This window comes from Podarcis melisellensis (genome assembly GCF_964234715.1).
Source record: "Podarcis melisellensis genome assembly, chromosome: 15".
Classification (NCBI taxonomy): domain Eukaryota; kingdom Metazoa; phylum Chordata; class Lepidosauria; order Squamata; family Lacertidae; genus Podarcis; species Podarcis melisellensis.
The window spans coordinates 6,595,467-6,667,178 of NC_138532.1; the positions used below are offsets into that span (position 1 = coordinate 6,595,467).

Genomic DNA, 71,712 nt, shown 5'->3' on the forward strand with positions numbered 1-71,712 from the left:
CGACATTAAAGACAGTTTAAAAGAAATTACAGTCACAAACTGGGAGGGGGGGGGTCCTAGAAACGTATGAAGATTTGTAGAGACAAACGCCTCATTTCACAAGCCCCCTCCCCCGATTAAAAACGATCAGAACTCATCCATTGCCACCCAGATCTCGGCTTTCTCAGCCAAGTGTCAAAGATGAAGGTATTAGAGAATCAGGATGCAAAGACTGAAGGAGGGGGTCGGATAAGGCGTTTGGGAAGGGGGGGATAACACCCGCCAGGGGGATCTGGCTATCTTCAAGCATCTGTGAAAAAGAATCACTTTGCTCACATTCCACGTTGAGGCTGATGTCTAATGAGAGAGCGGTCATTAATTGCCTGTTTCTTTCCTCATTGGGGGGCGAGGGAGAAGGTGGGGGAGTTGCATGAGAATAGGGACCAGAGGAAAAAAGGCAAGAGAAAGTTTGACAGCTTGTTGACATCAAAGACTCGCAAGATTAGGCAGCCGCAGGTATAAAAGTGCTGAACTCGAAGAAGGAGAGAGGAGCATTCGGAGCGAGCAGAAGCGGAGTAAGGGGCTTGAGCAGACGCCCCCTCCGGGGAGAGGGAGAAGAGGGAGCAAAAGAAAGAAGCAAGAAGACTTCTCATTTAGACGAGGGTGAAAAAGAGAGGGAGAATGGGAGCGAGACAATTCTGACCCGAGTCAACCCTCTTAAGTTCCCTGAATTCGGAGTCAATTCGGATCTGAGCACAGGAGAGAGAGAGAGAGAAAACGGGGATTTAGGTGACACAAGATAGAAAACAGACTCTTAGGTTAGAAGTTGAGAGAGAGAGGGAAAGAGACTTCTGCAATCTATGCAGCGATGCCTCCCAGGACCCCCTCGCTCTTGGAGCTGATGTCTTGGGCGCTCGCCCTCCTGGGCGCAGCCTGCTCGCAGACCGTCGAGCTGCTGCAGGAGGCCGCCGAGGGCCAGCTCCGGCCCGCCGCCTCCTCTCCGGCCGGCCTGGCCGCAGCCCCGGCCCGCCCTCGCCCGCAGCCCCCGGCGCTCCGCTCCCCGGTGTACATGCTGCAGCTGTACCGCGCCCTCGTCGTGGGCAGCCCCCCGAGCCAGCCCAGCGCAGAAGCCTCGGCCTGGAGAGAATCCGACACCATCCTCAGCCTGGGGGCGCGACGTAAGTCCTGCTCCTTGCCTCGGTTGACCCCTTTCCGTCCCCCCCCCCCCCCACCGCCACAAAAAGCCTCCCCTGGCCCCTTTCCATTTGGAGTTACTTCCATTCTGATTTCCTGCCCAGGGTTTGTAAGGACATCCTGGATGGATGGATGGATGGATAGATATCCGCATCCCTGGGTGGTGGTCCTTCTGGCCTTAAGTCAACCCGCCTCCCGCCTCTCCTTCCCGGGTCTCTTTTTTGTGGATTGTGGCCCCAGACGTCTGCAACGGAGAGAGCCCCCCAAGAGAGAGATGCAATCCACATCCCCTTTCCCTTACTACTAAGGACATCTGGCAGGAACCAGATGGGAAAGTTGGGAGGGGGGGGAGAAGCGAGGCTGGGGGTGTCGCATGATGCGCAGGAAGGGTGCAGCTAGAGGTTGCCACGCTCCAGAAGCTGCCTTACACTCGGGGAGGAGCGAGGCACCTGGAAATGGCCAGCGGAGGAGAAAGCGGCGTCTCAACGTTCCCTGGAAGAGTATTGGGATATGCTATTGTCTGAGCTGCGTTCAAAGAAAAGGAAAACAGGTGGAGAGAGAGAGAGAGAGAGGGGTGGGGGGTGGGAGAACAGATTTCTGTGTACAGACTTGACTGTTCTCCCATTATGGCTGTGCGTGTTCTGTCTGATCCAGCTGCACACTTTGCTGTGTCCGTGGATGGTTTTGAGGTTCAGGAACTCTAGAATACATTTGTACACCACGGCTGGTTTTTATTCTAGGGATTAGAAACGCCACTTATTTAAACTGTACCCAGGTAGGACCATAGGAAGCTGCCTTTTATCAGGTCAAACTAATTGTGCATTCAGCCCAATATCAACCCCCACCTCCCCCCTCAAACCCTGGAGCATGTTTGCAAATGATGTGCAACAGTCATGGCCTCTGCAGTGGTGAATTTGTCTTCCTTTTCTTGCTTTTCCATTTCAGCTTTTTGAGTTGGAATATAATTTTATACAGTCAATACCAACTGTTTCCCCTCAGTCTTTTGTTAGCACTTCAAAAGCAGAAAGGTATTTTTTTTTTAATGTCCTAATTAGTTATCAACACTTTCAAAGAGGGGGCATCAAAGGGTCTATGGGTGTGAGGAGTACAATGAAATTTAATGAGCTACGTGCCTTTAGTCTTTGAACTTCCATAACCCAATCAACCACTTAACTAGCTGATGCAATGAGTTAATAGCTGTCTTCAAGACAGCAGGGCCAGGGGAAGATAAAGTGGACAGCTGGAGCTTGTGCAGCTAATCTGGAAGTGATGTTGTTAGGGAGACGCATTAAGGAGAGTAAGGATTCTAATATACCCATATCTTAGAAATGGAGAATTATAATACATGCAGATGACTCTCAAGGTCCCTTCCAACTCTACAATTTTATTATTCTATATACCACTCTAGTTTTCAACAGCCATTCATATAAGCTGCCCTGTACAACAACCCTGTGAGGGAGGCCAGTATTTTCCCCAAAATGCAGATGGGGGGGGGAGGTTCCTGGGGAGGTGAGCTGAAGCAGATAGATGTGGCTTCATTAAGGCAAGGAAATTACTAATTCATGTCCCACTTTCTTTGCCACCATAAAAACCAGCTCCATGGTACCTGGCAGTAAAGGCTAGATTTTTCTTCAAAAAATTGAGTTCACTTAGCACCCATTGATATTAATGGAGTTCAGATAGTTTCCTGAGCATCTGAGCTTCATTTATGTGTCTGTTAATTTTCTACGGTCTTTCTTTCTCAACAAGAAAGTGAAGTATTTTTTATTACTAATTTTTAGTCATTAGTACATTAATATCCTCCTTTCCCTCCAAGGAACTCAAGGTTTCATCACCCCATTATATCCTCACATCACCTGTGTGTGGTAGGTTAGGCTGAGAGATAGTAACTGGCCCAAAGTCACCCAGTGCACTTTCTGCCTGAGTGGCGATTTGAACTCTGGTATCCCAGATTGTAGTCTGACCCTAACTGCTACACCATGCTGGCTCATATCCTCTTCTTCTAGATATGTTCCTGGCTGCTCCTGAAAATCCCCTCTTCCCAGTTTGAGAACAGCTCAGTCACTGCTATGCTCTACAATATGCCAAGAATTACAGGTCCATTTCAAATTTACCATTGTAAGAACAAAGGTTATTTGATTTGTCTATCTAGCTTATTGTTATCTACTTTGACTGGTAGCAGCTTTCCAGGGAGAGGATATTTTCAGATCACCTGCTGCATAATTCTTCTAACTGGAGATGCCAAGGAACTATATACCAAAACACATGCTTAACCAATGTGCTATAGTCCCCCTCAGTTCTCTTGGATCCCTGTTTCTCACTTGTTTGTGCTGGTTTTTTCTTTAATAATAATAATAATAATAATAATAATAATAATAATAATAATACAACCCCCCTTTTTTTAAAAAAAGAAAAAGCTGAAAGACTCCAGGGAAAAGTGAGTAGATTAGTGGCATGAGAGGTGCTAGCCAATCAGTACTACACACAGGCAACTTCAGCTGCAACAGGCAGAATAATAATAATAATAATAATAATAATAATAATAATAATAATAAATTTTATTTATATCCCGCCCTCCCCAGCCGAAGCTGGGCTCAGGGCAGCTAACAACAATCAAAATAGTCCAACATTCTAAAAACATTCATTGTAAAATTAATTAAAATCAAATTAAAATCAAATTAATGGCAACCATCAAGCAAAATTCTGTGCAGATTGCCAGAGGAGGGGGTCAGAAGTTCAGAGGAAATTTTTTGAGTGAAGAAAATGCAGTGGATGCTCTTGCACGGGGGCACAGTTCTATGCTGGCCTTCATAGATGCTGTTTTATTTTCCCACCCCATGTCCTCTTATCCTGCCTTCTCCCCAAGACTATTTTTGAGAGTCATAGAGTTAAGAGACTTTATTATTAAATGGTGTTCCTTTGTTCCATTCATCCCAACCAGTGCCATTCTTCTGCCTTCCAGATTATTTCCAGTTTGAGGACCACTGGGACTTCTCTTTTGACTTGACCTCCATTTCCAGCAGCTCTGATGTGAGGCTGGCAGAGTTCCGGGTCTGCCTGACGCCTTTCCCCCAGTACAGGAGTGTCACTTTGAACATCTACCACAGCCATGAGCGCACCTGCCATGGGAACCAGACCTGCACAGACAAGATCTTCCTTGGTTCTTTCATTAGCAGGAACTCCAGCCACTCCTCCTGGAAAGTCTTCAATGCCACCAGCATACTCCGCTTCTGGCTCCACCAGGGGGTATCATTTGGCATGGGTGCTCCTGATGATCAGGAGAGGCACTGGGTGGAGGAGAACCTATCTCAGGACAATGACGGAAGATCAGCTGATGGGTTCCAGGGAAAATGTGGGTGCAATGACGATCAACAGGCCCATGTATTGAGCCATAGCATGACTGACAGAGTCCTACTGGTTATCTTCTCCAAAGATAAGGAACTGGTGGAGCCCTCTCAGGGCCCAAGTCTCATCAGGACGGTGGAGATGTCCAAGTACATCATGATGGACAACACTTTCAAGGAGACGGGGGGCCGTCGGCACCGGCGGAACAGGAAGCAGAAGCAAAGGATTAAAGCGGCTAATATTTCCACCGCCAACTTTGGCAAAGAAGGGAGATCTCTGTGCAGGAGGGTAGATATGATTGTGGACTTTGAGCAGACTGGCTTCGGAAGTTGGATTGTGCACCCCAAGAAATACAATGCCTACCGGTGTGAGGGAGAGTGCCCGTTGCCTGTTGATGAAACCTTCAAGCCAACAAATCATGCATATATTCAGGTTTGTCTTTATGTTTGCATTTTAGGGGTCTTGGAAACTAGAAACTGGGTCCAATGCAGTATATCCAACTGCACAGTCCAGTCTTATATGCTTTATAAACAGCACATTAAGAACCGTGGAAAGTGAAGCCCATATTTATACACCTGCAAAAACCTTTCTTTTTCTCCTATCCATTAGTTGCTTGTATGCTCAGCTCTTAGTTCTGTATAGAACAATGATTTAACTAACACCGGGGATCATTTATGTATAAATACTGGTGATGATGAAGAGAAAGAAAAGGGCATGAGGAGTCAGGACATGGATCCATGTAGCTCAGTATTACTGGCACTAACTGGCAGTGGTATAATTTAAAAAAATCGTAAGGACAGCTGAGGCAATCGGTGTTTTTTTCTGGGGGGATTAAGGGGTACACATACCCCTTAACATTTTGTGAATCTAAGTTTGGCCTCATTGAGGGGCAGTATTTCAATATGAGTAGGATAATGAAAGTACCCCTAAACATTTTTTTAGGAAAAAAAGCAGTGGGTAGCATCATTTTCAAAAGCCATCTGTTACTAATCTGCAGGGCTGAGGGGGCATGACGAGTCCCACCCTAGGGCTACCTCCAGGGGGACCATAAGAAGGAGGTCTTATCCCACCAAGAATTTCAGCAAGTGACATAGCACTGGGCTACGATTGTGTCCTAAGGCTCTGTTTCTCTCCCCACCCCATCAGGAAATGTCAGTCCTGTTTTATTCCCCTACTGGCTTTTTGGGATGAATTGTTAACATTGTTGTTGTTTAGTCATTTAGTCGTTTCCGACTCTTCGTGACCCAATGGACCAGAGCACGCCAGGCACTCCTGACTTCCCCTGCCTCCTGCAGTTTGGTCAAATTCATGCTGGTAGCTTTGAGAACACTGTCCAACCATCTCATCCTCTGTTGTCCCCTTCTCCTTATGCCCTCCATCTTTCCCAACATCAGGGTCTTTTCCAGGGAGTCTTCTCTACTCATGAGGTGGCCAAAGTATTGGAGCCTCAGCTTCAGGATCTGTCCTTCCAGTGAGCACTCAGACCTGATTTCCTGTTAACATGTTGTTAGTTAATTACTTTCTCCAGCTCTCTCTAGAAGTTAGGCTTTGGTCCTAAATACTGTACATTTACCTAAGTTCAGGCTGTCAGAACTGGGGATGAAAAGCCAGCTGGCTCGGTCCCAGCTGGAGCGTCTCTCCTCTCCGCTGCTGCAGAGATCCATCGACTTCTGCTCCTCTGACATTCGTCAGTGACTCAAGCTGCAGTGAATACTTGAGCACACATTACTCAGCAGTGTAAACTGCACAACAGAAGAGGCTTGAGGCGTAGATACAATACTAAGGCCACACATTTGGCTGTGCTGGCAAGGGCTGATGGGAGTTGGAGTCCCAACTTCTAGAAGGTCACAAATTCCTCAGCTTTGGTTTGAACAGACTCCACCATCCCCTGCACAATTCTATAAAGAGGCTCTCACTGTTGAGGAAGAAATTTCACTGGCTTTTTAAAAGCCTTGGATTTTTAATTTTTAAGCAACAACAGTCCCAAGTGGGGGCAATTTAATGCTCCTTGTGAGCTGGTGCATTCCTTGGCCCTGCAATCCCCCCAAATGGAGGTGTTTTTGTCCTGCTTTGACCATGCACAAGGCACAAGAATGCCCTAGGCAGGCATGGCCACATCACCAGAGAGAGCTCCAAGTTAGCAGCTTGCTCCAATAAGCTCTGGAGGCTGGATCTCTGCCAAGGCTTTATATCCCTCTTGGGGCAGAGTGGCACTCCTTGGCTCCTTCCTGAAGTATGGAGAGCCTTGAAGAGGAATTCCTCCAGCCCTGTCAGCAATCAGCAAGTTTCCTCTGGGTTCCTTCTTTGCACTTGGGTTTCCTTGATGTAGAAGAGGCTGGTCCCTCAGAAGAAACTAGCCCAGTGGGTGTTCCCAGTTTGGGGGCCTGTCACAAGCCCTCAGTATCAGGCGCCTGGTCAAATCCCTTCCATAAGTTTATGGCACTGGTCTTTCTGATTGGGCTGGCCGCTCCTCCTCTTAGTCAAATTCCAGACTCTTTTATGTATTTGGGGTGGGTGTCACAAAATATTTGCACCGGATTCTGCCAGGTCATAATTGGACATGGTGGGACTGCACTGCTTACCTGACTGCCCTCCAGCCAAGTTGCTGCTGCGTTCTGGATTGAGAGAGGTGAGGCGGTGAGGTCAGCGCAGTGCAAACACATCATCAGAGCCAATCTGGTGCTCCAATCTGCATTTGCACTGCAGTGACCTCACCACCTCACTTGCCCCTCTCTGTCGTAGTATGAAGCAGCTAGGGAGGTCAGGTAAGTGGTGTAGCCTCACTGCGCCCTGCCCTACTGCCCTTAACTACACTGTGCCAGTTCTTGGATATGATGTTTTCTTCTTCCTCCTTTCCCTTTCAGAGCTTGCTGAAGTTATACCAACCCAACCGGGTGCCTTGCCCATCTTGTGCCCCTGTCAAAATGAGCCCTCTGTCTATGATGTACTACGAGAAAGGGAAAGTGAGGGTCCGTCACCATGACGACATGATCATCGAGGAATGTGGCTGCAACTGATGCATATGAGTCTTAGCTACTTGGTGGATGGGGCCTCCTCCAGATACCAGCTCCCTAAAACTCAAAGCACCTTCTTCTCTTGCAGCAGAAGCCCAAGAAGCATTGACCTTAAATGGAGGAAAAAGTAGACTCCTCGCCACTTGGAGATCAAGCTGTTTCTCTAGGGTGTTGTCTATATAATCCTTATCAAAATGGGGGAATGGAATAGGCAGAGGATTATGACAGGGGTCATGCTTTTCTTATGGAACTTAGTCTGCTCCCAGAAGCAGAGGGTCCTCACAGAAATAACCCCTCTCCCACGCCTGGGATTGGTTCCAGGTTTTTTGGGGGGTCCCTTGGCAAAGTAATATCAGCTGAGCCCCTTTCTATCTCAACAGGCCTCCCTGGTGGGCTTGTCTGGTGGCTTGGAGGCCTCGATGCTGCCATCTTTTTAACTTCCCACAATGCCCCTGATGTAATGTTAATTCAGGGAATTGTGGGAAATTAACACAGAGCCAGCTGCCCAGTGCAGAAGTTGGTTTAAAGGGGGCTCCAGAGTAGGCATCAGTGGTGGTCCATGCCGGCTCAAACATCTGTAGCTCTTTCCAAAAGTCCCACCTGTGAGAGATTATTTATAAATAGAGCCCCTATATGCAAAACACAGGTCTACCATTTTTTTCTGAGATCGGTGGGATGATAGGCGCATGCTGAACCACTAGTGAAGACAGTTGTTTTGTACATGTCTGTAAAGAGCCTCCTTGACTGGTTTTGAGAAAGTAGTGATATATTCCTTAAAAGGTATATAGCCCTCCTTCAAGGTATGAGAGGCTCCGTCTGCACTATTATGTTTAAAGCACTATTACACTAATTCAAACAGCAATGGCTTCCCCAAAGAACCTTAGGAACCGTAGTTTGCAAAGGGTTCTTGGTGTTGTTAGGAGACCATTATTTCTCTCACAGACTACAATACCCAGAGTTCCCTGGGAAGTGGAATTGATTGTTAAACCATCCTGTCATGTAGATCAATTCAATGTGCATTTATTTGGAAGAAAATTCCTCCGGCTTCAGTGAGGCTTACTCCCAAGTAAATGTGCATTAAAGAATCCACAGTTTGTCATACTGCTGACCTCCAGCTTCTTTTTAGTATTAAAGAAAATAACTTCCATTCTTTCAAACTTTGTCTGTCTTGTGTGATTATTCTGTGAAGATTTAAAAGTTTAAATGAGATCATAACCAAATTTCTGAGTTAACATTTTGTAATACAGATTCTTTCCACCCCCTACAATGTAACTGGGATTTAAATGCATAACTTCAGTGTAGATCATCTGAACTAAAATCATAGGGTACAAAGGGAAATGTTGTATAGCAGGTCAGACCATTTGGCTATATTGAATGGCAGTCAGCAGCTTTCTGAGGACCACCTTCCCAATCAGCTACTTTGCTCAACCCACTGAGAGCTATGGCCCTTCCCCAACATGAGACGTAACTGAACAGTCCATCTGCTGTGGTGGCCACGCCGATACGGAAGGAGTGACCTGAGAATTCCCTTGGATCGCCGCCACAGGCCCCAATGGCCTTATGGAAGACCGTGAAGGCATCTGGTGTCTTCACTGCCTAATGTACCAGTTAGTGGAAATGCTCCATCACCGCTTGATTGTCCGGCAGAAACAAACCCTGGAATTTCTGAAATGATTTCCCCAGATGCGAAGGGCAACGGCTGTTGATTGGGGGGGGTGCGTTCTAGAAACAGGCGAACCAGAACAGGAAAGTGGCAACCGTTCCGAAATCAATGTATTTTTCTGCCTCCCTGTTGGGATAAGTTTTCAACAGGGGCAGCATGGCTGGAAGAGAAACAGGGGAGGGGGCTAGGGAGGAAAAGGGGGTTACTTCTGCACAGTGCCTCTTGAGTGCTGGGCTTTTTTATTGAAAAAGGGGGGGAAGGTGCCAGTAATCACCATGGAGATGTTATAATAAGTGCCACATGGCTTAGTCATGCTGGCCACATGACCCAGAAAAACTATCTGTGGACAAATGTCGGCTCCCTTGGCCTATAGAGTGAGATGAGCTCCGCAACCCCAGAGTCGTTCGCGACTGGACTTAACTGTCAGGGGTCCTTTACCTTTACCTTTTATGTAACAACCAAAGATCTTGGATGGTATGGTTGTCATCAATGCTTCAAATAAAGACAATGCAGAGATGAAAGGAGGATTTCTGTGTTTTGTTTTCCGCCTGTTTTTGCATCTCTGTTGCAGTACCTAGATTGTGCCCCATTCTTTCTAGGGCCCAAAATTCAGCAGAAAACAAAATTTTACATATGAAACGATCAATGCAATTGCCCTTGCATTCTGAGAGCAGAACATTTCAGCATAGCTAAATATACACAGCTGCCTTTAATTTACAATCATTATCATGTTTTCTCAGTTTTGGGCTACAATTTGCCAGGGAGATCTTGCTCCAGTCCCATTCATTTGGGCTTTTCTTTGTTCTGTTGCCAAAACTGGGTATTTCATTTCAAGTTAGAGCACCAAGGGAAGGAAATAAAAACCAGGGCTTACAGAACACGGTGTATGGTTTTATGTTTTTACATTGTTGTAAATATATTTTTTATAAATAAGTAATAAAGGCCGAGGGGGGTGTGGATATGGAAAGGGATGAGGTTTGTAATTGGACTGGACAAATGGCTCCTGCAACAAAATGTTGCAGCGTGGAGTGCTCCTCTGCCTGCCAGCCACCCATTCTCTCTTCCACAATCGTCCCTTCTATTCCACCTGCCTGGTTTTCCACTTCTGAGGATGCTGGGGATTAAATCTGGGAGCTTCTGCAGGTGAGGCAGTGGATAAAAGTTCTTTCTCCCTCTCCATGATAAAACTTGTGGACAGCCAATGAATCTGAATGTTGGTAAGATTCAGGGCAGCTAAAAGAAGGCACTTCTTCATGCAGCACCTAAGGTAAAGGTAAAGGGACCCCTGACCATAAGGTCCAGTCATGACTGACTCTGGGGTTGCGGCGCTCATCTCCCTTTATTGGCCGAGGGAGCCAGTGTACAGCTTCCGGGTCATGTGGCCAGCATGACTAAGCCGCTTCTGGCAAACCAGAGCAGCACATGGAAACACCGTTTACCATCCCGCTGGAGCGGTACCTATTTATCTACTTGCACTTTGACATGCTTTCGAACTACTAGGTTGGCAGGAGCAGGGACCGAGCAATGGGAGCTCACCCCGTTGCGGGGATTCGAACCACTGACCTTCTGACTGGCAAGTCCTAGGCTCTGTGGTTTAACCCACAGCGCCACCCGCGTCTCCCGTGCAGCACCTAGTAGCTACCAATTTTAAAAAGATTGAACAAATTCATGGAAGAGAGGGTATCTGCTCTACTGCCACAGTTGGAGGCAGCACTGCTTCTGAGTGTGTACCTTTGCTGGAAAGCAGAAGACGGGAGAGGGCTCTTGTGCTCAAATGCTGCTTCAGGGTTTCCACAGGCACCTGGCTGGCTGCTGTGAGCAGGGGCAGACCTTGGCGCCTCAAATTTCAGTGGTGCCCTGTGCCCTGGAGCAACCCCTTCCTCCCCAAATATTCTATTGAATGTCATAGTTGTGGTCCCTGCTGAGGTGCCCTAGAAACTCTGTCCCGGGTGCAACCAAACCAGTCACACTCCCTTAGGAGTTGTAAAGACTGCGGAGAGAATAATTTGGTGTACTCTTCCCACCTTGGATCAAATCTATGCTTCCAGGTGCCATAAGAAAACTGCAGAGATAGTGCAGGATAGTGCGCACCCCGGAAATGATCTCTTTCAGCTTCTGCCTTCTGGAAGAAGGTACAGGGTTATAAAGACTAGGACTAGCCGCCTGAGAAACAGTTTATGTCCAAATGCGATTGGGTTTTAAATACAGTATAAGGAGTCTCTAAGGGACGCGGGTGGCACTGTGGGTTAAACCACAGAGCCTAGGACTTGCCGATTAGAAGATCAGCTGTTTGAATCCCCATAACAGGGTGAGCTCCCGTTGCTCGGTCCCTGCTCCTGCCAACCTAGCAGTTTGAAAGCACGTCAAAGTGCAAGTAGATAAATAGGTACCACTCCAGCGGGAAGGTAAACAGCGTTTCCGTGTGCTGCTTTGGTTCACCAGAAGCGGCTTAGTCATGCTGGCCACATGACCCGGAAGTTGTCTGCGGACAAACGCCGGCTCCCTCGGCCTTTAGAGCGAGATGAGCGTGCAACCCCAGAGTAGATCACGACTGGACCTAATGGTCAGGGGTCCACTGCTGTGCACTGCTCTGGTTCGCCAGAAGTGGCTTAGTCATGCTGGCCACATGACCCGGAAGCTGTACGCCGGCTCCCTCGGCCAATAAAGCGAGATGAGCGCTGCAACCCCAGAGTCAGGCACAACTGGACCTAATGGTCAGGGGTCCCTTTACCTTTACCTTTACCTTTAAGGAGTCTCTATGGGAGTATATTGTATTTTAAAATGGGGTGTCAGAGTTTTTAGGGGGCTAACCAGGTTAGGATAGCTGGGATAATAGGCTTGTTGGTTTTTGAATGTCTTATGTAGATTTTTTCAATTTCATTGTTTTGTATGGGACAATGACAATAAAGATTATCGTATTGTATCATCATATCGTATCAAATATTGTAGATCTGCTGTGAGAAAAGGGTGCTTGGCTACAATGGACCATTGGCCTGATCCAACAGCCTCTCCTTACATCCTTATGTTTATCCAGGCCTGCCTCCAAACCTGCAAAACATAGGGCAGTGATTTACCAGGGGCAGTAATAAAAGAAAAAGAAAAGAAACAAACCAATTCTGGGCAAAAAGGGGGAAACTGCAGTTTATGATCTCTTATTTTCAAGCCAAGCCTAATCCTGTTCCCTGTCCTCAAGGCTAAATTCCACCACCCCCCTTTCAGGATACCATGCAGAAGACTGTGCTATGGGTCATGCCCTTTGATCTTAAGTCTGGGGTCTTTTGTGTAGTGGATGTTTGTGTAACTGGGAAGGAGCTGTTTCCCCAGGGAGTCTTGTCATTCTGGAAAGTGAGAATCCAGACACCTGAGGGAGGCTGAGCTCTGCAGCAAGGGGGAAAGATCATTCATGCTCATAAACAGCTAATCATCGCCAAAACACCACCACCCCCTGTCGAAAGTTGAGTTAAGGGTCACTTCCCATGAGAGAGCCAGCCCAGGAAGGCCATTTGAAACATGCTTGCACCCTTGAGTTGTTCAAGCCATGACTGTACTAATCTGCCGGGTCCTGAGCATGTTTTAAAGAGGACATTGACAAACTGGGACAGAAGAGGACAGCCAAGATGGCAGGTGGTCTGGGATCCAAGTCCTGAGGAGACAGTTGAAAGAATTGGGTCAGATTATTTTTTTTAAACTGGTTTGCCAGTTGCACAAATTCCCCATCAGACACCTAAAAAAACAAAAACAATGTGTGCTTTGCTCCTTGTTTACCCCTTGCCTAAAATCAGTAGCAGCTTCTCCCTAGCAGTCAGTAGTTTGTATTGACTGTACAGTGATGGTTCGTTGGTGAACCTGCCTTGGTTCAGTAACCAGCAGTACTCAAAAGGAGTACTCAGAGAGTATACTGAGAGTACATTGGGAGCCAGTGTGGTGTAGTGGTTAGAGCAGGGGTTGGCAAGTTTCACTCCAGTGGAGATCCCTCCGTGGGCCGGATTGCACGTGCGCATGAGCAGGCACCCCCACGATTTCCAGTGTCTGCGTCTGCGCAGATGTGATTTCCGGCGCCACGGAAGCGAGTCCCCGCGCCGCACTGCCGCCGGTTTAGCGAAGGGTGCGGGGACTCGCCAAATGGGCAGCTCTGTTCAGGGGCAGCTTGTTGGCTGGTAAAATGACCCCTGTGGCCCACTTGTGGCCCATGGGCCTTAGGTTGCCTACTCCTGGCTTAGAGTGTCTGACTAAGACCTGGGAAGATGAGGGTTCAAATTCTCACTCAGCCATGAAGCTCACCTTGGGCTATTCATTGCCTCGCAGCCTTAGGCTACCTACCTTTCAGAGTCATTGTGGGAATTATATGAGGAGCACTGGGGGGGGGGGAGCAACCATGTGTGCCCCCTTGAGCTCCTTGGGAAAACAAGGTGGGATAAAGGAAACAAAATGAATAAATGAATAATACTGTAATGGTATTTGCAAAGATGTGACAAAACTTTACCTGCCCTAAGGTAAAGGTGATGAAGAAGGGGCTAACTGATCCCCCAAGATCCCTTAAAATTCTGTGATTAGCCATATCCACTCCACACAGTTTAAGCGCTGTTCTACTACTTTAAACAGTCATGCCTCTCCCCTGCAAGAATCCTGGGAACTGTAGTTTGTTAAGGGTGCTGAGACTTGTTGGGAAACCCTTATTCCTCTCACAGAGTTACAGTTCTCAAACTGATTTTAAAATCATAGCTTCCTGTGTTCCTTTCATGCCTGATCATTGACTGTTCTGGCTGGGGCTGATGGGAGTTGGCATCCAATGTTATCTAGAGCAGGCTTGTCCAACTCCCAAGAGACTGCGATCTACTCCCACAATAAATCATCATCATCATCAATCTTTATTACGGTCCAGAGACTGATCAAATAGTTACAAAGCAATACACAATTCATACAGCCTACCTCCAGGTTAAACAAGCATTTTGTTCAGAATATAGGGATCATTGGTTCTTGCAATCACCAATAAAAACTTTGCCACTGCTAATGTTCTAGCGTTTGTCCGGTCTTCCAATAGGAACCTGACATAGTGAGCCTCTGATTTTCCCGGGAAAGGTACCAGCAAGGGTAATATCAGTTCAGCCCTGGCTTGCTCATATTTTGCACAGAGCAACAAAATATGTTTTATGGAATCAATGTCTTGAGCACACGAGCAAAGTCTGTCCTGGTAGGGAACTCCTCTCAACCTGCCACCCAACACCGCAGAAGGAAAGATGTTTAGTCTGGCTTTGGTGAAAAGCCTTCGATAGTTTGGTACTGTCAGGTTTTTAATGTAAGATGCTAACTTAAAGACATGCCCATATTGTACTCCTACTGCCAGCGGACTACAGACTGCGTGTGATCGAGATCGCAAGTCACTGTGTGGATTATCCCATAATCTTTCCTTTAACATTTTTAGGGTGCCTTCATAACCCAGGTAATACAGTTGGGGGGGGGGTTGACAGACCAATAGAGGTGGCTTTTTTAGCCATGGTTTTCTGCCATTTGCTGACAAATTCCTCATTGGTCAGGTGTTTGTACTCCCACAATAAAAAAATTGGCGATGATCTACCCACTGGATTGACCAAAGAATCAAAGTTGTTGAGCTTTTTTGGTCTAGCAACATCTGTGGCTGGATAAAGGATGAACATTATAGGACCAATCAATTATAGAGCCCAGCTCTCAGTTTCTCCACCATGATCTGCGCTGGCCCCAAATTGGAAGGGGGGGTGTGGATTAAAAGGAGCAAGCCTTGTGAGAAGGTAGGTGCTGTTTTGCCACTGCCTCCCCACAAATCCACCATGTTTTTCAAGGCTGATTAGCTCCAATCCACATCAGCCTTTGCAGATAAACAAAGCGTGTCTGGTTCTCACCCCTGAGGCCTGCATGTCAGCACAAAGGAGAGGGTAGCATTGCTGCATATTCAGACAGCAGTTTCACACTGTGAGCCTCTAGCAATTAAGGAGTGGCTAGAGGTTCATTTGCAAGAGCTGTTACCCAAAATGACTTCCTAGAAAGGAATGAACCCACTATTTCCCCCTCCTTCTCCCCCAAATCTAGGAATTGAATTGTCTATCTCAGGGGTAGGCAACCTAAGACCCAGGGGCAGGATGCAGCCCAATCGCCTTCTCAATCCGGCCAGTGGACAGTCTGGGAATCAGCGTGTTTTTACATGAGTAAAATGTGTGCTTTTATTTAAAATGCACCTCTGGGTTATTTGTGGGGCATAGGAATTTGTTCATTTCCCTCATCTACCACAAGCAAAGAGATCCAATGGGGGTTGTGTTGTGGCTTCCTCATAAAAAGGAAGAAGATTCAACAGATGCTTTTGGTAGATTGGATTCACCAACATCTTCATAGGTAATACAGATAGATGTTGGAGGTGCGATTTATTTTTCTTTGTGGTCCAAAATAGTTGTCCACATTTATTATGTATCAGAGAAATGCTTGGTATTTGCAGATGGCCATGCACTTTTAAATTATATGCTTGTGGTGCAGGGACCAACAGCAGGACGACCAAAGTGGTTTTTGCAAGCTCTTATGGTTTCCAAGGGGATGCGGGTGGTGCTGTGGGTAAAACCTCAGCGCCTAGGACTTGCCGATCGCATGGTCGGCAGTTCGAATCCCCGCGGCGGGGTGCGCTCCCGTCGTTCGGTCCCAGCGCCTGTCAACCTAGCAGTTCGAAAGCACCCCCGGGTGCAAGTAGATAAATAGGGAGCGCTTATCAGCGGGAAGGTAAACGGCGTTCCGTGTGCGGTGCGGGCTCGCCAGATGCAGATTGTCAAGCTGGCCCAGTGACCCGGAAGTGTCTGTGGACAGTGCTGGCTCCCGGCTTATAGAGTGAGATGAGCGCACAACCCTAGAGTCTGGCAAGACTGGCCCGTACGGGCAGGGGTACCTTTACCTTTACCTTTATGGTTTCCAAGAGACTTCTGATTCAAACCTGGAAGGACAAACACCCACCATCCATTCTGCAATGGTTCAAGGACCTCACTGCCCTTTGCTGCTGCTGAACGTACAATATTTTGTTTCAGTTTTGTTCATATATCTATCAAGACATTTGGAGGGCAATTTTTACCTATATGTTGACTTACATGTTTAGGATGAGATGGATGATTAGATGGTCATTGCATTTCTAATGTGAGCAGATGTTTGCTTTCCCCATTTAAAAAAAAATATTTTTATTAGTTTTTATATATATTTTCCAAACAAAACATAACATCTCCTCTCCTCTTATACAACATTTTGTCTGTAAGCCTAGGACTTCCATCAACCACATCTAATGATTTTCAACCTTCATCACTTAGCCTTGCATTTCAATATTTTCACTGTTACTTTAATAGTCATAACTTAAAGTCCCTTATCATAAATTTTACTGCAATATTTCATATAGTTCTCCTTACAAAACCTCTTGTAATCCTATGAGCGTAGTCAATTTGAATACAATTGTTTTTCAAATGGTTCGTATATTTACTCCAGTCTTTCAAGCATTTCTGGTCCCACCGGTTTCGAATTCTCCCTGTCATCTTATCCAGTTCTGCATAGTCCATTAATTTCGTCTGCCACTCTTTTTTCCCTTTTCCCATTTTTTTTGTCTTGCTTCTCCCCTTTCTGTTTTTGTTAAACTTGCTAGATAGACAGACAGACAGATAGATAGATAGATAGATAGATAGATAGATAGACAGACAGACAGATAGCTGGATGCCACCCACCTGAGCTGCACAGCCTTAGTAGTAGTAGTAGTAGTAGTAGTAATAATAATAATAATAATAATAATAATAATAATAATAAAATTTATTTATACCCCGCCCTCTCCAGCCGAAGCCGGGCTCAGGGCGGCTAACAACAATAAAATAGTACAACATTCTAAAACCATTCATTATAAAATTAATTAAAATCAAATTGATGGCAACCATTGGGCTAGAGTTCTGTGAAGATTGCCAAAGGAGGGAGTCAGGCTGTGCCCCGACCAAAGGCCTGGCAGAACAGCTCTGTCTTGCAGGCCCTGCGGAAAGATGTCAAATCCCGCAGGGCCCTAGTCTCTTGTGACAGAGCGTTCCACCAGATTGGAGCCGCGGCCGAGAAAGCCCTGGCTCTAGTTGAGGCCAGCCTAACCTCTCTGTGGCCTGGGACCTTAAAGATGTTTTTGTTTGAAGACTGTAAGTTCCTCTGTGGGACATACCAGGAGAGTTACACATGTGTCACACATGTGACCTCCCCATACATTCCTCCTATGCATCCTAGGGTGAGGAAGGGCCCATATGTTCCCCTTTCTCTTCAGGGCAGAGGTGTTAGTGGACACCTGCCACTCCAGCTGGCTTCAAGCAGCTATGCTGGGGGTGCACAACATGAGGCCACCAGTCTTATGGGAAGCAGGGATTGGCAGACTTCTGCTGCTATCCTTATACTGCCCATAGCCTTATGTTTGTGGCCCACATCCATGGACCATGTGGGGAAACAGATGTTGGCTAAACGTTAGGGGAGCAAGATCCCAGTGGTGAGAGCTGTTTGACAGTGGAACAGACTGGCTCAGGAGGTGGGTGGGCCCTCCTTCTCCAGAGGCATTTAAACAGAGGCTGCAGAAACATCTGGCAGGGATGGTTTGCAGCTGCATCCTGCACTGCTGATCCATAAAGAGGTTAGCGCAGATGACCTCCACAGCCTCTGTGTTTCAGTTCTTATGAAAGCATACCTGCTCAAACTACTGCCTACCTTCAAACGGTTATTGGAAGGTCAAAACAGACTCTATATGTATACAGTGGTACCTTGGGTTAAGTATCGGTACTTAATTCGTTCCGGAGGTCCGTTCTTAACCGGAAGCTGTTCTTAACCTGAGGTACCACTTTAGCTAATGGGGCCTCCCGCTGCCACCACACGATTTCTGTTCTCATCCTGAAGCAAAATACTTAACCTGAGGTACTATTTCTGGGTTAGCGGAGTCTGTAACCTGAAGCGTATGTAACCTGAAGTGTATGTAACCCGAGGTAGGTAAAGGTAAAGGGACCCCTGACCATTAGGTCCAGTCATGACCGACTCTGGGGTTGCGGCGCTCATCTTGCTTTATCCGCCGAGGGAGCCGGCGTACAGCTTCCGGGTCATGTGGCCAGCATGACTAAACCGCTTCTGGCGAACCAGAGCAGCGCACGGAAACGCCGTTTACCTTCCTGCCAGAGCTATACCTATTTATCTACTTGCACTTTGACGTGCTTTCGAACTGCTAGGTTGGCAGGAGCAGGGACCGAGCAACAGGAGCTCACCCCTTCAAGGGGATTTGAACTGCTGACCTTCTGATCTGCAAGTCCTAGGCTCTGTGGTTTAACCCACAGCGCCACCCGAGTCCCTGTAACCCGAGGTACCACTGTACAAATGTATCCTGGTGGGGTCTTAACACACAATGTGATACCTTGCTTTTTGGCTTATAGAGCCAACATGCATACAGGTGTCAGGTAAGGCTCTGTTTCCACCTTGTGATAAATGTGTTGCTGTTCCATTTTGAGATAATGGGCTGTATCCAACTCAATTGTTCTCAGAGTAGACCAACTGAAATTAACAGATCTACTTAATTAATTAACCTAAGTTAATCATGTCCATTAACTTCCATGGGTCTACTTTGAGCAAGACTAGCATTGGAGACAACCCTGTGCATATTAAGCAGTATTTATTTATTTAGTCAGTTACAGACTACATAAATAAGTCAAATAAATATGAGAAACAATGATAGTGATGGCCAGTGCTTTTTTAAAAAAATAAAATAAAATGGTGATTTTCTTGAGTCAAAATGAGAGTACCCCTAAACGTTTTTAAATAAAGAAAAGCACTGGTGATGGCTTTAAAAAGGAAGAAGTTGCAGACGTACAACACAGCAGGCATTGTTTTCAGAAGAAACTGGAAGCAGCATCAGAAAACAATGGCATGGAAGAAATATACATTTGTTATTCCAGTGCAATTCGAATCCTGCTGGTCCCTCACCAGGGAAATTCAGAAAAATAAAGGAATATTCAAAATACTTAGAAGGGACTAGCACATCTTAAAGTTAAATCTGCATTTCTCTGAGGGAGGAAAATAAGGGTTGTTAGAGCAGATCATTAGAGAGATATCCAACTCAGCCCACCTTGTGTTCTCTTATTTCTGCATTCTCATGTATTGACATTCTGAATCCAGAGGAAGCCATTTTAAAAAATTAGCAGTACACTTAGAATTTGGCTATGATGCCCCGATGTGGTATTAACCTCATCCACTTCATCAATAATGAGCCTAAATCTTATACACCCAGACAAGGCAGATTATTTTGAGGATTAAGGGGCAAAAGCCTGACTAGCTTTGATGCAAATGTTCCCAAACTGCGCTGGACCTTTAGCATGTAGGAGGAACATGTTTGAAGTGCTAATGATCTGATGAGAGACATTTGCATGTAAATGCACGCAAGTGCCATTACTCTCACTCTGAAGCAGGGATGTGCTAAGCAAAGGCTACTAACCCAGCTACACACCTGCTTTCAAATGCATTTTTTTGAGCTTTGTGCCCCCTGCCAGGGAAATACATGCCTGCTGAGCTGGACTCCATTGAGCACCAGTTAGTATCTTCCTTTCCCTAGAGGCCTTTTTAGCACTGTTGATTTTTTCATAAATTGCTGTCACACCTCTTTGAATGCCTTTTGGGCATGTGAAATGTGGGTCATCAAAATTCTCTGATGAACAGGAATGCATTGATAGCATAACATTGCACTGATATGAGACTGTGTGGTAAATTCAGAGGAAACCTGATTGACCCAGATTTTCTTTTGTTTGGATAACTGAGAAGTAAATATTCTTCAGATGAGCCTAAGCTTTGCATGATTTCCTAAACTTTGTATGGTTTTTTTTTCTTTGCCTTAATTATTTAGTCAAGGATTTGAGGCTTTCTTTCTTTCTTTCTTTCTTTCTTTCTTTCTTTCTTTCTTTCTTTCTTTCTTTCTTTCTTTCTTTCGCTTTTGTCTTTAATGTTCCTTATCCCATTACTTATTCTATCACCTATGCTTTCTTTCTTGCGTAATCATTTTGAAATTAGCCCTTTATGGGGCTAAGTATTTGTGTTCTTTTTCTATCCTTTGCTTTGCAATAATACTAATACTATCTCCCCCATGTCTGTGTCTCACTACAGGCATTAATTGACACTGCATGAGTTATGAGGATTATGCTACCACCAATTACTCCTATTATCTATTTTCACTGAATTTATTTGTTATACATATAAGCTTTAATTGAATACTATCGGTCTCTACTTTTTACATTTATGACAACTTGACCCCGATGATCACAGCCTTTTACTTTTCTATATCCATGTATAAAGGATGCTTCCTCGTGTGGCTAAGATTCAAACACAATAAATTTGTTCATCTTTAAAGTGAAAAAAGAGTTGTTATTAGTATTTCATTCTGTGTAGATCCTAATATTGTTTCTTTCCATTAATCTCCTATGTGAAAGCCCTTCAAACTTCATTGTCTTCCTGAAGACCAAAATTTTAAGAAGGAACGGGGAAAATATGTAATTTACCTTAAAAACCATTGCAAACAATTACAATTATTAGTAGGACTGGAATAACACTTGTAGCTTAATGTTGAATTTTGGGTATAATGGAGATTTAAAAGATTTGATTAATAGACAGGATGCAGGAGGAAAAGGTTAATATAAAGACCCACAAAAGGGAAGAGGGACGTTCAGGAGAGTCTTCGGAATTCTCTTTCTATGTTGATAGTTTGATAATTGTTTGTAAAAATTTTTTAATCTGAAAAACTAAATAAAATTTAAAAAAGAGAAAGACCTTCAAACTTCAGGTGATATTCTAATCAAATACAGAAACATATTTTTATTTCTTGCTACGATGTGGCTACAGTGTAAATGCACACGCAGACTTTCTCAGTTCAAGAGTGATTTCTCCTTTAGCGATTTTACTTGAATTTTCCCACAAGCTTACCTATAACATACAGTGGTATCTTGGTTTGCGAACAGTCTGGTTTGCATACGTTTTGGATTACAAACATGTCAAACCCAGAAGTGCGTGACCCGGTTTGTGAACTTTTTTTTGGATTACAACCCTTTTTGGGGGGATTACGAACATTTTTTTTTTGAAGCCCCATTGGCAGAAGTGTGCCTTGGGTTACAACCTGTTTTGGTTTATGAACGGACCTCTGGAATGGATTATGGTTGTAAACCAAGGTACCACTGTACTAAGGACTGTAATCAATTAAAGTTCCTTCAGACTCGTGAGGTTTTTTAAATTTTTGGTGGTTGTTTTTTTTGCAGGTATATTCCACAACATGTCACTGAAAGATTAAGAGTGCTTTAGTGCTGGATTTATATATAGTACTGGACAATCCATCCATCATTCTGTTCTGCACGGTTGTTCTGCGATGCTCCCTCAATCAGATTGTTGCCATCTCATTGGGGAGGGGTGTCACTCTTGCACTATAGCCTTGCTCATCTCAACATCATTGAGTCGACAGCATTTGGAGTTAAGCCCTGTTAAGTCCCGTTGAATTGGAATAATAATAATAATAATAATAATAATAATAATAATAATAATAATAATAATTTATTATTTATACCCCGCCCATCTGGCTGGGCCTCCCCAGCCACTCTGGGCGGCATCCATAAAAACCAAAAATACAGTAAAATATCACACATTAAATACTTCCCTGAACAGGGCTGCCTTAAGATGTCTTCTGAATGTCAGGTAGTTGTTTATCGCTTTGACATCTGCTGGAAGGGCGTTCCACAGGGTGGACGCCACTACCGAGAAGGCCCTCTGCCTGGTTCCCTGTAGCTTTGCTTCTCGCAATGAGGGAACCGCCAGAAGGCCCTCGGCGCTGTACCTCAGTGTCCGGGCAGAATGATGGGGGTGGAGACGCTCCTTCAGGTATACTGGACCGAGGCCATTTAATCCAGTTAAACTAGTTTGTAGTCCGGATTGATAGTAAATCCCCAGTTTATTGACCAATCCATGCTTAAGTCCCAGTGAACTGAATGGAAGGCGCCTATCAGCCATGACTGGGTGGAAAATACTTCACGGGGGACAAAGGAGTCCCATCCTAATGTTGGTTTGGGGTAAAGCCATTAGCTTGGTGGTAGAGCATCTGCTTTGGGCACAGAAGGTCCCAGATTCAGTTCCCAGTGCCCTGGGTAGGGTTAGAGGACACCCCCTGCCTGAAACCCGGGACAGCTAGAGCCAGCCAGTGGTTTGGTTGTTGTTTTTTTTAAAAAATATTTTATTGATTTTTCAAAAATAACAGAATTAAATAAAAAAACCAACAAAATAACACAATACGAAAACAAAACGAAACAAACCGACTTCCCTCTAATCCCTTCCCTGGTACCATTATTTGTCAATATACAGCATGCCCCTTGTTATGTTTGTAACATATTTAAATCACCTATTATCCATTCATTGTACTTTTAAAACCCTGCTAATGTATTAACCTGTTAATAATAACAAATTATTTATATCCCGCGCTCCCCAGCCAAAGCCGGGCTGAGAGCAGCTAACAACAGTAAAAATAGTACAGTTTACATAAAATCACAATCAATTAATTGAAATACATTCTAAAATCAATTCAGAATCAAATTAATGGCAACCGTTGGGCTAGAGTTCCAAGAAGATTACAGGAGGAGACAATGTTTCTGTATATATGCAATAAACATCTTCCATTCTTCCTTAAATTCTTTGTCATCTCTGGCTCTTAATTTCATTGTCAGTTTTGCCATTTCAGCATGTTCTATTAATTGAACTTGCCAGTCTTCTTCAGGAGCCAGCCAGTGTGGACAATCATGAGCTATAAAAGCCACTGGTTTGCCTTGATCATGTCTTCCTATAATACCTTGACTGGAACCAAACATTCATCAAGAAGACAGCAAGCTTCCCAGCTGATAAAACCTCTTCACCCAGCTGGAAAACCACAAGCAGAAAACCACTTGTGAGAATGAAATGGGGGGAGAGAGGAACCACATACAGCCCCCCTCGGAGGACAGGGGAGATAGAAGTGGAGCAAATAAACCAAACCTGAGCACATGCTCAGTGCATGAATTGGTATTCCAAAGCTTGCACACAAATCCTTCCAGATGGAAAGTGGTTGAATGAGCTGCTTATAAATGATGCTTAATATACTGCTATCTAATTCTGCAGACTAAATGTTTGCTTTGGATGCAGAGGAAAGTGTCACAGAGGGTGAGTATGGGGGCAGCTTCTACCGATTCTGTTCATTGTTATTATGGCATTTTGAGATAACTGTTTTTTGAAAATGACTTTTATCCATAATTTTTTATGTTTAAGAGAATTTTTTTGTTTTCCTGTTAATGAAATCCTGCTTTAAATGTGGGTTTCTCATCTGACCATTATCTGGAATCTTTTATTTTGATATTATGCAATGCTTTATTGGATGCTTTAATTTAGGTCGTAAACTGCTTTGAGGTATTTTTCTTCTTTTAAAAAATATAAAGCAGAGTCAAAATTTTATCTATCTATCATCTGTCTATATCTATCTATCTATCTATCTATCTATCTATCTATCTATCTATCTATCTATCTATCTATCATCTATCTATCATCTATCTATCATCTATCATCTATTCCTGTTTCTCACCAACCTTGTTGATTGCAGCAGCTTCATTTAGAAAGGGAGGCAGGCTTTGTTTTTGTTGCCATTGTTAAAACATAGGGAGCTGGAAACCTTTGCAAATCATCCTAGAGGTCTCCCAGTAGATCCCTGATCTGCCTTCTGACCTCCCCTGATTTAGCATACCAACTGGAGCCCTGCATATCCTGGTGTGTGTCTCTGTTCCTCATCATCTGAACCCCTTATATTCCTGCCAGGTCACTTTGGGGGAGTCTCTTCGGGTGATCCCCCATGGCTCAGGTGCACAGGTTGTAACTACTAGAAACTGTGCGTTCAGTGTTGTGGGCCCAAGCCTGTGGAACTTCCTCCCACTTGAACCTAGGCAGGCACACTCCTTGATGAACTTCCTATAGCAGCTTGCATTTTAAGGTAGCATTTGGTGCGGCTTTGTGACTAATTTTTATTTCTCTTATTCTCTCTCTCTGTGTGTGTTTGTAGTTTTATATACATTGCTTAGAAATGTTAACGGAGCTAAGGAGGTTCTAACAGTGGAGAAGGGTCCATTTGGGTGAATGGAGCCCTGCCCCACCAAACTCAGTCTGCCCTCAGCCAGTGCCCATCTGCCTGTCTTACCAGGCCAAGGAGCGGAGGGTTGCCTTCCTTCTCCTTTGCCTCAGTGTTGCCCTTGTAGACTTCAGCAGGGAGGAGCTCAAAAATAGAAATAGTTGGTTCCACTTGCAGTAGTTCCACTTCTCATTAGCTCTGGCGCCCCCTGCTGTTGGCCTCCCTCCTTTCCACCCTGCCAGACCCAATGGGCTCCAGTCACCACTGATATAATAACACATGATTTATACTAAGTCAGGGGTCAGCAAAGATTTTTAGCAGGGGGCTGGTCCACTGTCCCTCAGACCTTGGGGGCGGGGGGGGGGGTGGCGGACTATATTTTGGGGGGGAAATGAACTAATTCCTATGTCCCACAAATAACCCAGAGATGCATTTTAAATAAAAGGACACATTCTACTCATGTAAAAACATGCTGATTCCTGGACCGTCTGTGGGCCGGATTTAGAAGGCGATTGGGCCGCATCCAGCCCCCTGGGCCTTAGTTTGCCTACCCAAGTACTAAGTGGTCCCGCAATCCTCAAATCCATCTGTAGGGACCTCTATCTTGGAACCTTTCCTAAACTGAAAGAGGAAAGGGATAAGAGAACACATGCAAAAAAGAGGGGGGGGAATAAATAAAAGACATAAAGGAAGATTTCAGAGACAGGGGGAAAGAAATGACAGGATGTTTAAGCTACCAGCCTGTAGTAAATGACTTGGGCATTATAAAATTGCATTTGATGGCTCTTTCAGACAAGAATATTTGAAGTGCAGTGTTGGAGATTTTATGGAAGTTCTTGCAACTTGCAAGCCGTTATGTTGGCATTCATCTGTCTCAAGAGATAATGGACTTCCAGGGCTCGGCAGCGTGTATGGAGATCCTGGGCTGCCCAGATGATAGGACCCCTCTCTCAGCCTCAGTAATGTGGTCCAGAGGAAAGGAAATACCGGTACATTTGGCACCAGTATGACCATTTATAATCATTCATACTGGCTTAGATGGCTAAACCAGTTGAGCATAGCCTAAAGTTGCCATATTCTGAAGAGCAAAAAGGAGCACGTGTATAGGTGGGCAGAGGGGGGAGGGAGAAAAATAGTTGTAATAGTGTGTGTGAAGTGAAAGATAAAAGGTGTATTGAAATATTTAATAATTGTAATAAAAAATGAAAATAAAGGTAAAAAATAAAAATGGGGTGATAATTAAAATATGTTAGTGAAAGTCTAAGAGGTGTCAGAAAAGTAGAGTAGAAAGAGAAAGGGAGATATAATTAAAAGAAGGGGATTCCACCCCCCCTTTCCCTGGAGAAAAGGGGGAAAAACCCAGTTTCTGTAATTTTAAGTGATGATTGTATTACAGAAATCTAATACACTGGATCGATGCCCGTCTTTATTGAGATTGATGCTAATATTTTATTGTTGCAGCTGCACCGGAGTCTTTGGACAAAGGGCAGAATATCAGTTTTAAAAATAACTAACTGAACCACCCAGGATTTTGCTGCTAAGTTCTTCACACTCATTTACAAATAGCATCTTACTCTTGTCTTGACAGCTATTCAAGTGTTAACATGCTGGAAAGTTTCAATCTGCCCTTTGGGCAACTGAAATTCAGGACATTTTCACAAGAGAATGCACAAAGGCAGATAGCTCACCTAAAACACACACACATACAGTGCTCTTTTTCTAAAAAACAAACAAACATTTAGGGGTACATTTTCCTGCTTATATTGAAATATTGCCCCTCAATGAGGCCAAACTTAGATTCACAAAATGTTTAGCAGTATGCATACCCCTGCATCCCCCCAGAAAAACCACTGTACATATATATCTGAAAGTTCTGTCAACTGTTGCTTTTTATGCCATTAGCAGATTTGCCTTTCTAAACTCTTTAATCTCTAATCTCTTTATTAGACTCTCTCCATTTGTGCTTTAAACAAAGAAAAAAACAGATCACTGAAGCTCCATCTCTCATCAGTTACAGGAAACACAATCTATGGTAACAGAATCATTTTTAAAAATGGCTTATAGAATTGTGCCATTTATAGTGTAGTGTGTGTGTGTCTGAAACTTATACGTTTTCCAAGGAAAGATTGAGATTTTCTAATTCAGGGATGGGGAACCACATTGGGCAAAAGAAGTGTTCGAAACTCCCATTGTTCTAGGTGCATTTTGGGACAGGGAATTTCATCAGCGAGAGCAGTTTCTGAGCACTGAGCGCAGTACTGCAGCGAAGATTTCAGCTTAAAACTGCAGTGGAAGGAAAGGAGGACATTTTTCTGTCTCCCCAACTTCCAGCTACTCTCTGGAGACTGAAGAAGAGACCCTCTTAAGAATATTAGGGGGGTGGGCAGGGGAAGGACTAGACCATGTGAAAAATGAACATAATATTTTAGTTGAGTTCATTCATTTTCTTTGTTTTCCTGTTCTATAAAAAAAAGTGCGCCCAGACATTGCGTTGTTGCGCCCATAACCTAGGTTTAAGGTGACATTTACTGTGGCTCTTAGCTTTCATATCTCTGTTTCTAACAAAGGGCAAGATATTCCTGCATTGCATAGACGACTCTCATGATCCCTTCCAACTTAACAATTCTATGATCTACTATCTATGATCCTGTTACCCTCCAGATTCTGACAGACTACACCTCTCACAATTCCCAAGCACTGGCCTGGGCTGATGGGAACTGTAGTTCACAGCATCTGGAGGGCACCAATTTAGAAAAGGCTCTTATGTGTTCTTTGACAGCATATGATTAGCGCAGGCGCTCATTGGATTGGATAGTTTGTGCAACATTACTAATAATGGGAAACCATTTCCTCCAAAGCTTAGAGCAATTGTAAAGTTTTATTTCTTTATTTTTAAAGTACAGTGAATAATGTGTACAGATTTCCATGAATGGGTATGCAGCCCTTTAAAAAGTAAGAAAGATAGCAGGCTACCCACTTTCCCACAGCAATACTTTCTCATTTCAATAGTTTTTGAAAATCCACCTCTCTTTGAAGCGACTGATCCTGCCCTCTCCAACACATTCAGGATTATTTTTTTCAAAAGAAGTGTTTCTACCAGAGTGAAATTGACCAGAACCTGCTGATAATGCCTAATTAATTTCAGCATGCCATTAATTTGTATGGTACTAGGAAAAACTGCTACAGATAAGACAACAGGAAAACCGATTTAACAAGCATGGCTCTCTCTTTTTCCACTCTATTTGTAGAAGTTTATCAAGATACCAGTGCTGGACTGGTGCTTGTGCTGCAAAAAAGCTTAAGGCAGAATGTTGTTCTGTCAATTTACAGAAACAACTAATTTCCGTTGATCTCATTTCTTGTGAACAGTGATGAGATAACATTTGTAGAGCACGTTGCATAGACAAGTGATGTGATTGGAAGAATGACCCACCACTGTATTAATCCCCTAGATCCGGCATAATTTTATATCTGTCCTTGCATCCAGTGCCTTGCTTAGCAGCACAGACATTCACGAACAAAGGCACTGGAACTCAAGGGCCAGAATTGCACAGAGCGTTCCACCTCTCCATGCCAATGCTCCTCCTTGGCCACCTTCCCACCACCAACACAGAGAGGCTCTGCCAAGTGTTTTCAGTCCCTATGTAACAGGAAATCTCCTCTTCCTCCCAGAAAAGTAGTAATAATTAATGGACCTTCCATCTTGGAAAGCTTTGCAAAGCGTGGGCTATTCTACGAGCCCCACTTGTTTTGGAAGCATCACCGATTTCGCGTCTTCACTGGAAAAGTGTGTCTATCTATATGCATAGATATATTTCAGGGGGCAGGTTTTCAGATATCCATGTCAAACTGGGCTTCCTCACCTGCAAAAGAAAAAGAAATTGCTGATGAATTCCAAGTTTTGCATATATTAACTTGATGTTGCCTACTGCTTAAGTGTCCAAAGATTTAAGGCACCTAGTTCTGGACACAATGTGTTCCTTGAGACAGCTGGAAAAAGCAATGACTTCAAAGGTTGGCAGCCTTTAATCCATTTAATATTTTCAGCGTGACTATGAACAAACAAATGGCATTGCCACCTTTGATAAGGATGGTCAGGTGGTAGAAAAAGTTTTCAATGTTCTTTGCCTGCCAGCGGAGAACAATGTGTTCTCTCAAAAGCTGATATTCATTTGGCTTGAGCAATGTTGTGCTATGGAAAGCAACCTTGCGAGGTACCCTTAACCTTTGCATTTCCAGGCAGCTTTACCAGTTCTCATCTCGATGTGCTGGACTACAGCTTCTCTTCATCCCTGACTGTTGGTCCTGCTTGCCTGGGATAATGGGAGTTGTAGTGTAACAATTCCTAGAATGTACCGCATTTGCTACCCCTGCTCTCACACATTTTAACACCTCTATCTCATTTTAATGCACAGTTTGAGAACCACTTGGCTCACTCAACACAGTCCACTGACCACATATTTGGGGCCTCCACTGGAGCTCTGAGAACTTTGCACTTGCCCTTGGATTCCAGGTGCTGACCCAGGCCTGGGTCTCCCTTATTCTCTTATTTTGCAATCCTAGGCAGGCAACAACACACAGGGTTTATGGCGCTCCTGATGGACCACCATAACCGGCTGCTGGGTAAGATCAGTGCAACCTGTGACTAAAATGATGGCACTTTATGACACAGCAACAGATCACTCACCTAAGCCTGGTTGCTTCTCCTCCTCAGCGTGGATGAGATTGGTCTCGGTCCCAAGGATTTCGACAGCTGGGCTTGTAACACCTGGAATGTCTGGAAGGTCACAAGGTGGTGTTTTGGCAACTGGAGAATTCCGACACTCCATTAAAAATTTGCGGTCATATATAATGCGTGTACCTAGGAAAGAGAGACAACCACAAATCACTGCTTTCATCCCAGGGAGGAGGTAAGGAAGGACTTTTTGGTGTGTTCATCACCCAAGTCCTATAGGCTATACTACACTCTTGCATTTCACGGCATAAGGTTTGCACACTCTCTAAAGCACCTATTTTGGCCTACCAAGTTCAAAACCATTGCTTATTACCAAGTATGGGCATTAATAATATAGTAAAAAAAAAATATTTATATCCCGTCCTCCCCAGCTGAAGCCAGGCTCAGAGCGGCTAACAACAATAAAAGTAACACAACACTCTAAAATCAATTCATTTTAAAATCAATTCAAAATCAATTACAGGGAACTGTGGTTAATTTAAAACCGGAAGGAGAGGAGGAGAGGGGTGGGGAACCTTTTTCAGAAGGATGGCCACTTTCCCTTCTGGGGGCCTCTGATCCAGAGGTAAAAGTGCGCAGAACAACAAATGGAAAATATACCTTTGTACAGTATGTTAGTTTCTACACAAACTCTATTCAAGCTGGCATGGGGCATTATCAGAGTTCTGTCTTCACCCTTTGACAGCTTAGTGGCATTTAACAGAGGGGTCAGTTGCCAATGTGAAGTCATGATTTGAGTTAAAAATTGAATAAATATATCCAATAAGTTGGCTGATTCGTATGATGTGAATGGGATCTTTCCCCCATCCCTGACACAAATGCAATTAAATGTTTATCTTCTGCCATGTGGTAGAGATGGCAGTTGCTTCCAGAGAGAATTAAAAGGAAGCATATCTATAAACAGCAGCCAAATCTCAAAACGTGTACTCAGGATTGGATGGAAGAAAGCCAAATACAGTTTTAAAGAACAAAACACACTCTCCAAAAGCCACCGTCTGTCAATGAAATCTTGTTTCTGGATTGACTGTCAATACCTAGCAACAGTTGGTGCAACAATTGTAAGTGTGAGCCTTGAAGAGCCCAATTCAAGTCTCACTTTGGTCCTAGCTACACTCCAAATAAGCGAATAAGCGACAGGCAGGAGTTGAAGCAATTGGAGCAGGGGAAACTCAGCGTCTTTTCTTCCCTCTCGCTTCTCCATTCAAAAATCACCCCCCCCCCACTGAAGCAGCTTTCCCCTTTACTAAAATAATAAAAAAGATCACCAGGGTTTTATTACACAAATTTGCATTCAACGTGCCAGAAATGCTCTCAGCCAGAAACCTACTCAGTGGACTTTAGGCAAACTGCCACCTGCTCCTCTTGTGAACTGCAGGCTGTGAGAGCCAAGAATTTTAGACTATTAAGGGGGTGCAACCCTCCAAAAACTGAGGCCTGAGTGTGCTCAGTAGCTATGGAATGTTGACAGTCAGCTGGAGAAGAAAAACAGAGAAGTGGGATAGAGACTGGCTACCCTGAACATTCCATTTGGGGATAAGGATAAGGAAGTAAGGGAAGCCCTGCTGGATCGGACAAAGGCCCATCTAGTTCCACATCCTGTTCTCAGTGGTCAAACAGATGCCCATGGCAAGCAGGACATACAATAAGTGATAGGATATAATGCAATGCTTTGTGGCAGGTCTCACTTGCCAGGAAAATACTGCCGTACTTTGCAGAGCTGTTGCAAGGATTATTGATGTAATGAACACAAAGTGCTCTGAACATTATAAAGCACCATGTGTCTGCTTTAGCCTGCTCAAAGCATAGTGTGTGGGCTAGGTCCTGGGAGAGCTGGGTTCAAAAGCCAATTCAGCCATGAAGATCAGTGGATCTCAGCCTAACTAACCTCAAAGGGCTGTTGTGAGCATGAAATGGGAGCTGAACCTTGTAGTCCATTTGGAAGAAAGGAGGCCTATAAATGTCACTTCTGCAATTCACTGAGCTGAGTGAAACAGACCTCTTCAAACAAAACAGAGGCTCTATGTGTACGTGTGGTGAGGAAAGGCTTTTCGAAACTCAGCATGGAGGAACTGGTGCTAAACAATCTTCCAACTCAGTAGCAGTATTTCGAAATCTGGCTACTATCCGCAGATCACGGGCAGAGTCACCAGTTTAGACTACGCCCCACATTAAACAGCCGTTAATCAAGGTCCTGGAGCCAAGCCCTGTCAGTTATTACAGCTGCCAGCCGTTGGAACACTTGCAGAACAACACCAGTTTTCCTAGAAGTGTTGTCAGTGTACCAGTTACCGCAGGGACATTTCATAACGGGTTCACTGGAGGACTCCATCCCTGAGTTTACAGTCAAGTCACATATCTAAAGATCCAGTATGCTAAAGCAAACACGGGACAGGGAGCACAACAGGCTTGTGCCATTATACAAATGGGACTGGCAGAAGTTGTGTTTTGCCATGTCTGAATGTTTTCATTTTTGAAGTGGTCAAAAGCACCCCTCCCATTTAGCCCATTAAGTTTTCAGCTGTTTTCTAGGGCCAAATTCCACTGGGCATACCTGGTGGGATTTTTGACCTTTCCCCTTTGAACAACAGCTGCCACATTGGTGCATTATATGTACACCTAAAACAAAACTTTTACTTCTTTAAAACTGTTTTCATTGTTATGTGCAAATTTATATAGTTTTAATTGCTCAAATAAACCCCCACATATAATTTACTAGGATTTTTAAAAAAAACAGTGTCCAAAAGCCATTCAAACGATCTGCTTTGTGACTCTTGTATGTTCCTAGGGCATAATGATGCTTGTGTGCCATGATTTAAAGTCAGAAACTCTCACAGTGGTCCTCTGAATGTTACTGGACTCCAACTCCCATGAGACCCAGCCATCCTCCCTGACTGCTGGCCACGGTGACTGGGTCTCATGAGAGCTAGAATCCGAGAACATCTGGAAAATCACAGGCTCCCCATCACTGATTGACATTTTTTAAGGATTTTACACTGATTGTACCATGGCTTTCCCAACCTGGTCCCCCCCAGATGTCCCAGACGACAACTCACAAGGTGCTGGAGGGCTCCAGACTGGAAAAGCTGATCTACGAGATCTTGACCTGACCCAATGGCCTTCTCAAACACAGCAAGCACTGGGGGCCTATTTCCATCAGCACTCTGCGGTGTCAGTGGGGAAAACACTTGTCCATTTCAACACCCCCTTTGCTACTTCAGCCCAAGAACAGGCAGTCATGCACACCCATCACCATGCCCAGTTTTTAGCCTTTCACCCTGTATGCTGTTTTTCAAGCATTTGTGACCGATTGGCAAAAGCTGAACCTGCCCTTTCCCAGAGACCGCCATGTGCTGAGATTCTGCTCTGAGGCGGCACGTCATTCAGTTACCACTTATGCAGGAACACCTTCGATGCTGGCAAGCCTCTCAACAGCAATCCGAGACAGTTAAAAACAAGCCACGAATAGGACCGTCAGCCACTTACTTGTTGCTCAGCAGCAGTAAGATTTATTTTGGACTTTTGATGGGCCAAGGCCTGTTGATGTGCAACACATCTGCAGAGCTGGGGGGTCACAGAGGTAACTAAAGCTATGGAATCTAAAAGCTGCATTGGCAGGACATTGCCACGGCATTACTTTACACCAGGCATGTTCAAAGTCTGTTTCAGGGGCCTAATCCGGCCTGCTGGTTGGTGTAATCCAGCCTCGTGGCAGATAATTTCCTGGGGTAAAATCCTAAAAAAACTTCAACAGCTTCAACCCTAAAAAAGGACAACGACTTTGGTTGGCCCTTCAAAACTGGCCCTCTTTGAAGAACGTTTGGACACTTTACACGAACCAGAATTAAATGTGCTCCCTGACATACCAAGAGAGCCACGTACTTAGGTCAGCTTCTTGTTCTCACTTCCCCATACTGAGCTCTGCCGCAATCGACAAACAACAGTTTTGATCAGGTCAGCTGTTCTGTTTGTCCCTCTCAGTTATCTCTCCCACTCTCTCTAAGCCTCGGTTAGAAAGTCAAAGGTCAGAGCTGTTGACGCCAGCGTAACTAAACCCCTTTCTCTGTCCAGGTTACAATTTAGAGGAGTGAGAAAAGTGTTGGTCAAGGTGACATTTCTGGGCTTGGCTGTAGACTTGCAAGCAACTCAACAGATGCACTATGGCCAGCCACACTCCACTTCCCAATTTATATTTGCAGTTCCCCTACACAACAGTGGGGTGTGTGTGGAAGAAAGGGCTGTTGCTAGACTCCCATCATCCCTGACCAGTGACCATGCTAGTTGGGGTTGATCAGGGTTGGAGTGTAACATCTTCCCCACCCTTGCAGCAGATGAGAACGTTCTAAACTTTTCACGTTGGCATGCATCATTTTGCAACATGGTAATTCAGTTCTATTAGCAAACAGGAGGTTAAACTAACCCCTTTCCAGCCCTGGGAGGAGCACGGGGAATATTCACGTGACACACAGTTTGGAAAGCTCTGCAGTACACCATCACCTCTCCTCTCCTTCCCAGCAAAGCTTTCAGGTGAATTCTGCCTTTCCCGCGCTTACTCCCCAACAGCACAGCTAACAAAGGAAACAAGCAGCATTCACATAAACACACACTTTTAGATTTAACGGTTTCTGGCCATATTCTAGGAAGGGTCCAGGTGCTGGTTTGCTGGGTTTAGATCTAATGGCAGACTACCATTTGCCACCAAGTCGAAAGCAAATCATGCAAAGGGAATAGGGAGAAAAGTGTGTAATCTATCCCAGGGTTTTCCCACCCAATGCCAAGCCATGCCTTGGCATAAGACTTTGAGAACCTCAGTTTTAGAACCAGAGCTTGCATGTAGGTTTGATTTTATGCCTAGTTCCTATTCCTTGAGAATAACAACTGCAAACCTTCCTCCAAGAAGCAACTCATTGTATTGTATTATTTTAATTTTTTAATTTTAATTTTTTTTACAAGGTTGTTATTGTACTTCACAAGATCTTAACCTATTACACTATTTGTAAGAATGGATTCCGAATATCATTCAATTTGTCCATGGCAAGTCTGCGTTTATATGCAAATTGTTCATACGTTGCGAGTTTGTATAAGTCTTCAATCCAATCGTAGAAGGGAAACACATTCCCCCCCTAATTCATCAGTATCAGTCTTTTTGCTGTGGTAAGGGCACATACTGTACTCTATTATTTTAATTTAATACCAGCTCTTTACCCTCAGATCCCAGGACGAGTTACAACAATTTAAAATACAACAATAAACACAGTTAAAAAAACCTATAATTGCAAAAGCTATTAGGGCCAAGCAAGAGACTACTAGGGTAACTCTCATCTACTTTCACAGTACATATTATTCAGCAAAACTCATTTTACCCTCTAGTCAATGCCTCAGATCAGTAGCCAGCTGCCAAACTAAATCTTCACACAAGATGGCAAAGCTCAGTTTGTATGCAAAACTATGCGTGAATGAGCAAGTGTTGTGGCCATACAGAGCAAAAATCCCAGCCGCTCCTCTTCTGGTCCTGCTGCTGCTGTGCTGCCTGGAGCAAAACGATGGCTTGGCTTAGCATTATGTGCAAACTCAGGCTCATGGTGTGTTTTCCACAAATAAACCATGTGCAGTTAGCAAGGAACAATTCTTGGCTGCAGCTCATGGTTGGTTTGGAGAAAGGCAAACTACAAGCCCAGGTTCACGTGCAATGTTAAGTCAACCATGGCTTAGTGCTGCTGTTTGTGGCAAACTAGGATGTAGAACGCTTTTGAAGTACAGTGCTACCTCCAATTATGAACTTAATTAGTTCCGGAGGTCCGTTCTTAACCTGAGGCACGCTTTCGCTAATGGGGCCTTGCGCTACTGGCACGCGACTTCTGCTCGCATCCTGGAGCAAAGTTCGCTACCAGGAGACCTGCTTCCAGATTAGCGGAGCTCGTTACCTGAAGTGTTCGTAAGGAGGATGGTACGTAACCTGAGGTTCCACTGTAGCCAGAAGAGCAGTTTTGACCTTGCTGGATGTGCCAAAAACATTTACAGTTGTACCTTGGATCCTGAACACCCTGGAACTTGGATGTTCTGGCTTCCAAATGTACCAAACCTGGAAGTGATTGTTCCAGTTTGTGAACGTTCTTTTGGAAACCAAACATTTGATGGGGCTTCCGTGACTTTGGTTTTCGAACATTTTGGAAGTCGAATGGACTTCTGGAATGGTTCCCGTTCGACTTCCAAGGTACGACTGCATTGCCTTCTGCCTCCAGGCTTCTAAATAACCATAAACCTGGTCAGCTGAAGTGAGTAAGAGTCACGTCCAGGCAACCAAGATGGATAGCCTTTGTATATAGCAATTTCCAAAGTGCTTTCCATGATGGAATCCACAGTGCATGAAGCAACTGAGTTTCTCATAGACAGAAGACAGCATTGTCGCCATCTGCTGAAATACAGCTGAGCTGCTAATGATGCAAGCCTACGCAAAATTGCTACAGAGCGAGTGCCATTGAACTTACTGTGCTAGACGAATATGGGAAGGATTACACTACAAGAAAATGACAGATTTGTGCAGAAAGGCTGCAGAGTTATTAACTTTAAAGACTAGTTAAGTTCAAGTCAAATACTTAAATAAAAAATGAAACAATTGTGCATTTAGTCTCAAATAATAATAATACGCAGAGCACTGATTAAATCAAGAGCATACTTCATGACCTCAGCACAACCACTGGGCATCTTATCTAACCTGACACTATAAAAGATAGACAAAAATAATTTGGTACTAACGTGAAGTATCTGTCACTTAACAGCAGCCATTCTATCAGGCTGAGGGAGAGAAAGGAAGCAGAACTATCCCATATGGTCTTCGGAGACACTAGATGCCTTTGGCTCTCCCTCAACTCTTACCTTGCAGCAGGTGTACCAGCAGGTACCTGAATTGTTTCTATGGCAACTAATTGTTCTAAGAACCCTCCAACTTTAAAAACTAGTGCCTGAGTTTACTTTCTACTTTTCCCTCCCCCCCATTCCTTCTGCCTTTTTGTTGTGTTTTTCAGACACCAAACACAAGGGCAGAGACTGTCCTGTTTTTTATTGACCCATAAGCCACTCTGTGAGGATTTTCTGCAGAAAAACAGGGGGAAAAGGCTTTAAATAAAGTAAAATTATAGTGGTGCAGTAAAATATTCTAGGTTCTAGGACTTCTGATTCTGAGCAGAGAACCCAAGGCTCTCTCTTCAGGTTTCTACTAATTAGCAGATAGCAATAACTTTTTAAGTATGTTTAATTCCCAGCTGACAAACTCCAGAATAGCCATGCATTTTGTAGCACCTAAAACGGGCACCCCCAAACTTGGCCCTCCAGATGTTTTGGGACTACAACTCCCATCATCCCTAGCTAACAGGACCAGTGGTCAGGGATGATGGGAATTGTAGTTCCAAAACATCTGGAGGGCCGAGTTTGGGGATGCCTGACCTAAAGAGTAACAGATGCATAAGGTCATTATGGCATAAGATTATGTCCAATACAGGCCACTTAGTCAAATACATGAAGCATCACCTGCTCTGAATTTGCATATATTTGAATTTTGCATAGAAATGTCACGAACTGTACCCGTATCTCATATTTTTTGACCCTGTGCTTACTATTTTCCCCCTCTATGCCTAAGAGGAGTGTACAAATATACAGCTTACAAACCAAGGGATGCCTCTGACAAAGTGGTCTCTACTATGACACAACAATGGCTTCTGGTCCACAACAACCTTTCAATCTAGAGCAACAAGACTGTTTAAAACACATTTCCAACAAGTTAAATACTGTAAGCAATGCTAACACCCAAGAAGTTTATGCACAGTCTGGAGCCTTCCACGAACCGTCACGGAAGCTTTTACACTGCTCACTAAGCAAACCACTTCTGTTCTTTGCAAGATACCTGCTCCATTGTATTTGTGCACTGCTACATGCTACAAAACAGTTAATGTTATGAAGCAGTCTGGGTGGCTGCCAAGGAATCATGCTTCACACAAAAACAAACAAAGCCAGGCATGCCTCTTCCACGCCCCATGTCCCTGGTGTGCAGATTCAGCTTGCTGATTCTTGCAAGGCCACGGCACCTGTGCATATCTCACACCAATCCTTGACCTGTGTGCTTAGCAGGTGTGGGGCAACCAAACTTGGGTGTACCATACTGTATTTTCTCAGGCATTGCTTCCCGCCAGGAGCTAAAGCAGGGATAGGGAACATGTGGCTGTCCATGTTGGCCTACAACTCCCATCATTCCTGTCTGTTGGCCCCTCTGGCTGGGACTGATGGGAGCTGGGGTCCAACAACATCTTGAGAGCCACAAGTTCTCTATGAGCTATAGCAGGGTTTCCCAAATTTGGGTTTTCAGCTGTTTTCGGACTCCAGTGCCCACCATCTCTAGCTAGCAGGAGCAATGGTTAGGGATAATTGGGAACTGTAGTCCAAAACACTGCTGGGGACCCAAGTTTGGGAAACCCTGAACTACAAGGCTGCACGACGCTTCACCAGTTGATCACATTTTCACGAGGCTACTCTAGCTACTTTACCCTATGGCCTTCAACTACTCATATCAACAGCAAGACTTTCAGACAGAAAGGGCCATGCCAAAAGAATTAAATTTTGCCTTTGCATGTCTGCCACAGTAGTTTAACTCGGTTCAAACAATCTATTAAAAAAGCAGCAATTGCTTTTAGTTGACAACAGCATACAGATTTTAAAGCCTGGCAACATTTCTGCATGGGGAACCAGAGACGTTTGCACACAGATGGATATTAGTCAAATAAAAGAAATTACTAGCATTCCTCAGCACGGCTCGTTCTCTTGGACTGATATAACAATAAAGCTACTGAACAGTTTTTATTCAAAAACAATTAGAATTACTACATCGGCGCTTATAACAGAATGTTCTCCACACTGGAAGGATCTCTGTATTTTTTATTTCCAGTAATTTATGAACAGGTATTGCTGTGGACATTTGCTCAGCAATGTTAATAAATTGGAAGGGGCAATGGACTGAAGGCTGCTCATTATCTTTTATTCTTATCATTCTGGGGAGGTTTCGGCAGCCTTTGATTAAACCATTGTACACAGATAAACTCTGGAAAAAGTTATACACATGACAGCTTAGAGGACTGTGGCCGTCCTTTATGCAGGCAAACATAATTTGCTGTTCACACTTTTGTATGCTGTTTTATAAACTGGAATTTAAGTCCTCTGCACTGTGCTAGGCGACTTAAGGCTGGCGTTCTAACCACGTCTACTCAGAAGTAAGTTCCATTGAATTCCACAGGTATTCCATGGTAATATTAGGATTGCAGCCTAAGCAAACAAACAAACAAACTTGAGCCTCCAGGACTGCTCTCCGCTAATGCCAATATAATCATTTAATATCAACTGTCTCATGCCTGACAGAAAGCAACAGCTTTTTTTCTGACAGACCCGTATACATAATTCCACAAATCATGCCCTGCTCAGCCATCACCCAATTCCAGAAAGTCACATTCTTTGCAAGAGATTTACTACTGTCTGACATAACAGTAAACACAGAGAAGGCAGAAACAGTCTTTAACTGAATCATAGTGCTGGTTCAGACAAAAATGTGCTGCCTCAGCTGTTGCATCCTTATTATTTCGAGATGTAGCCTCTTCTACTTTCAGTACATGGTCTTGAGCAAAATGCAACACAATGCCAAATGATGTGCCCTGTGTTCAAGCATTTTCACCGCTGCCTTAAGTCATTCCAAGTTAAATTCCGCACCTAAGTGCATTTCCTAGCATCTAAGAAATTCACTACTTTGTTCTCAAAATCAGGGTTGGCAAAAAGCCTAATAATTTGCATGGAGTGCTGCATGACCCTTGTAAATTGAGAGTCGCCTGAACTACGCACATGATTCCTAGCCCAAATACTTCCAAAGAACAAATATGTTCCACTCTCGCATTCTCCGGCAGTCCCTCCCCACTCCCCAACTTCGGGGTACCCATTCTCTGGCCCTAAACACAAAGCCTCTTTGAAGGCATGCTGCAACCAGGCTTAATCTGCACCGTTTGCAATCAGTTGTTTTGGCTTCAGCCATTTGTGCAGTTTCCTGCACTGAAGCCAAGGACAGAGAGCTTTTAAACCAAAGACTTGTTTCACAGCATAAAGACAAAACATTTCTCCACACAATGAAGATCATTTCTGATGTTTTAGGCTTGCTCTCTTGTGTTAGGTAATTAGTTCCACTACCTCAAATTAACAGAATTATACACTATCTTCCCCTGCCCACCTTCCAAACTCAGTATGTATCCCTAATTGGTTATTATCATTCTAAAACAGGCAGTATCATGACTCAAGCCTGACCATAACTACTGCCCCTTTCCCCAAAATCCCCATACCCCAGGACTCCCCATGCACTGTTGGCACGAAGTGGCAGTTCATCGTTACAGGCAATGCTTGATTTCCAATAGGAAAATGCCACATGTGTGTGTAATCTTAGCAAAAGGACAACAGCATATTCAATCATTTCTCCCCACATAAGGAACAGTTTGGCCCTTAGTGCTGTGGTTAAGGCAGCACTCTGAATTCCATGGCTTTTACATTCTTTGGCTCCCTATATACAGTACTCACTGGCCAATCTGTTAACGGAGAATCACACTCCATGCATCTGACTAAGTGACCAAGGAAATCTTGTCTCCCTCTTTCTCTCCCCCCCCCCCGAATATTACTTATGTGGTATTACAAAGAGGGGGATGAACCAGGTCTGGCTCAAGTTCACCCTCATATTATCCACACCTATTCTCCAGTTCTTTCCCAGGAACAGACCCTGCCCCTCCGAGGATGCCCTGGGGATCCCAGGGCTTATTGCAAAAGGGATGTGGAGTGGCAGGGGAGCCTCGGCCCCCAATCCTTTCCCACCACCCCACTTCCCTCAAGAGCTCACACTGGTAAGGGATGCTCAGAGGTGTACCCACCCGCAGCTGTCACTCTGCACATGTTTAGAGGCACTACTAGAGCTTGGTCTGAAGGGGGACCGCCACACCGAGCCCTCCCTGGGAACGAGACTCTGCACATGCCCAGAGGCACTCCAGAGCTGCTTCCCACTGGAAGTGAGGGGGTGGGCGGAGGGGAGTCCCAAGAGCCAGCGCCCGCCGGGGGGCTGCTCAGGGGCGCTCTGCACATGCTCAGGGGCGCTCCCTCCCTCCCCTCGGCCGCTCACCGCCCGGCGTGGTCCCGAAGAGGGTTCCGCCCGGCGTGGTGCTGTAGTCGCCGGGAGGCAGCGCGGCTCCGTCGGGCAGGATCAGCCGCTTGGCGGGGCCGGGGATGTCCCTGCCCAGCGTCGGCCCCTGAGGCGGGTGAGGGCGGCAGCAGCTGGCGGCGGACATGGCGGAGGCGCTCGCGGACCAGAAGATGCGCGACCAGACGCTCGCTCTCCCTCTCGGTCTCAGCGCCCCACGGCCACGCCCACTTGGCTTACGGCGCCGCGCAAAGCACGGCGGGAAGCGTAGTCCTCAGGGGACGGAGGCCGCCCCTTTGTCCTACGTCACGGCGGGGAGCGTAGTCCTCAGGGAGGGAAAGAAACTGGTCCCGCCCCTTTTTCTTTACGGCGCCGCGCAAAGCACGGCGGGAAGCGTAGTCCTCCCGGGAGGGAAGGGCACTGGGAGCGCCTTTGCCCACCTCGCACGGTGTCGTTTGCACCAGAATGGTCTCAAACTGGCATAGACTCAAGACCCACCTCTGGCTTCCAGCGTGCAACTTTAAAAAAATTATTATTATTATTCAAATTTTTAAATTAATTTTCCAAAAAATGTAAAACAAACACACATACAAACATCCTGTTTATAATTAAACCAATCTTGGTAACATTGTGAAGTGACTTCCTCAAATCCCCCTGGTTGAATTTCATTATATATCATTTTAACAGTTTTCCAAAATCGATCTTCTCAAAGAAAAATTATCTTGATCACGTAACATCTTTCATTCCTTCTAATCTGGCTTTAAACATCTTAATTCCTATCCTTACATATTTAAATCCTAAGCCTATCTCGTATTTGCAAGCTTTTCCAATTAGGTTATCTTAACGTATTTAGCTAAATAGTCTTTAAATTTTATCCATTCTTCATGGTACTCCTCCTTCTTCTGGTCGCGGACTCTTCCAGGGAGGTCAGCTAGCTCCGAAAAGTCCATCATCTTCATCTGCCAATCTTCCACTGTTGGTACTTCTTGTGTTTTCCACTTCTTTGCTAAGAAAATTCTTGCTGCAGTTGTGGCATACAAAAATAATTTAACATCTTATTATTAATTGAATTTCTATACCGCCTCTCACCCAAAGGTGCTAATGCAGATAGAACAATGCAGGAGGCAGCAGTTATGAGTTTCCAGTCCTCAGCCGCTGCAATTTTCCAGCAGCTTAACTTCACCCGTGGAGGCGCACTCCATTGCCTCTGGACAACAGCGTCCGAAGACCACAGCATGGTTTACAGTATAAAAACACAAAATACATTTTTTTTTAAAAAAAATTACATTTTATTGGAGTGATTTCTGTTAAAAGAAATAAAGTGATGCAGAAAAAAGAAGGAAAGATGAGGGGGAGAGAAAAAAACCAAATATACATATAAAAGAATGGAAATGGTCTATTGAATATTTACCAACAAACTGGAATATTGTAATAACCTGAAGTTTCATAAGTGTATACATTTAAAGTAGATGAATAAATGATTAAGTTAATTTGGAATATGCAGAAAATATAAAAATTAAATTCAAGGAACTGCAGAAAGGGGGAAGGAAGTCGAGTTTCAAAATCATTTTAATTGTAAAATTATTGAAATGTATGAAATTAAAAATCATAAATACAAATTATAAAAAATAAAAAGATACATATAAAGATATAGAGGATAGATAGATAGATATAAGCAAAAATGCATTATATTCCCATATTCTTATATAAATTGGTATAGTGTTATTATCCTAATACTTATGTAAATGTTAATAGCCTACATTTTGCATAAAATCCTTCCATATATTATCATATTTATCCAGACAAAGTCTGCGTCTGTGAGCAGTCCCTTTATAGGTAGCGAGAGATGTCATATTGTCAAACACAAAATACATAATACATAATACATAATAAAAATAGCAAACAATAGCACCCCCCCACTCTTACATGCTCACTTTTGATTTGTCCCCATGATGCACATTGTTAACTCTAAAATCCCAATTTGCAGGGAGCAATAGACACAGACTTACCTTAGCGTTATGGAGGACCTTCAGCTTACAGTATGTGTGATTTACTTACACAGAGACATTGCTCATGATGGAAAACCGCACCTACCCTAGAGAGCTTCTCCAAGTCAGTGTAGACAATGTTGAGTTGGAATAGTGGTCTGACTTGGGATAAGCTTCCTTTATTCCTATTGTGCTGGAATGTCAAGACACATAAAAAATGGGACAGGACTCTTGCACTTTTAATAGTTGCATTAGGGTCCTAGTTTACAAAGGGCGGGACGCGGGTGGCGCTGTGGGTTAAACCACAGAGCCTAGGGCTTGCTGATAAGAAGGTCGGCGGTTCAAATCTCTGCGATGGGGTGAGCTCCCGTTGCTCGGTCCCTGCTCCTGACAACCTAGCAGTTCGAAAGCACGTCAAAGTGCAAGTAGATAAATGGTACTGCTCTGGTGGGAAGGTAAACAGCGTTTCCGTGCGCTGCTCTGGTTCGCCAGAAGCGGCTTAGCCATGCTGGCCACATGAGCCGGAAGCTGTATGCCGGCTCCCTCGGTCAGTAAAGCGAGATGAGCGCCGCAACCCCAGAGTCGGCCACGACTGGACCTAATGGTCAGGGGTCCCTTTACCCTTTACCTTACAAAGGAGTCATCTGCTTGAAGGGCTTTCCAGTCCAAGTTCAACTTAATGAACTATAAGAAGGAAGAGCAAGGAGAGCTCATCAACAATGGACAGTAGATGCACAGGTCATCTGGTTATAAGTATTCCCCAAAGTGATGTTGTTGGCATTGGTCTGCCTCAAGAGACAATGGAGTGCACCTCTAGGGGTTTTATTTAAATTATAGCAATTACGGTATTTGTAAATGTGCACCTACACAGGCAGGTTAGTGCATGCAAATTTTATGCAAATCTGGCTTTTTGTGCTCTGAAAACAGGCTTTATACGCATATATTTTTTTTATTAACTTTTCTGTTTCACAATTTAAAATACTTATTTTACATCCTTTAGATATCAGTGACTTCCCTTCTCTTTCCATGGTTCATTTTACATATCATAAATCCCTGCATATTTTACAAAAACGATACCAGTATTCTATTATTGCATCCATCAAAACTTGTTTACACTGTTGAATTTATCTTAATGTTGCCAGTGTTTTCAGCTGTACACAATTATTTCCCATTTATTCAATAAACGTTTTCCAATCTTCTTTAAACATATGTTCTTCTTGTTCTCTTATTATATATGTTAAGTCTGCAAGTTGTTCATATTCTGTCAACTTAAGTTGCCATTGTTCTTTGGTTGGGACCTTGCTCGTTTTCCATTTTTGGGCTAACAAAACATGGGCCGCAGTAGTAACATACATAAATGACCTTTTCTGACACATGGGAATTTCAGTCTGAATTATCCCCAACAGAAAAGACTCTGGGTTGTTGTTTTTTTGGAAAGTACTTTTTGACATTTTTCCCCCCAATTCATTATGGATTATTTCCCAATACTCTTTTATCCTTTTACAAGTCCACCACATATGAAAAAACATTTCCTCTGCCTCTTTGAATCTCCAGGACTTACCTGATTCGGACTTATACATTTTAGCAAGCCTACTCAGAGTTAAATACCATCTGTGAATCATTTTCAGGTAGTTCTCCTTCAAAGAATAACAAAAAAATTATGCACATCTGAGTCCTCTACTGCTCTCAATTTTTGTAATGCATTCCTCCATGTCCCTCGTAATTTCCCCTTTCTTTCACGTTTTTAGACATTTCCATTCTCCTACCCCTCCCCTGCACCAAAGCCCCCCCCCCCCAATTCATCTCATTCTCTTATTGTTGCTTCTTTGTTCTAGGTCTTTGGTCTGTTCCGTCCCCTTGTGGCCCAGCTCACCTTCCCTGTCTTCTCCTAAGAAAAGTTTGGGTGGCCTTTGGAACCACTTGCGAATCCCATGCAGTGTCAGATTTTGCAGCTTTCCCCTCCTTCTCGCCACTCTTTTGCTCCACCTCTTCTTCCCCCTCCTCCCCTCCCATTCTTTGGTTTCTGTGTGACCTTGCCATTGTGTCAAACTTCACCTGTTGGGGTGATAGACGAGGGTGTGTAGAAGAATCAAATCCTTACTTATGGCCACTCCCCAAGTCTCTCTCACATAAGAAGAGCCAAGAATGGAGGAAACATAGTGTAGGGTTGGCTCACTAGTGCAGAGGTGGGGAACCTGGGGCCTTCCAGATATTTTTGGACTTCATCTCCCATCAGCTCCAGATGCACAGCCAGTGGTCAGGATGGATGGGAGTTACAGTCCCAAAACATCTGGTGAATCACATGTTCCCCAATCCTGCACTAGCCTTCACATTCAAACATTAAGAATGTAGAAGCCGTTAGTCGCCACTGTTAGCTTTAGGTAAAGGTAAAGGTACCCCTGCCCGTACGGGCCAGTTGTGTCCGACTCTAGGGTTGTGTGCCCATCTCACTTAAGAGGCCAGGGGCCAGCGCTGTCTGGAGACACTTCCGGGTCACGTGGCCAGCGTGACGAAGCTGCTCTGGCGAGCCAGCATCAGCGCAGCACACGGAAACGCCGTTTACCTTCCCGCTATAAAGCGGTACCTATTTATCTACTTGCACTTAGGGATGCTTTCAAACTGCTAGGTGTGCAGGAGCTGGGACCGAACGTCAGGAGCTCACCCCGCCGCGGGGATTCGAACTGCCGACCATACGATCGGCAAGTCCTAGGCATTGAGGTTTTACCCACAGCGCCACCTGCGTCCCAAGGTACCACTGTACATAAAAATGCATATATTAGTGAAATAGCAAACAGGAAGCAGTCAGCGTCCCATACTGTTAGCTTTAGCTTTTATGAATTTGTCAAATCCTCTTTTGAAGCCATCCAAGTTGGTGCCTGTCGCTGCTTCTTGTGGGAGTAGCAAATGCCACCATTTAACTATGTTTTATGTCAAGAAGTATGGGGTGTTTGGGTACCTCTCATGTACCTAGAAAGAGAAGACTCCCAAGACCCAAACCAGTTAAGAGGGGTGTGGTGATCCTCTGGGTCTGTTATACTATTTGGAAATATCTCAGGAGTGTAATTGGGTAACTGACAGAAAGTACCACCTTGTTTAAGAACCAAAGTACAGTGGTACCTCGGGTTAAGAACTTAATTTGTTCTGGAGGTCTGTTCTTAACCTGAAACTATTCTTAATCTGAGGTACCACTTTAGCTAATGGGGCCTCTTGCTGCTGCCACGCCGCTGCTGCGCGATTTCTGTTTTCATCCCGAAGCAAAGTTCTTAACCCGAGGTACTATTTCTGGGTTAGCTATTTCAGGTCTGTAACCTGAAGCGTCTGTAACCGGAAGTGTCTGTAACCCGAGGTACCACTGTATTAAGTTGTAAACATCTAACTAACTTACGGACCTGAAGTAAAATAACTCCAAATAAGCTGAGCGTTTTCCATTTAGCGTGGAAACCTGAAGTGTAATAACTGAATTTAAGCAACTAAAGTTTGAAAGAAGCTATGCATCTACTGCCTTGTTTAGAAGCCTGTAACATCCATTGGTTTTAGTATAATTATTAATAAGTTAACCGTTTCCCAAAAGAACATTACTTCCTGATAGCATCCTTTGTTTTATCTACTTTGTTCTGTAAAATAATTTTTTCTTATTTGTTCTGCTTTTGCCTGAGTTTCCAAGTATCTAAGAATTCCCTCACACAAAATCCAAAAGATAACCTGTGGTGGTTAGAAATGTATTTGTATGGAGGAGGGGAGTTTGTTGTTTGTTGCAGCGTCCAAGGGCCTGGTGAGGAGGGCAGTGAATCTCAGCTGGGTTGGTCCCATGAAGAGCCCTTCCAAGTCTCTGGGACCTTCAGCCAATGCTCAAACTGGCTAACTGCTGGTGTTGGGACTACTCCCCCCCTTTTTTAGTACCCTTGGCTCTTAACATCAAGAAAACCAGTGTGCTGTAGTGGCTGGAGTGTTGGAAAAGGACCTGGAACACCCTAGTTCAAATCCCCAAAGTTCAAATCCAAGATTACTTGGTGATCTTTGGCCAGTCACAGTCTCTCAGCTGAACCTCCCTGGCAGGGTTGTTGTGGAGCGAAGAACCATGCTCACCTTGAACTCCTTGCAGGAAAGCTGTGATATGCATGCAATGATAAGTAAAAATAGACACTTGAGGTGCAGAAAAAGGGAGCAACAAAGTTTTGTTTACTGGCTGAGGAATGTTTCCTGTCTTAATTTCTAATTTCTGTGTGCCAGACTATAGTTAAAGGCAGATGAACAGGGATGGTTAGAAAAGAAAAGAAAGTTGGCAACACTGGTAAGAAATGTATGTTCTTAGCTTGGGTGGTATAAAAGAAGATCTTCATTATGGCAGTTGGCAAGCTTAATGCTGCGGCGTCCAAACACATTTAGGATCAAACGAGTCCAACTTGACACAATGGGACTTACTGTAGCTCCAAGTAAATGTTCACCAGATCGCACTGTAAATATGCAAAGTATATGGTAATATGCATGTGGTTGTATCTGCTTCATGAGCATGACACAAACTCTCTTTCCACTGAGATACGCATGTGCATGCTCCATTGCTGTGCAAAGGGTATTCAGGGTACCAGCGCAAACTTTCAGTTTGGCTGACTCGATGTTTCTGTGAATGACGTTCTCTCTGATGTTCCTAATAGCTGGGCAACGTTAACCTAAAAAAGAAAGAAAGAGATTTATTGCCTAGGGGATGAATTGAAGTGGGTGGTCAGCCAGACCACCTAAAGGCTCTGAATCCAGTGTGGTCCATGCCTAGCCATCTGTAGGTGTGCCCCACTGTGCCTTTGGCACATCAGTTGGCTGATGAAAGCAGGGCCACATGTTTGCATTCATATCTGAAAGGTAATTGTTATATCTCTGTGACTCCACTAGCCCCATGCTCTGCTCTGCCTCTTTCTGCCAACTTGGGTGTAAACTGACACTGGGTAAAATGTCACTAATAGAGAAGGGAAGAGGAAACTGCCTAAGCAGTGTGTCAACTCAAAAGGATCTGTCACTGTCATTCGCTGTTGGGAAATGTCCTGACATTTTCAGTAGCAATGGTTCTTGAGTACTTATTTTATTTTTATTCTTGCAGAAGGTCTGTTTATTATTGGAACAGGAAATATGGTCAGAATAGTTCTTTAGAAGCATGATGCTGACAACTGTGAAATAGCATCAGCACGAATTGCATATTTTGCTTCATTATCACATATATTGCTGCTGCTATCTATCCATCTATCTATTGGTATCCACTGGGACATGCAGATGTAGCATTACAGTGTGAAAACTCTCTCTCTCTCTCTCATATTTCTAAATTTATTTTGATACTCATTTTTACAAGGGGAAGCTTTAGATTATGCTAGTACATCAGCAGAAATATGTATCAAAAACAGTACAGTCTTCAACCACACACTGATTAAAAGCTCGGGTATTTAACAACGTACATTGCACTGCATAGATGGAGGGTGCAATTTGTGTGGATTGCCAGACAAGAAAGTAAAAAAAGGACAGTCTATTTCCATAAAATTGTTGGCGTTTTGAGTTCCATTTAAAGCTTTCATATATTTTGTAAGTTTCGCCCTTAATGCTCCTGTCCATTTTGCCTTTTGTCTCCATGGAGAAAGTTGCATGTTTGACGAGCTTTTCCAGTTTTGTGCCACCAGTTTCTACTAATAGGCTGCCATGCGTAGAAATGTAATTAATTCCTTAGACTGCAGCTCCTTTTGTTCCCCATGGAAGACAGTCGGCAAAGCTGTGCTGTGCTGAACTGAACTGAACTGTGAACTGTCTGTTTCGTAAAGAGACTTATTTCATTGAATATATTTCTGCTCAGTATGCTTGAACTTTATCACCACATATGAAATACTCTCCTGATCTCTGTGGCTCCTCGCCAAGAGAGAGGTGAAGAAAATGGATTAATATGATTACAGTTTTGTGGTGCAAGTGCCAGTGCTGAAGCAACTTGAAAATATTTTCCTGGCTTTTTGTGGAGGCGAATCACATGGGTTTGGGCAAGTTGCACCAGTTGGCCTTGATGGGCACTTATCAAGAATGTTGTAGCAACAGATTTCCTGCAGCAGCCTTTTCTTGATGGAGTAAGTAAAACGGTAAAGAATTTCACCCAATTACTAGCTTATAGAAGCAAAAATGAGTGCTTATCCAGTTGCACTGGATCATTCATTACAAGTGGTGCTGTGGTCTAAACAACTGAGCCTCTTGGGCTTGCTGATCAGAAGATCGGCGGTTCGAATCCCCGTGACGGAGTGAGCTCCCATTGCCCTGTCCCAGCTCATGGCAACCTAGCAGTTTGAAAGCATGTCAAAGTGCAAGTAGATAAATAGGTACTGCTGTGGTGGGGTGGTAAACAGCATTTCTGTGCGCTCTGGCACTCGTCATGGTCCTCTGTGCACCAGTAGCGGTTTAGTCATGCTGGCCACATGACCCGGAAAACTTTCTGTGGACAAACACTGCCTCCTTGGGCCAGAAAGCGAGATGAGCACCGCAACCCCATAGTCGCCTTTGACTGGACTTAACCATCTAGGGGTCCTTTACCTTTTACCTTTACAGCAATTGATCATTTATATTCCTGAAAAAAGAAGCAAAAAGACTGGTAACATTTTCTTCTAAGCTGATCTTCATTTTTCAGAATCCAGAGGTGTTTACACAGCATGCTGGTGCCCTCTGCTGACCTTCCATGTGAATGCTGCTTGAACAGTCTTCTGCATTCAAGCGCATGGCCCTATAATAGTGAATAATCAAGAAATTGTGTAATAAGTGAGGTCCCTCCCCCGCTTTTGGTGTCTCTTGAAAACAGGTTGTAGGGGCTGAGCTGGACTTATTCCTTCAGGCTTCAGTCCACAAGGCAGACTCACCTGGTAGCAAGTCCCATTGAACTCAGTGGGACTTAATTCTGAGCACACATGAATAGGATTGCACTACACACCCCAGATTGTCCTATGAATGCTAACTGTGAATATTCCAGTTATTTATGTCTTGATTTGCACCAGTTGGTCCTCCTGGTAGTCCTTCTGGTCTTCCTGACTAGCCTTCACCTTGGCTACAATCCATATCTTTGTGCAAAAAGGTGTCACATGATAGTCTGTTAACAACAGTTTGTGCATGCTTTTCATGGGATTTATGGGGACATAGAATCATTCCAGAGCAGTCAGAACTTAAAGACTGCCAGGTACGTCTAAAATAATTTGGACTGAGCAATTGGGCAAAATACTACCTACATGCTTCCTTGCCTTATTCCTTAAGCCTGTAGGAATATAGGAAGCTGCCTAACACTGAGTCTGACACATGGTCCACCTGCTCAGTATTGCCTACACAAACTGGCAATGGCCTCCCAGGATTTCCCGCAGGGTTCTCTCCCAACCCTACTCCATGAAAAACTGGAGTTCCTTCAATGGGCTAAAGCTCACACTTCAGCTGTAGTGCTGTGGTCTGGCAGTGCCTAACTGGCAATAAGTTCCATAACTGTGGAGGGGATATAGAGAATGTCACCCTTTTAGGACAGGCCAGATTAGCTTCCTGAGATGATGGCCTCATTCGACCTAACAGCAAGGATGGCCCTATGGCCTTGGTTAGTACATGCTGTAATCACAGTGCATTGTTCCTGAGTGAAATCAAGAATCGTCCCTTGGTGGAAGTTCTGGCACTGGTTCAATGGGACTTGAGGCAGTAGGCTGCATTCAGATGTCATGATAAACCATGGTTTGGTGTTACAAGATCAGGTTCTCCTGAACCTGATCTTAACCATGAAACAAATGCTGGTATGGTTTTGTTTTTTAAAAAAGAAACCACACAATTTACAAATGTTTTTCATTTACTTTACAGTATATGCCACTTTTCCAGGCAAAGTCAGACCAAAGCTGTTTGAACTACAGGTGTGTCTGTCTGTGTGTGTGTGTGTGTGTGTGTGTGTGTGTGTGTGTGTGTAATCTTGGTATTACAAAAGCAAAGAATAAAATAGATTCACAAAGTTGAAAACAAACTCAGAGCTCCAATAATGGTAAATAAAGAATGGGGACAAAAGGTTTTTATCTCCTTGCAGCCACACTGAACAAAAAAAGGGGGAAAGGGAGCCTGCAGTCCCAAAGCTCTCTGTGGCTCATTTCTATGCTGTTCAGATGTCTATTTCTGTGGCACCTGGACCCAGCCTTTGCCTTTCTCTGCATAGGGTTCAGCATTAAAGGTTAAAACCACCCAGAACTTGCCAGGGGTGCTTCTGTGGGTACCATTATACAGAGAGGAAAGCCTGGCAATTGCATGTGCACAAAATTTTAACTTGGCTCAGGGTACCAACTGATGGTGTGGTGTGTCAAATGCCTCACTCATCCACATTCTAAAATGTCACATTCTGTCTTGGGATAAACTTTGATTAAATCTTTTAATAGGAAAAGTGCAAATGGAACCACCAAGGACATTATGAAACCCTGATGCTTTATTAAGATTCTGATCAATGTTGCCTGAAGATAAGCTGCTGGGGAAGATTTTAGATCATTGCTGCACCAGAGCATCATGGACCAGCCAATGCTATTTTGCAGCAGTAAGAATACCTGGCCAGGTAGAAAATGCCAGGAATGAATTATCAGAAGCAAAGACTGGCAGATGGTCCTCATTTCCAACTGAGATTGTACGGCAGCCTATTTTCTATGGTTCTGCGTGTCAGGGGGCCTTGGAGAGCACTGTCTTGCACTTTCTAAATCTGGATCTGTAAATTAGTTATAATAATATGCTTGGAGAAGCTGAGATTGAATCATATAGACGTATTATTAAGCCTCACCAGAAGACGAAATGTCATTTTGCAGCCTGCCCACTAGGTGAAGGGAGGAATGAATAGAATGAATTCTATTGTGCAGACACGCCAGATATTCTGCTGAATACTGAAACGGTAGCAAAAATCCGAGTTAAGGACAAAAGGCATAATAAATTTACAAAAATCTGTTATTATGGATGTAATACTGGAGTATTTGTATTGACAAAAAAATATTATTTTGCAGTAATTATCCAGAATACAAGCACTCCAATAATCTGTCCTTAATAGGCCAAATCCTAGGCAGCAGCATGCTTTAACACATTTTGACCCAAATGTCTTCATCAGTGGCCTAAGATAACATCAGAGAAGCAAAGCATGACAAATGTGTTTTTTGAAAAAAAATCATTAACAGTTTGGCACATCTGGAATAAAAAACAGCCATACATAGTAACCACCAGAAGTAGCTGCTACACACCAATAATTTTCTATTCACTGTATTGAGGATAATTATTTGGTAAGTTTTAGGATGATTAATGTTGATGTTTGGGGTTTTATTGTTTTATTTAAAAACCCAGTTTATTTATATTTTGTTCTCTTAAAAAATACCATTAACCACAGCAGCAAAGAGCAATAATGTACCGGTACCTATTTTTGCATACATTGTAAATTAGCTGTACACTACCCTTGATAATCTTAATACTTTTTGTTACACAACAAGTAAATTTAACTAGTATAACATTCTTTACTTATCCCAAAGATCCATGAGTAGCCAGAATTATATTTTGTCCAAGGAACCACAGTGTCATCTACAGTGTTTACTTGTCTTGTTGCTTTTATGTGTGTAGTCAGTTTTTCCAGTAAATCAATTTGCCAAATCACATTTGTTCATTCCTATAGTGAACCTTCCTCATCTGACTTCCAATTTCATGCTGTCACTTCCCTAGTTGCTGCCAAAAGAAATGACAGCAAGTCTTTGTCAAGGAGATCTCTGTTTTGTCCATCAAAGATAGTTAAAAGTTCCACGGAAGTCTTATTGCAATGCAGTGACCTCTCACTTTGCTTTATTCTAGTCCCCTCCCCTCAGTATTTTTAAAATCACCCTACAACTTCACCATGTATGGATGAAATAACCTTTCACTTTACATTATTTTCTCCAAGATTCCAAATGCATGGGTGTTATGTTGAAACATGCTAAACAGGATCACTGAGCATTTGTAAATATTATAATACAGAATCGTATTTATTAATGCCTATCCAAACCTAGACAGCATCTTAAAAAGCAGAGACATCACCTTGCTAACAAAAGTCCATATAGTTAAAGCTATGATTTTCCCAGTACTGATGTATGGAAGTGAGAGCTGGACCATACAGAATGCTGATCGCCAAAGAATTGATGCTTTTGAATTATGGTGCTGGAGGAAACTCTTGAGAGTCCCATGGACTGCTAGAAGATCAAACCTCTCGTATTCTGAAGGAAATCAGCCCGGAGTGCTCACTGGAAGGACAGATCCTGAAGCTGAGGCTCCAATACTTTGGCCACCTCATGAGAAGAGAAGGCTCCCTGGAAAAGACCCCGATGTTGGGGAAGATGGAGGGCACAAGGAGAAGGGGACGACAGAGGACAAGATGGCTGGACAATGTTCTTGAAGCAACTAGCATGAGTTTGACCAGACTGCGGGAGGCAGTGGAAGACAGGAGTGCCTGGCGTGCTCTGGTCCATGGGGTCACGAAGAGTTGGACACGATTAAACGACTAAACAATAACAACAAATCCAAACCTTTCACCCAAAGGAGCCAAGGGAGTTGCATTTTTAAAATACCTTTTCCCTAACCTGCTTTAATGCTGATTTTGGTTGCTAGGATTTCTTTTTTTGTTAAGGACCATTTGTGGCTCAGTCATCTGAATATTGAAACTGCTATGTGAATTACCATCTCTCACAATGTTTTGTGAATTAATTCACTGGAGCTGTGCTGAAATGGGGGAGGGGGGCTTCCCCTCCCCATTGCTCATTTCCCCCCTGGGTTCTAAGAAAGGAGAGAAAAATGTTCACACCCATCATGTGCGGGCGACCCTAGCTTTGAAAGGGAATGCAACCCTGTTGCTGAGACAACCAAAGTGATGCTCTCACCTTGGCTGTGCTGTACGGTGGCAATTAAACTGCCATAGCACACAATGGAAAACAGAGACTCTCAGTCCTGTTGCTTTGACAATGGGGATGAGTTCCTCTCATTACCCCTTAATCTTGCAGCAACCAAGATGCAGAGACAGAGGCACCAGTAAAGGAGATGGATCAAGTCCAGGGCTCTAGGCTGACTACTGGCTGTCAGACAGGAGCCCTCAGAATAATCCTCTGGACTATGAGAGCCAGAGCTCAGATTCTCACAGGTGCCGAGACCGGAGCTCTGAGCATGAGCCGGAGGAACCATATGCCTCCCACCACACTTCACTAGCCCAGTAGCACAGAGAGCACACTGGGAGGGAGGCAGTGGAGTGGAAGAGGAGTGTCTGCCTGCTGGCCAGGTGCTTGGCCCTTTAAAGCTCTGCATTTCTCCATGAGGTGGTGGAGCTTGGAGGAACTTGGAAGAAGAGGGTTAAGCAACAGGCTGCTCCCAACCCTTGTTGGAGTAACTTGCTCATATGGAGTTATCCATGGTCCTGCAATTTTTGACCAGCCTCATCTCGTTCTCTGTGGGATCTAGCGTTGGACTGGAACAGTGACAGTTTCCCCTCCCCTTCTGATTCAGAATGAGAGTAGTGTAACTTGTGTTTAGTTTTCCCCAAAGCATTCTTCAAAGTGGATTTTCATATAATCATAGAACCAGAAGGGATCTCAATGGCCGTGTAATCCAACCCTGTGCCAATAAACAGAATTCATTAGTGCAGCATCTTATATAGGTGAACTCGGTTTCAGAACCTTTAATGAAGGAGAATCCACCACTTTCCAAGGAAGTCTTTCCCACTGTCAAGCAGCTCATACCATCAGGAAGCTCTTAAAATTGTTAGTCTCTTGTAATTTGAACCCACTGATTTGGATCTTATCCTCTGGAGCAGCAAAAAAACAAAATTGCCCATCTGATATGTGACAACCCTTCAAATATTTCCAGATAGCTACCATGTCGCATCATAATGGTATCTTCTTGAGGTCAAACGTACTCAGTTCTTCCAATGATTCCTCACAGAACTTGGTTCTCAGGTATCTCATCACCTTTGCCACTCTGTTGTAGACTTATTTCCAGTTTGTCAAGTACTTTCTTAAACAGTGGTTCCCAGGACACACCTCACTGGTCTCGCTGGTCCTGCCTTACATCCACCTTGAGTTATTTTTGTCTGGCTGGATGATGTCCTTGAACTCTTGTATTGATTCTTGCTAATCTGAATGGAGGATAGTGAGAGCTGTGTGTAGGAAATAACCAGTTGCCTAGAAGGTAAAATTTATATTCATCCTTCCACCCACTTTTGCCTCTGAATCTTTCCACCTGTACCAGAGCTGCATATGGTCCTTGGATTGTAGCCCAGTAAGGAAGAAAAGACCACCCACACGGTATACAGAAATAAATATTGACATCCATCTAATGTGTTTTCCCCCCTGCATAACAAACAAAATGAAGCTTAGAGCAAACTGCAGGATGGACAGGAGGGGAGGTGGAAAAGCAGGGTGATTGAATTTCTAAAGCTGTAAACTGTCTTACTCCTAAGAAACATGCCTTTTTGCGTGTGAAGTGTTTAGTGTGGGTGAATCTAACCATCCTGTGAGGACAGCCAAGAATAAACTCTGACAGCCTCTGTGTACCTTCCTAGCTGGAGGCCTGAATTGATTAGCATTCTGGCTTGGAAAACAAACCAGGCTTACAGAGAACTTGACTGGGCTTTGCTGACAATTGCAAGTTGCTGTTTCGGAGCTGCTTTGTTTATGCACTGTGAACACCTGGTGTCTATTTGGTATCAGAACTTCAGTTTGCAGCATTGTTTGTCTTGAGAAGCAGGGATATCTCTGCCTTATAGAGTTAATTCATCATAGAATTTAGTCTTTTCCAGAATTTCTGAAAGTAAACATGTGAAGAAAGATCATGCCAGCTGTCTTTGTCCCTTAAATGATTGGTTTAGTATGCACAGAAGCTATGCCTTTTCTCTCTCTCTTGCTGTGTAACTGTGAGACTTTGCTTTTGGAAGGAATCTCAGCTGCATACTGCCTGCTTATCTGTAGATTCTCTGCACAGAAAGTTAATTAATGGTGGAGATTGCAGAGACTGCAGGCATAATCTCTTTCGGTCTATTCACTACTGTATATGCATTTTTAGAAGGACTGGAAAAGTAGCCCAAATTGTATCTTCCAGGTGTTGCTGGACTACAACTCCCATTAGCCTGATAATAGTTTTGAAGAGAGTTGAAAGTTGCGTTTGTCCACTCCAGATGATGCAGAACCTGCAGGTACATTAGGAGGGTGTAGATCTGGTAAATACTCTGGGGCAGAGGGCAGACAGGAGTGAGTCAGGCTCAGGATCCCCTAGAATAGGAGTGCTTAGCCTTTCAGGACCCTGGACAGAGCCCAGGAAGCTTGTAAAACGTTTAACATTTGTGCTAAGCACTTTCTGCCTCTTCTGCTATTCGACTATGCTTCCACACTGTCAGTATTTTGTGGGAGGGATTCAAGCACATACTGGAATGTTAGACTTTCACAATGAGAGAATAAGAAATACGTATTTTAAAAGGCGAAATTGACCCTTGGTGGTTTGGAAAGTGACGAGGAATTACCGTATTTTTCGCTCTATAAGACACACCAGACCACAAGACGCACCTAGTTTTTGGAGGAGGAAAACAAGAAAAAAAATTCTGAATCTCAGAAGCCAGAACAGCAAGAGGGATCGCTGCACAGCGAAAGCAGCAATCCCTCTTGCTGTTCTGGCTTCTGAAATAGCTGCGCAGCCTGCATTCGCTCCATAACACACACACACATTTCCCCTTACTTTTTAGGAGGGAAAAAGTGAGTCTTATAGAGCAAAAAATACGGTACCTTGAAAAGTGTGGGGTGGGGACAAATGATTAATGGGAAAATGTGTTAAGCACTGCACTGGCAAATCAGGGTGAATGTTCATTGTCATATAACCTCTTCATAATAAAATCAGGATGAATGCTCAATAAGGACCAGACATAATTTAACCAAAGTGTAACCTTGGTGCAAGAAAAACAGGAGGAATACTCAATAAACACCTGAAGGGGCCCGTAAATGGTTTTACCCCTCCCTCCTGATTTTTCCTTTACAACCAACCTGGTTTAATGTCCTTTATTTATTGGTGCTTTATGTTAACATTACATTTATTTTTGTCTCTTAAAGGACTGGGTGTATATGACAAAGAACAAACTACTATATTTGTTCCTGCAGCCCTACTTCTTCACAGGGATTGAGTCTCGCTAAAATCAGTGCAACGTGGTTGGGACAAACTTACTTAGGACTGCAGGTATGCTTAGGGATGCTAGGCTGCAATGCCAAAATATGAGCATGTGAGCCTTTTTATTGACATTAACGGAATGTGGAACACACTTTCTGTCTGGATTCAGTTTTGCAGGGTAGAATGGCAGCAAGCAGTTTCAGGGAGGCCAGGGGTGGCAACTTGAATAATTTTTTTGTGGTGGTGGTGGGGGGTGAAGAATCAATCACAAGACATGGTGTGCACACACCCCATCTGAATGGCAGTGCCCTTTAATGGGGGGGCCTCAAATATTTTATGGGGGGGGGAGGACAAGGGACCTTGGCCCCTAGGAGTTGGCTCCTGTGAGGGAGGCTAAATGGATTTACTGTTTTAACAGAGCAAAATTTTGGTTTCAGCTGTGAAACAAAACCATAAATGGCACACTTTGCACATGCTGCAGATCAGTTCTCAAATCACGGCAATGTCAAAACTGAAGTGGCTGTCCCATCTGCTGATGCTAACAGTGCACCGACAGCAGTCTCATTTCAGTGCCAAGCTAAGACCTGCCTCTTTACGGAGGCATTTGATTCATGCTAACTATCATCTGTATTGGGGTTGCCTAGCAGTTTGGTGATGCATTGCTTGATGTGTTATGATTTTATGCTGTTATTTTATATTAGGGGTGGGGGCACTTTTTAAGTATGAGGGCTGGATTCCATTAGAGGAGAGCCTTCCAAATTAAAAAAAATAAGGGAAGGGTTCAGGCTTGCAATATGTTTAAAGAAAGCGGGGGAAGAAGAAAAGTGAGGAATTGGCTGTACCAAATAATGTCAACAGCAACAATGCAACAAATACTATTTTTTGTGAATGGAAAGCAAGGTACAGCGCAGTAGTATCAATGTTTCCCTTTTGCACATATGTGTTATGAAGCTTTTCAGTGACATCACTGTTCTTGCCTTTTATTATAAAGGGACTGTATATTCTCTTGTATTCAGTCGGAGCTGAGGTGGATTAGATAGGCATGGGAGCTGGGAGCACAGCACCTCCTTCTGTCTCCAGACTGTTCTTCTCTTGACTAAAACAGACTAGGCATGATTAGATCCCTGCTGCTGCTGCTGCTGCTGCTGTTTGCTTAAACCTATCTGTTGTTCCAGTGATGGAAGCATAGAATGTTAGAAGCAAAGTTGATTCCTCTCTCTGCCAGCCACAAAGGAAGATCCCTAGATCACTGCAGGATGCAGGTAAGGGGGGAAATGTTGTGGAAATAAATTCTAAATTTTACATTTCATGTCAGGAAAATTGGGTCTGTCTTGCAGATGAGTAGTTATTGAAAGTGATGCAAAATTAACAGTTGTCTCTCGAGAAGCAAAGAAGAAGGAAAGGGGACAACAAACCTTGTATTATTTATATATAGGGAGTGTATGGTATATTCCTTGGCTTCATTAACTGTTTTTGCCTACTCTCATACCTTTGGGATATAACAGCCAGTCTTTAGTTTCTACAATTCCCTTCTTCCCCCAGCCTTGGGTAAATCCCATTCCATGGACCATGAAACACATTTTCAGATCAATGTAGGGCTGCTTTAGACCAATTCGTGGGTTGGATAGGGAACGCAATCTAATGGTTATTTTCTTTTTTAAAAGAGAGCTCACTCATATTGTTTATTTGTTTATGGCTGAATCCAGGGCTCTGTTACAGCATCAGCACCATCCCTGTTATTGTCGTACTCTAGCCATGTGAATGGTGCTTTACAGAATATAAGAGGATAGGTGGTGATCAAGGAGCTTACAGTCTAAAATGGAACATGGAGGGATCAATGGAGGAAATGAAGGAGTAGCTGGGGTAAAGTGCGGAATGAATCTGCCAAGTAAGCCCCATTTTTAATATCAGATGTATGGGACTATGCTGGAATTACTCAGTAAGAAGGAAAATTAACTCTGCACACTTATTCATAGTGCTTTGCAATCATCGTCTTAACAATCCTTACAACACCCCATAAGACAGATCAGCATCAGAATCCCCATATTGCAGATGGGCAGAGACTTTCAGACTGTCGCTCTTTCAGGGTGAGATTCAATCACATACCAGCAAATTCAGTTAAAGTTGGCTTGGTGCTCTTGTGCAACAAACCACACTCCCGCAAGGGAAAATAAACTAGAAAATGTGGAATAACACTTGCCTTATGCAAAATCATATAACTTCAACACAAACAAATCAGCTTGAATGCTCAGCAAATATCTGACATTGCCTGCCCTCCCTGCAAACTTGTGCAAATAATTAAGCGTAAATCACCCATCAACAGATCATATGGATGTAGCCTTAGTGGCTGATCTATTGCAGCAGTGGCCTACTCTAGGAAATCTGGGACTTGAAGAAGGGCAAATAAATGAGCAGAAAGGAAATTTCTACCCATACTGATGATCATTCAAGAACACCCATGGAGTGAGGCAGAAGCCTCAGAACTGGAAGGATGCAGTTTCTGACTGCCTAGCCACTGTGCCAACATCGGCAGCCTGCACCTGGATCATCTAGCCAGTCAACAACTCTGAGCTTCCATGGTACTTACTGGTGAGAATGGTCTCTGCCTGCATCTCTGCATTCTGGGCAGTTGCTGTTAGTTAGTTCATGGCTAGAGGATAGGGATAGGAGAGATTTCAGTCAAGGGCTCCCCACCCTACCTGACAACTTACCTTTATCCACTACATCAGAGATGAGGCACCTGTGACTCTCCAGATGTTGCTGGGACTCCAACTCCCATTGGCTCCAGCCTGCATTGCCAGTGGTAAGGGACGATAGGAGACGGAGTCCAAAAGCACATGGAGGACTATGGATCCCTCAACCCTGCACTGCTGCCTTATGCCTGCTCTCAGACTTTTATACCACTTAGTGGTTTGGCAAAAGGAACTTTGCACCCACCCACTGGAACCATTGAAAAATAATAATGTTCCTGATGCTTCACGCTGGAGAGCTGGCAGCGAATACAAATTCAGGGCCTGGGTCCCCAATAGCTCAATTTCTGCCTTGTATGACATCTGATTGCTTTTAGCACTGGTTTCCTTTCCCCCCTTGAATTAGTGCCTTGGCAGCTTTGGTTTGGTGCTTTATCTGCTATTTTGTTGTTGTTTACAGGGCTTCCAATCCTGCTGTTGCTTTGTTTCACATTTTAAAAATATTTATCTTTGTTAGCCACCCTGAGGCTTCAGTGATTAGTCGCAATATAAATCTTGACACAAATAAAAATAAATCAATGGAATAAAATGCGCTCCAAATGATGAGTCACTGTTAAGGCTCTTGCAGCTGCCTTTTGGGGCCAGGCAGGGTTTCTGGAGGCCCTTCAAAGGCAATGCGGGGGCCTCATCTGGACACTCCCAAGGCATGTGTGAATGTGGCCAGGTTGGAGCTCTGCCATAAAGGGTGAGGATAAGGTACCAACCTAAAGTTAGGAAACCCACCTCAATCCATCTGCAAACTTACTTTACCAAAGGTGCCTCCAGACCATTGCTATTGTTCAGGAAGGATTACAGGACATACCTGAAATTCTGTTGTTTAGTCATCTTAGTCATGTTTGACTCTCCGTGACCCCATGAACCAGAGCATGCCTTGGAAACTCTCACTTTCTTCTCAAAGCTTTCCCTTTTTTTATGTCCATGGAGTTTTCCTGGCAAAATACTGGAGTGGTTTGCCAGTTCCTTCTCCAGGTGGATCACATTTAGTCTAATAATAATAATAATAATAATAATAATAATAAAAAATTTTTTTTATTTATACCCCACCCTCCCCAGCCAGAGCCGTGCTCAGAGCAGCTAACAGTAAAAATTACAGTAAAAACATAATGGGGAAAAAAACCCAATTTAAAACACAGGTTAAAATGCAATTTAAAATGCAGCCTCATTTTGAAAGTAGCCCATAGATCAAAACCATAAGGGGAGGGAAACATAAGGGTCAGACTAAGTCCAAACCAAAGGCCAGGCAGAACAGCTCTGTCTTGCAGGCCCTGTGGAAAAATGTCAAGTCCCGCAGGGCCCTAGTCTCTTGTGACAGAGTGTTCCACCACGTCGGGGCCAGTACTGAAAAGGCCCTGGTTCTAGTTGAGACCAATCTAACCACCTTGTGACTTTGGACCTCTAAACTCTTTGCTATGACCTGTCTGTCTTGGGTGGCCCTGCACTGCATAGCTCATAGTTTCTTGGAGTTATTCAAGCCCCTTCACCACAACAAGGCAGTGGTTCATGAAGGGGACCAGAAATTTAGGTTTGCACAATTGAAATAATAATAATAATAATAATAATAATAATAATAATAATAATAATAATAATAATAATTTTTTATTTATACCCCGCCCTCCCCAGCCAAGGCCGGGCTCAGAGCGGCTTACAAGCAATAATAAAAACAAGATGAATGATTACAACTTAAAAACAAAAATAAAATACAACATTAAAATAATGGAACATTAAAATATTAAAATGTAGCCTCATCGCAGGAGGAGAAGGAAAAGAAAAAAGAAAGAGAGGGAGGGAGGGAATCAAATTGGCTCCAAGCCAAAGGCCAGGCGGAACAACTCTGTCTTACAGGCCCTGCAGAAAGAAATCAGATTCTGCAGGGCCCTGGTCTCATGAGGCAGAGCGTTCCACCAGGCCGGAGCCAGAGTTGAAAAGGCCCTGGCTCTGGTTGAAGCCAATCTAACTTCCTTAGGGCCTGGGACTACTAGGATGTTGTTATTTATGGACCTTGAGGCTCTCTGTGGGGCATACCAGGAGAGGCGGTCCCGTAGGTACGAGGGTCCTAGGCCGTGAAATGGAATGTGGAGGAGGAGTGAGCATGAGGTCAACAGGCCAATGTTGACCTGCCAGTGGTTCCATTTAGGCCCATGAGCCCGTTTTCCTGAAACCACACCCGGCTATTAATCAGCAGACATTACCCAAACCAGACAGAAAGCAGGATTGACATCCCTGGATGCCAATCCTGCCCTGTTTGGGTCCACAAGGTTCCCCAGCTGGATTTTGGGTGCTTGGGAATCACTGCACAAGGGATTTTGGCAGGTGGGTGGGATAAGCTGTATCTGAGGTTGTCTTTTTCTGCACCTTCTCCAGTTTGACAATATTCATGTCTATTTGCTGTAACCAGAACCGTGTACCACATTCCATGTGGTGTTGCACTATGGAGTCAGAAAAAAAACCCAATTTCCTTCCCACTGGAAACATACAGGGATAATAAAACAAACATATCGTGTCATGAGGAGCAGGCTGCACGCTCTCACCCCAAAATCCCAGGCATACTCTTAGAGTTCCTTGGAACGCAGAGATCAATGATCTGGTGCATCATTCAGAGGTGTGCTAAAGGATCATTGACAATGTTGCAGAAGATCATGTAGAATAGTTGTTTGGGTTTCTGGCTGTCATTCAGCCACGGGTACATGCACGTGAAATGTTGCCATCAGTTTCCTCAGTGCGATTGTGATAGGCCTGGGGTCTGCCTTTTAGAGTCTGTGATGGAACTGCCTGCATTTACACAATGTCTAGGTTTGCTGCAACATCTTACTTGCTTACAAGAAATACAGAGATCACACAGAAAAGCACTGACTTTGCTTAAAGAGCAGTCAATGCATTTCAAAAATCTAAGGCAAAACATGGAATTAATTGGGGTTTATTATTATGGGTTGCCTCCAACACTAGTCATATTCAGAGTAGACCCACTGAGGTGAAATAGAGATGACTAAATTATATCCACCAATTTCAATAGGTTTACTCTGAGTCAATCTTAACTGACTACAACTATGATATTTCTATCTCTAAAGCCTTCCTTCTATTTCATTCTATCCTATCGCACAAAATATTGGAGTAATTAAATGCTTGATGGTTGGTTTTAAAGATCCATACTCTGCTATTCAATCAAACTGATGCCTTGATGGTTTATAATAGATTCAAGAGTACAGTACAAAGCAATTAAGAGACAATTTAAATCAGCTCAGCAAGACATCTGCTTAATAAACAGCATGGCTATATTCCATTTAAACAGCCTGAGCAAAACAACATTATGTTAAATAAGCAAATCTATCCACGCTTAATCATTTTCTGATCTCAGAACATGCGCTTCCTTGACATTCAGGTTTTTAGGTTCAAAATCTGGAGTAGGGGCAGCAGCTGGCATGCAGACAGCCCTATCTGAATAGAATATCTGGTCTTTTCACCTTGCCCTATAGGTCTCAGAAGTACAGGCTTCTTGGTAAATGCTTATATGGCCAGAAGAGCAAGGCTTTTGATTCTTCTATATGCTCCTGCTTCATCTCAGCCGCCTGTGTTGAGACTTGAGGAAAAGGAAAGTGCACTTGGTTGCTGGAGAGAAGCTTTTGTGCACTTGCAAAAATTAGTTTCCCTTGAAATACTGAGAAAGTGACCGACCGCTGAGAAAAAGCACTCCTTTGACAAAGATGTGTTTTTCTAGACCTGGAAAATGTGATGGGGACATCTGATCTTTCCTTCCTTCCTTCCTTCCTTCCTTCCTTCCTTCCTTCCTTCCTTCCTTCCTTCCTTCCTTCCTTCCTTCCTTTTGACACCTGCTTATTAAACAGGAGAATAATTACAAGACTGAATGGCACCCACCCCCAGATAATTGTAGACCGGTTGCTTTCATTAGATACTTAAGCTAATTAGACAAATAGAGCAGCAATGGAATGCCAGTTGTGGTGGGCATTAAGTCTTCACTCCTGGGTGCATTTCCTCTTGTTCTTGTTTTTCTCATTAATGTCTTGCCTGGTGATTAAAAAGCTGTTTACCTTATTTCAATGCATTCCAAATTAAGCTGTCCATATCGTGGCAGGTTTCCTGCAAGTGCCTCAGAGAATGCAGCCTCTGTCTTCAGGAACCATTTAAACACCACAGCAGTAGAAGCTCTCAGAAAAAAACACCGCCCCATTTGCACTGCTTCATGGGTCAGTGTCAGTGGTGGGGTCAGTACCTTGGACAGCTGCCAAGGCTCAACGTGCTGAAGCAAGGCCATTTGCTCACATTTGTTCTGGGGGCTCGTTCGCGCTATATGGCCTAATCCTCAGAGTGGTTAGGTGCCATGTTGATTTCCAATGTAGCATCACTTTGGAGGAATTATGGGAAATTAAAATGGCAGCTCCCAGCCGCTCAGTGCTGCTTGGAGTGCTACTGTGCCCATTGCTACTACCCGGTAAGCTTGTGAGGACCCACCAACAGAGTAAGGGGTTCATCAGAGGATGCTTTGTCCACTGCACTGTTAAACCTAGAGCCAGTCCTGGGTGGTGTAAATCTGAAAAACCTATTACCAAAAACATTAGGCCTATTTACGTTTTTGTTTGCTTTTAATTATTCATTAAAATGTTTATATATTGACTTCCATCAATACATGGGCTGGTTACAATAAGCAATTAAATGAACGTCATAGTTTAATATTTAATAATAAAAAGCAGAGGAGCACAGTAGATCCAGAGAGATTCAGGGGGAATTAGGGGCTTGTCGGAGGTGCTGCAGGATTGGTATGGAGCAGTATGAGTTGAATGCTTTCATCCAGAAAGCGAATCCCTTTTAGGTCTTCCCACCCAAACATCAACTTCAAAGGTGCTTAAAAGTCCCTGGGCCTATTTGTCTGCAATCTGGCAGGTTTCTTACCCAGGGGCACCTCTCTCATGTCTGCAGTTTTCAGATGCATTGCTGACAGAATAACAAGGTAGATTTGGGCACAATGTTGATGTGTTTGTTTGTTTGTTTTTAGCTGCAACAAGGCCATTCTTCTTCAAGACGGCACACAGGTTGCGGAGAAGATGACGCTTCCCTGCAGCAATCGCAGTAGAAGACCTGCAACTGATCTGCATGCCTGCAAGCACCCAGAAAGCACTGCTCTGTAGTTATCCCCTCTGGAGAAAGAGAAGGTGTTGGATGGGATGGGCAAAACAGGAAGTGACATAATGGGTTCCCTACATATGTGTATTGTATGTCTCTGGTGCAGCTTTTTCAACATCAGGTGTGAAAAGCCTAAAGCAACTGATGTTCTGCTCTGCAGAGTGGCAGAGCTCAGCCAAACAAGGGGAGGTTTAAGCTGGAAACAAGGTAAAATGGGACAATGTATGGTTTGGCCCCAGGGCTGGACGTTGCCTATGCTCTGGGAAACACAGTTGTTTCAGCAATGAAAATGCTGCAGCAGAACCCTTTCATAATAGTAGCACCAGCAGGTGCACCCTAATTTTGTACCTGAAAGGCTCCCCTTATTCAAACCATCCACATCAACTTGTGATGTCTCTTTTGTATTTTCCAGGTGAGAGCCAAATTCTTGCCACACTATGGAGACCCCTGAAGGCAGCACTAACCAAACAACCTACTCCTTGGGAAATGCCAAAAGGAACATGACTTATTCCCCATACTACTCGCACTCACCACCTGTTGCCGCCATCTACATTGTCGCTTACCTCTTCATCTTTGCCTTGTGCATGGCTGGGAACAGCCTGGTTTGTTTCATTGTACTGAAAAATAGCCGGATGAGGACAGTCACCAACCTGTTCATCCTCAACCTGGCCATCAGTGATCTGCTGGTGGGCATCTTCTGTATTCCTACCACACTAGTTGACAATTTGATCACAGGTAAGCCAAAAGGTGGGGGGGGCATAGGATGGCTAAGCTCAGCCTCTTGGTTTCTGGGGAAAAATTCACCTTCATGGCCCCTTGCAGTCTTCCCAGAAGCACCTGGTTTGCTGTGGGTTACATGGACCTTTGGCTTCTTATGGGGAAAGAGGGAAATGTTCCCAGATCATGTGCTGGACCCAGGCTAAGTTGGTTGCACTTACCTCCCGCTGAATTCAAGGGGGCAAGGTTAGTCAGGGCTTAAATTCAGCCCCATTTATTCCAAATGAAACTAATTTCAATGGGTAACTTGCATCCAATATTAGTCACACTCAGAGAAGACCCACTGAAATTAATGCACATGACACAGGTTTAATGGGTCTACTCTACATAGAGCTTAGTTGGCTACAACCCAATTGGCCTTGATCCAACCCCATAACACAATGAAAGGTGGTTTAGAAATGTAATTATTATTAATGATAGTGATGATGATGGTGTAAGAGCTGATTCACACAACCCTCACTTTCATTCTGAATGTTGACTTGACATCATGATAAAACAGAAAGCAGCTCGGAAGGATGGGACTTTGAGTAGAGAATAATAGTATTATTTATTATTATTTATTAAATTTGCATATTGCCCTATACCCGCAGGTCTCAAGGCGGTTACAGCATAAAATCACAATATAAAAACACAAAATAACATAATCCTCTTTGAAAGCCACCAAAGTTAGTGGCCATTGTGTGAGTGAATTTCCATAGTTTTTGGCTATGCACAGTGTGAAGAAGTCCTTATTTTTGTCTGCCATTTTGTCTCCCCACAAGTCCACGAGGGTTATGAAAGGAGAAAAACTTTTCTCTATCCACTTTCTTGATGCCATGCATAATTTTTTACACCTCTACCATGTTGTCCCCTTTGAGGGACGCAGGTGGCGCTGTGGGTTAAAGCCTCAGCGCCTAGGACTTGCCGATCGAAAGGTCGGCGGTTCGAATCCCTGCGGCGGGGTGCGCTCCCGCTGCTCGGTCCCAGCGCCTGCCAACCTAGCATTTCGAAAGCACCTCCGGGTGCAAGTAGATAAATAGGGACCGCTTACCAGCGGGAAGGTAAACGGCGTTTCCGTGTGCTGCTCTGGCTCGCCAGAGCAGCGATGTCACGCTGGCCACGTGACCCGGAAGTGTCTCCGGACAGCGCTGGCCCCTGGCCTCTTGAGTGAGATGGGCGCACAACCCCAGAGTCTGTCAAGACTGGCCCGTACGGGCAGGGGTACCTTTACCTTTACCTATGTTGTCTCTTGCCTGTCCTTTTTTCTAAATGGTCAGCAGGGAAAAGATTAAGCATCATTCTCTCCTGCTGCTGTGCAAGTCATAACCTCCTCTAAGCTGCTTCTCAGTTTTTGAAAAGCAGCTGAGCCATGCTGGAGATGTATTGGTGACGAGATTTTCACAGTGGAGAGAGACCACCTGCATGTTAAATAGATAGAATCAGCTGGTAAAACTAGCCTCTCTCTAATGTCTGCTGAACTCTGTCTCATGGGCCCCAACTGCTTGCTTCCTCCTAGGATGGCCTTTCAGCAACAGCATCTGCAAGATGAGTGGGCTGGTACAGGGCATGTCTGTTTCGTCATCTGTCTTCACTCTGGTGGCAATCGCTGTGGAAAGGTAAGAAGAAGGTGAGGTCCTAAAGCAGGAATGGGGAGCAGGTAGCCCTCCAGATGTTGAACTCCAGCTCCCAACAGCCCCAGCCAGCATGGCCAGTAGAAAGGGATGATGGGAGTCGGAGTCTAGCAACATCTGGAGGGCCACCGGTTCCCCACCCTTGCCAGAAAGGGAGAGCACACAGGTTTGCTGTGAGATCAAGCTCAGTTCCCATGCATTTGGGGCCAAGGAAGGAGGAAACTGATGCCCATCACCCTTCTTTCAAACAAATGAGCCAAGTTCCATAGGTCAGATGCTTAATGTGTTATGAGGTGTCTGTTCTCAGTTCAGTGGATAGGACTGGGTCAGCTCACCCTTATGACCTGTCCATGGGGACTGTCACTTGTCCCATGCAATCACTGAGTGTGTCATCCACCCCAACAACAGTGACCAGACAATCTGTGAGCCGTGGTGAGGGAGGCTTAGCGGGTGCTGAAGACCTTGAGTCCTGATAAAAGGGTATTTGCTTGGCCCCTTCCTGGTCAGAGTCCTATCCTGAGGCCAAATGATGCTAAGTGTTTCCACTTAAAGGAAATATAGGTGTTTGGGACTGCCAAATTTATTGTGACAGCAATCCTCCTGAGTTTTAAATAGTTGCATGAATGACAGCAAAGTAGCAGGTCTTCCCCACTTGCTCCATCCTCATGTTGCGCACAGTGTCAAGGAGCTTATAAAGCTGCAGGACTGAGAAGGAAAGTGCCAGTGACATGCTATGATGCAAGATGAGACCTTGTGAGATGGGAACTTGTGGTGGCACCCCATCTACGGAATACAATGTATTCACTCATCTGTGCTGAAGGTCAATGCATTCATTTGCCCAATCATCTGATCAACACTCCATGGAACCACATTTCATTAACATGGTACCCTCTAGCAGTTGTGAACTTCCATTAGCCCCCAGCCAGCACAGATCCGGAGGGCATCAGATTGGTGAAGACTGGATTAGAGGATTCATCCACCATATCCTTTGCGTGTAGGTTAATATTGTTGAGCATGAGCAGTTGGGGGCTAGAGATAATGTTTGAGGTAGCGAATGAGTGTTGAGGTTGCATAGAATGGATGGTGGATGAGACATGTGGGTTGAAATTTTACATTATGCTGCCTTGTAATGCTCTCCGATTTCATTGATATAAATAGTGTGTTTATGTATGAATATTTGTTTTGCAAAGTCTTTTCTGCATTAAATTTATTTACCTAGTGTAAATCTGCATTTATACTTATTTACCTAGTGCAAACCACTTTGATATCTCAGACAGGAAGCTGTCTATAAATGCAAATAATAAACAAATAATATTAAATTATGGTGGTTGAGCCAGCTTAGCCTCTTATTTCCTTGCCCCTCAGAATGGCCCATTTTGGCCAGATAGAAAGCATATATTTTATGTTCCTCCCTTCTTGCATAGTGGTCATTCCCCTACTTGTATTCTTCCTCCCTTTTTCCTCTGCAGGTTCCGCTGCATTGTCTACCCATTTAAATCCAAACTCAGCCTCTGCCAGGCACTCAATACCATTGCCATCATCTGGGTACTGGCTATTACCATCATGTGTCCCTCTGCTATCAAGCTCACAGTGGCTCAGCAGGAGGACAGCTACATGGTATACAATGGCAATCAGAGCATGACCTACCCCTTGTATTCATGCTACGAGGCTTGGCCCACTAGTGAAATGCGCAAAGTCTACACCACTGTGCTTTTTGCCCACATCTATGTTGTCCCGCTGACCCTCATCACATTCATGTATGGCCGAATTGGGCTCAAGCTGTACAGGTCCTCAGGCCCAGTGAGTCAGCACCAGGTAGTTCACGAAGGTCAGTGCAACATGGCGGTTTCTAGAAGGAAGGTGAAGGTCATCAAAATGCTTGTGCTTGTGGCTCTGCTCTTCATGCTCTCCTGGTTACCTTTGTGGACACTGATGCTGCTCACGGACTATGCCAAGCTGGATGAGCAGCACATAAATCTGCTTGCAAGTTACGTTTTCCCCTTTGCGCACTGGCTGGCCTTCTCCAACAGTAGTGTCAACCCCATCATCTATGGCTACTTCAATGAGAACTTCAAGAAGGGCTTCCAGGCAGCCTTCAAACTCCAGACCTGCTCTGATGAAATGGTCCATCAAGAGGTCTATGTCGAGCGGACAACCGTCAGCACCAGTGGCTTTGGTACCCGGAATAAAATCTTCACTGATGGGGAGTCCTCCGATTCAATGTGCTTGAAGAACCTGCCCCCTCAAGCTCCTTGTGGCCCACAGGCTGGACATGGCCAGGGACAAGGACCAGGAATACTGCTGCAGGATGTCAACGACATCACACCCCTGAGCAAAGTTTGCAAAGCTTGGGATGCCTGAGGAGGGTTGAATCAGCAGAGATTTTTCTGGGATCATTCCGTTCCTGCAACTGCATTTGCCTCACGTGAATGGATGGGGATATTTGGGTGGCCACTCATTCGTATTTTCTGTGAACTGAGCATGTTGTGGCAGTTACAATTATTAGAAGGGGGGGGAAAACATATGGAGGGAGTTTGTCTTCCCTTGCCTGCCCCCAAATCCTGTATTGGAAGCCCAAACAAATATGGATTTAAAAAGAGAACAGAATTTTTCATTTAATATTTCCCCTATTCAGCCTGTTGTTTTATTTTTCTTTCTACGTACATACCTTTAAAGCATATTGAAAGCACATTCTTTCTCTCAAGGAATTCCAGGCATTGTAGTTTTTAAGGGTTGCTGGGAATTGTCAATTCTTTGAGGGGTAAACAACAGTGCCCATAATTCTTTGAGAGAATAAGTGCTTTGAAAGTGCACTTAAAGGTACAATCTGTATGCAGCCTTCTAGCTTCAAGTCTGACATTCTTTTCCACTCTTCCTGGGTGCATATTGGGTGAAAAAGGAGGATTTGGATACGGAACATCCAAGCTCTTCTCATCTGCCCTGATATGTCATTTTTTAACCCCCCCTATGGACATGAAAGCATTGCTGGTGGTACATCTGCACTGGTGGACTTTTCTGTCAGTGTGTGATGGGGGCTTCCTTTGGAGTTCAAGTGCCACCCTAGTGGTATGGCAGCATGTCTTAAAGATCCCATGACCCACCAGAGCCTGGCTGATGAGCTGCAGGATAGTAGTCCAAGTGGTTTTGCAAATATTTTTCTGCCCAGTTTTGGACATTCAGATGCCAAGTGTATAACACCAGAGATGTTGCTAGATATTGAAAGGATTTTGAGCAGGGGTCAACAGAGCGCAAATTTGCAGGAAAAAAACAAGTGGTCATTTATATGTGCAGGTGTAAACTTCTGAGCAACTTTCAAAGAAAAACCAACAACTTTCAATGGAGAGTATTCAAAAGAATGAAAGCGGCTATTGTTGTGTGAAGAAGTTAAGAGGCGCATGTTGTGGTAACCTTAGTGCCATTGCTTAGCAATGTCAAGAACAACACTGTGATTTCATGTTTCCAAGGAAGAATCTCAGTTACTTGTACAGTCTGCAACACAGGGAAGATAGAGTAAAGGGAACTGGAGGCTATGGCTGTCTGGAAGGGGCTGGGACCCTTGTACCACTGAAAACTGGTTGTCCAGCTCCCTGTTCTCAGCTGGCATCCTGGGCTCTGTCTCAGCCTTGACATATGGTCTTCGAAGATAACTCCCTGATGCTGTCCTTATAGGCTCATACTGGTGCAATGGGGATACTTGGATAGGTTTTGCATGCAATCTTGCCAGCCCCAAATACGGTACCCACCAAATTATGTTTGTACAAACACACACACACACACACTTGTGCAAAAGGAGTTGTGAGAATGCAAGGAACCACATTTTAACTCACACACTGAACTTGTGTCAAAACTACGCAAACTTCATTTTATCCTCGCAGATGGGAAGTCAGGAGGAACTTTCTCAAGACAGATCATAGAATCATAGAATGGTAGAGACCCCAAGGATCATCTAGTCCAACCCCCTGCAATGCAAAAATCACAACTAGATCATACATGGCAGATGGCCATCCAACCTCTGCTTAAAAACCTGCAATGAAGATAGTCCACTTGTTATAATGCACATGCTCTGCCAATATTTTTATCTGATGCCATTTTGGGAAGTATATTGTTAGCTATTGTAGTGCATCGTTTAATACTTTTTCAGTATTCATTTGTACTGTGACTATGGCACAAAGGTGGGATATAAAGAATTCATTTGTATAAATAAAAAAGTCATTCTTAGCGAGATGGGCTGATAATTACATGGAAATTGGACATTCTCATCCCATAGAATGGGGGGGGGGCTCACACTTTGTCAACTGAAGGGTGTATATGTGTCTGTCTACAAGTTATGACATAACTGTAGCTGGTAACTCATTAAAATAAGAGTACAAAATCTCATTGCATATCCTGCGTGTTTTGTTTGTGTTTGGCTAGAATAAGTAACACCTCCCCCCCCTTACTTGTCTACAGATCCCTTTTAGACTTTCATTGCACTTTGATGAGTTTCACTTGACCTCAGAAGATGATGTTTTTTATGGGCAAAGAGAAAGAAGATGGGATTTAGGGCTATGAAAACTATGGCTGCATACATAAAGGTAAGGGGACCCCTGACCGTTAGGTCCAGTCATGGACGACTCTGGGGTTGCAGTGCTCATCTCGCTTTACACAGTTAATGCACACTTAAAGTAGACAGTGCACAAGAATCCTGGGAACTGTAGTGTGTTAAGGGTATTGGGAATTGTAGCTCTGTGAGGGGTAAACTACAGTTCCTAGGATTCTCCCCCCCCCCCAATTTGGCAAAAGGAGCTTTAAATGTATGGTGTATATGCATCTACAGAAGCAAACATTTAGCTGTGCCAGTTCAACAGCAACATCAGTTCTGTATGTTCCTTGCCTTCTCTCTCTCTCTCCCCCCCCCACCAGTCCCAATGAGCAACAGTCGCCACTGATAGAGTAGAAACCAGAAAGGAGGGAGAGAGAATTGTGAGAGGGATTCAGAGATGCCTGTGAAGTGTGTGAGTGTGTGTGTGCATGAGAGAGAGGGTGACA

At 44.1% G+C, this 71,712-nt stretch overlaps 3 protein-coding genes across 3 annotated transcripts; 2 read left to right on the forward strand and 1 right to left on the reverse strand.

Moving 5' to 3' along the window:
* Positions 1–308: 308 nt before the first annotated feature.
* On the forward strand, positions 309–7,535 carry NODAL (nodal growth differentiation factor; the record flags this gene model as incomplete). Its single annotated transcript, XM_081889689.1, has 3 exons — positions 309–1,157; positions 4,136–4,950; positions 7,383–7,535. Exons 1-3 carry the CDS (start codon positions 848–850, stop codon positions 7,533–7,535), a joined length of 1,278 nt encoding a protein of 425 aa, XP_081745815.1. The 5' UTR covers positions 309–847.
* A 19,673-nt stretch (positions 7,536–27,208) lies between these two features.
* EIF4EBP1 (eukaryotic translation initiation factor 4E binding protein 1) lies at positions 27,209–40,488 on the reverse strand. The gene is made up of 3 exons (XM_081889679.1): positions 40,267–40,488; positions 29,037–29,210; positions 27,209–28,212 (listed from the first exon to the last, which is right to left on the reverse strand). Exons 1-3 carry the CDS (start codon positions 40,430–40,432, stop codon positions 28,181–28,183), a joined length of 372 nt encoding a protein of 123 aa, XP_081745805.1. The 5' UTR covers positions 40,433–40,488; the 3' UTR covers positions 27,209–28,180.
* A 24,225-nt stretch (positions 40,489–64,713) lies between these two features.
* On the forward strand, positions 64,714–69,465 carry LOC309357362 (neuropeptide FF receptor 1-like). The gene is made up of 3 exons (XM_081889497.1): positions 64,714–65,032; positions 66,570–66,669; positions 68,154–69,465. Exons 1-3 carry the CDS (start codon positions 64,735–64,737, stop codon positions 69,043–69,045), a joined length of 1,290 nt encoding a protein of 429 aa, XP_081745623.1. The 5' UTR covers positions 64,714–64,734; the 3' UTR covers positions 69,046–69,465.
* Positions 69,466–71,712: the final 2,247 nt, after the last annotated feature.

What these genes read in the sequence shown, in the direction of transcription:
- EIF4EBP1 (XM_081889679.1), bottom strand. Translation starts at nt 40,432, where the DNA reads ATGTCCGCCGCCAGCTGCTGCCGCCCTCACCCGCCTCAGGGGCCGACG. An exon ending in CTTCGGGACCACGCCGGGCG is followed by an intron (nt 29,211 to 40,266) that starts GTGAGCGGCCGA and finishes TCTCTTTCCTAG; the next exon opens with GTACACGCATTATATATGAC. An exon ending in GGAGAAGCAACCAGGCTTAG is followed by an intron (nt 28,213 to 29,036) that starts GTGAGTGATCTG and finishes TTTCTTTTGCAG; the next exon opens with GTGAGGAAGCCCAGTTTGAC.
- LOC309357362 (XM_081889497.1), top strand. Translation starts at nt 64,735, where the DNA reads ATGGAGACCCCTGAAGGCAGCACTAACCAAACAACCTACTCCTTGGGA. An exon ending in AGTTGACAATTTGATCACAG is followed by an intron (nt 65,033 to 66,569) that starts GTAAGCCAAAAG and finishes GCTTCCTCCTAG; the next exon opens with GATGGCCTTTCAGCAACAGC. An exon ending in GTGGCAATCGCTGTGGAAAG is followed by an intron (nt 66,670 to 68,153) that starts GTAAGAAGAAGG and finishes TTTCCTCTGCAG; the next exon opens with GTTCCGCTGCATTGTCTACC.